General features: G+C 43.6%; 1 protein-coding gene across 8 annotated transcripts; it reads right to left on the minus strand.

The window, feature by feature from the left end:
* Window positions 1–3,963: 3,963 nt before the first annotated feature.
* On the minus strand, window positions 3,964–56,973 carry TNC (tenascin C). Of its 8 annotated transcripts, XM_015878774.2 has the most exons (28): window positions 56,591–56,973; window positions 48,880–49,013; window positions 36,996–37,588; window positions 34,768–36,081; window positions 33,192–33,455; window positions 32,743–32,858; window positions 32,482–32,638; window positions 31,623–31,892; window positions 30,765–30,950; window positions 30,189–30,278; window positions 29,548–29,811; window positions 23,324–23,596; window positions 21,066–21,338; window positions 19,735–20,007; window positions 17,266–17,541; window positions 15,727–15,999; window positions 13,967–14,239; window positions 10,862–10,984; window positions 10,421–10,564; window positions 9,213–9,332; window positions 8,741–8,884; window positions 8,330–8,460; window positions 7,685–7,817; window positions 7,148–7,299; window positions 6,601–6,697; window positions 6,130–6,291; window positions 5,410–5,573; window positions 3,964–4,808 (listed from the first exon to the last, which is right to left on the minus strand). In XM_015878774.2, exons 3-28 carry the CDS (start codon window positions 37,456–37,458, stop codon window positions 4,698–4,700), a joined length of 6,246 nt encoding a protein of 2,081 aa, XP_015734260.1. In that variant the 5' UTR covers window positions 37,459–37,588; window positions 48,880–49,013; window positions 56,591–56,973; the 3' UTR covers window positions 3,964–4,697. The 8 variants fall into 8 exon arrangements, with proteins under 8 accessions (XP_015734260.1, XP_015734261.1, XP_032303967.1 ...); XM_015878775.2 differs by lacking the exon at window positions 48,880–49,013; XM_032448076.1 differs by lacking the exon at window positions 34,768–36,081 and having other exon boundaries at window positions 56,591–56,972.
* Between the last annotated feature and the right edge of the window lie 15,116 nt (window positions 56,974–72,089).

The following is a 72,089-nucleotide window of genomic DNA, read 5'->3' on the forward strand; positions in this document are numbered from 1 at the left end:
GGAATCTTTTCACTTTATCTCAGCCAGTTGCACTTTGTGGATCTGTCATAATGGGCCAGAAACTTCTCTGTGGGGGCTTCAGAATTTCCCTTCAAAAGCTTTTTCTAGGGAAGATAAGGCGTTTGGCTAAATGCCCTCTTTGCGATCAGCATCCTGTTTGCACTGAAACCTGCAATGTCTTATTAAATAAAAAAGCCCCAGCCCTTCCCAAAGCTCAGCGCTGTTTGATGATGAAGAAGTGGAAATTATCCGCAGGAATTCATCTGGATAATTCTGCTCTCTAGTGACACAGGCAGGAATTGTTCCTTCCAAACACATCGCTTTGCTACAGAAATAGAAGGGCAAGGCAGCCGGTAAAGTAAAAGTAAAGAGGCAGGGGAAGGGCAGGGAGGAAGCAGCACTTTCAGTCTCAAAGTACTTTCACTTTAAGCAGTGGCTACCTGCTGTCTGTAACCCCTTCTGTACAAGCTCAGGCCATGGGAGCCACAGAAGTGCCAGCCAAAGGGATGGTCTGTACCATGGAACCACTCCTGTGCTGTGCCTTTTTTTTTTCCTGTCTGCCTGTCTCGCTCTCTCTTTCCTCTTCACAGCATGTAATTTACAGTAAAGACACAGGAAGCTGAATGATTTCCTCTGAGGAAAGTACCTGACAAAGAGGTGAATGAGTAAAATCACCGGGCCCTCAGCCTTCATCCTTACCCATGTGTTCCCAATGGCTCCAGCCCCCGAAGGCACAACAGGGGTGAATCCTTCCCTGCTGCAATGCAAGCACAGGTAGCTTGAATTTGGGAATGACAGCAGCAATTGGGAAGGCTGCACATCATATCAAGCTCAACCATTAACACACTGCACTACCCTCAATATCACCCAAAACAGGCACACGTGAAAAACCTCTCAGGTGCCATCTCAGAAAGACCACAAGCTCCCCACGCTTCAAAGGGGATGGCAGTGAAATGTGGATGTATCTCAGTGTAGGAGCAGAAGGGATGAAGGACAGAGATTGCGCTTGAGTAGAACATGAGCTTGTCTGCTTATCTGCAATGGACCGACTTCCTCTTTCTTTTCCAACTCCTCCTAGCTGCAGAAAACCCTCCTTTAAACAGAGGTGTTGCAAGGCTTGCAGCTGGTTTCATTTCCCTGCTCCATCAGGATGTCATTCCTACTGCAGAATGAAATAGGCCTGATTCATCCTGCAGGAGGAACGCGGTCGATACTAGGCTGGATGGAGATCTGTGGAAATCTCTCACCCGCTGAAGCGAAACCCACCTCAACGTGCAATCATCACCAGCTTTGCATTGCTGCTCCTAAAGCCGCGGGCTGGAGCCTGGGAGAGTTTGTGAGCATCTGCAGCTGACCCAGAAAGCCAGAGCTCTTCTTATGTTGTCTTCTATTTGTTTCCCTCTCACCTAAACTGACATCTTCACCACAGAGAGGTCGTGTTATTCTCTAGATGGAAGGTCTGATAAAGGCGTGTTTTGTACAGCGAGGCTGATCAGCCTTCCAAGAACAAACATCACACGTGCAGCTCCTGCTGATATTTGCTTGCAGTCTCCCGGTGACAACCACTCTTTGTTTATCAGAGCAAACATGCGCTGAGCCCACAGAAAGCCTTGACGGCACCGAGTGCTGAGATTTCTTCACCTGGAGGAGCTGCTGGGGAAATACCTATGAAGAAGAGACATGAACAAAGAGAGCTGGGTTTCTGAGCAGACTATTTCAAAGAAAATGATACGGAAATCCTGAAGAGAGGATACACCTGACTGCTACTTTTACATGCTGCTCAAGCCTGGCTTACACACAAATTCTCTTGGAACAAAGCAACTGAAAGTTCTAATTTCAAATCAATTTAATTTCAAATTTCCCTGCATGAGAAAGGTGGAAAACAGAAGCTGCCATCTGTTACAGGTCACTACAAGGGTTTGGGCTCTTTGCTCATTAATGCAAGCTCAGAAAAGATGGTTTTGTGGTTGTGTTTAACCCAGCAACAGATGAGATGTATTCCCTCAATGAATCAGAGCAGAGTCAGGAGAGCTCAGGGAGAGGGCTCTCGCATGGAAGTGATGGGGAAGCATTCACCCCAGTGCTGCAGTGCAGCATTTGGAGCACCCATGGCAGATGTATAAATGAATTTCAAACCTCAGTGCATGTTTAAGCTGTTCTTACAGGTGATGATCAGGAAGAGAGGGGAAAGAAAAAGCAGACAGCAAACAACCCATACAACAGCCCATACAACAACCCATACAACAGCCCATACAACAGCCCATACAACAACCCATACAACAACCCATACAACAACCCATACAACAGCCCATACAACAGCCCATAGCGGTGCCCTCTGGTACTGAACCAAGCTGGTGTCAGCTCAGATGGGTGTTTTGGTATGAGTTACTTTAAAGGTTTGCCAGCTTCTCTCTCTTGGTAGTAATCATGAAAAATACCAAGCAGGGCATCAGTCAGTGAGTAATGACAGGAAATACCATCAGTTTTCTGTGCAGTGCACACACGTCATTTCTAGAGTAAGGTGCAAATCTGAGCCTGTTTCCAGCCATCCTGTTGGGATCTGCCTAACACCAGGACATCACATCCAGGCACACTCAACTTTGCGATAATGCTCGAAGGAAGGAAATCGCTTTGTAAATGTCAGGTCTTCCTCTGAACGCCTGCAAACAGACTGCAAAAGCTTTCAAGTCTCAGTTATATAAATTTAGTGCAATTTCCTAATAACACAAAGAACATCTTGAGAGCGGAGAGTGTTTCTTCATTACTGGACTTGCTCTCTTTCATGATGCTGTTTGCTCTGACAAACAGCAAAGAGGAGCTGTTAATTCCTGAGAATGAATTGAATATGGTTCAGCAGGTCAGACCCTCTGCAGTGCTCTGGAAGGTCAAAGGAGATTCGTGTCTCCTGTGCAAAACAAACAATATTCACTAGACGACAGTCAAGGATGGCAATGTCTGGACCTGGACAGCTGCAGGATTTACAAGCACATCTAAACAGAGCAGCACAAACAAGGACAGACAGGCTCTGTGTGCCATCTGCTGGCAGCCAACCACAGCCGTGTGCTTATGATGGGGGAGGAGGGAGCCAAGAGATTCTGGCATAGGAACCATGTGATAAGAAGGTCCCCAATGCTTCATTAATTCTGTGAGGGCCTTTTCCTGCTTCCCCAGCTGGGCATTTCTCATTCAGTAACCCCAGCATGGAGTGCACAACCTCTAGTGTGGACAAGAAGGCTCAGCAACACAGCCATTCCCAAGGGCTAACGCTCAGCTGATGCTTTGAAATGGAAGGGTTGCATTAATATGTGCATATGGGAAGAAATTAGGAAGAAAGAACCCAGTGGTGAAGTGATTCCTTCCCTGTTGAGAATTCTTTCCCTCTTGAGAAAGTGCTTTTCTCATGGTGTGAGAACAGCAATATCTGATCTTACCTTGCAGCTGGGCAAGGAGAGGGCCAAAGCGTTTGTTCTGTTTGAGGAGCACAACCTTGAAGCAAGGCAGAGAGACTGGATTAAAACAAAAGATCTTTTATTGTCTTCAACTGAAGAGCATGATACAGAGGAACTACACATAGGTTTCATTCATACAAAAAGAGCCCTTTTATTTACACAAGTGTTCAAAGTCACCAATGGTACCTAACAACAGCTCTGTGCTTCCCTTGTTTTCTTTTGTTAGTTATTACCACCTAGATGGAGTTGGTCAGTAACACTGAGAAAAAACACGTAAAGGCTTTTGGGCAGGAAAAGAAAGAGAAATGTGTGCTAAAAGAAATCAAATCCTTAAGGACCTTTCACTGCAAGAAACCCAGCAGAATTCTTACAGACAACCACTAAGAAAAGGAACAGTTTTCAGTACGGGCTCAGCAGCCTGATCATTTTCAGCCTTTTACTTCCATGTATGTACAGATACCCTGGACATGAACCAACTCAACAAGTACAAACACACACAAAAAGAAGGTAGAAATGTATTTAAAAGTCATTGTGCTTTTATTTAAAAAAGAAATGTACAATCAGACACTGTCCTGCTGTGTTCCCAAAAGCATTGTTCTCTTTAAAAAAATGACAAAAATTTAGCTTATTATTATCATTATTATTATTACTTTGTCATTATATTAATAATATTAATTTTTTTTTGCTTAAGTTTAAAAATGTACTGCTTTCCCTTCCCTTCACCCCCCTCCCTTCTTCTCTGTGGTACTTGATATATATATATATATAAAAAGGCTTTCCAACAACCAAAGGATTTCATTATATCTAATAATAATAATAATAATGATAATTAATCATACACATTTCTGTGTGTAAAAAATATGGCTGGTTCTAAAACAAACTACCAATATACAAAGCTGTTCTCCCTCCCCTACCCTGGGCCACCCAAGAGATAATCAGACCATGGAAAAACTTCATCCCAAAGGCTGAGAAGAGAAAAATGGGAAGAAAACAGCACACAACCCTTGAGATCGTTGTCTTTGGCGTGAAGGACATCAGCAGTGGGCAGAGCTGGAGCTGCTCTGCTGGAATTGCTGGGACACGTAAGGCTCGTTGTTTGGGCTGTTGTGCCAAGGGTTGCAGTGCTTTGGTACGACTACCAGCTCCTCGCCCCCATCACCCCAGTGATGCCAGAGATCCCCCCATACCCCCCACACTCTCTCCCTCCCCACGTCACCCTGCCTGTAGCCCTTTCACCACCCCAAGGCTTTATGCTCGCTTTCTTCTTCCTTCCAGATTTCGAAAGCTGGAGGGTCTCAGCTTCATCTCTGCAAACTGGATGGAGTATTCGTGGCCCTTCCAGTGGAACCAATTGACACCCTGCAACGACAAAGATGAAGCGTGAGAAGTCACACATCCACTTCATTTCTTTCTCTGTTGTCAGCCTATATTGTTTGTTTCAGCTTTTAGAATCACAGCATCATGAAGGTTGGAAAAGACCTCTCAGATCACCAAACCCAACCTCAGCTCACCCCCCACCATGCCCACAGACCACAACCCTCAGTGCCACATCTCCATGGTTCTGAAATAACTCCATGGATGGTGACTGCTGCACCTCCCTGGGCAGCCTGTGCCAATGCATTACCACTCTAACTCGGTAACAGAGCCACAGCAAATCAAAGGGACTTTGGGAAGCACAGGTCTCTGTCCACTAACAAACACAGCCTGTTCAAACAAAGTCATAAGCTATTTCCCAGAGCTGTCTCTTTTTGCCTGGCCTTCACAGCAGGAAGAACATCTTGTTTCACACTTGAAAACTCCAGTTGTTCCCTTCAGACTTTTGAGATGTCCATAGAAAGTCATACAAAAACATCAATACTTCTACTAGCTGATGGGTTTCTGGCTAGCTGAACCACCAAATAGATAACTGCAATTCCTCTCCTTCTGACACATTACAGAAGCCTTCAGACACCAAACTCACCTGACTGTGGTTGTTGTCACCATATCTGCCCATCAGATTGACTCGGTGACAATTCTTGTACCAGAAAGCACCCTTGTATGATAAAGCACAGTTGGTGATAGCAGAATCATTGTCCTTGTCAAATGTGGAGAAGGATCTTCCATTATGGTAGGTCATGGAGTCACCTGGATGGAAAGGACAAGAGAGAAAGCAAAGTCAGTGGCTCATGTGGTTTGGATTACATGGGAGTGATGATCCTACACAAAACATTTGGGCTGTACCGTGCTTCTGGCTGTGTTTCTAAGCTTCTTCAGCGCTGACTTATTTTACTTCAGAAGAAAGCACACAATTCTTGTTTCTGAAGGCAACTCAAACCACTTTGTTCAGCAAAATTACAAATAATTGTCATAGCAGAACTCTGCTGCATATTCCACTCAGGAGATGAGCCTGTGCCATGTTATTAGCTGCGTAAATGACAGCCGAGTATTGACCAAATGAGATATGTGGCTGCTTAATATACTTGTTTATATTCTGTCACAGGCATGCCATAAAAAGTGGCACCTAAATGACTGGAGGATTTAGAACGGAAACATAAAAGCTACTGATACGTTCATATTTTCAAAGCCCTGACATCCAGAGAGGGGGACCCGCTGTGATGCTCGTCTGCAATGTGCACACACTGGAAGCTTGACTCAGCTGAGGGGAAATTGCAGAACAGAAGAAATCCACATTTCAGCTCACCTGCTGTGCCGCTGTAGCCATCAACCCTCAGCCGGTACCTGGTCTTGGCATCTCCAACACTGAACCTGTCGTACACAGCGTAGGCCGTCTCGCCTCTGTCTCGCAGATCCACACGAAGCTCATACTGCCCCTGAGAGCTGATTTTGTGGAGGTTCTCCAGACCTGTGGAAATAGGAGAATGATCCGTTTGTCTTATAAAAGGCATCGAACTGGCCTAGACAAGATACCCCAGGACAATGACACCGCTCAGGAAGATCAGCTGTTTAAGCTGTGGGGTAATATTAGCACAAAATGAAGCAGTTTTAGAGACCATCTCAGCCCTTCAAATCACAGCAGCATGGAGCACCTTGGGAAAAGTTCCCCTTTAAATACTCTTGCCAATTGAGCAGAGGCTTCAGAATGGCTCCTTGTCTTTTGCACTTTGTTTGCTTGTTTGGGCTTTCTAGGATAAGATAAATTCTTGCCACTTACCTATCCAGAATTCATCCTTAGGATCTCCAAATCCAGCCACGTAATTCTTCCAGTTCTTGTAGAAATCTTCCTTTCCATTTTGGCGCCTCAGGAACACCTACAGACACAGCATGCAAGAAGAATTACAGTCAAACTGCCTTAGACAGGAGGGCTGCTAGCAGTGCAGCTTTTGCCAATGCAGAGCTTGGCACTGCTGCTCCCCTGGCCCTATCACTCAGACCTGTTCACCAGGCTTGGTGAACACTCCTTATGTTTTTTCTATTGCATACTCAGACTCCCCCAGGTAATGTGGCTTTCCAGTTTCTATTCTCTGCATCTTTGAACTCTCATTCCCACCTAAGTTGAGTCAGTTTCCCTTCATTTCACCTTATTGTCTGTTTTTAAGGTATCTAGGATGGTCATTTCAGCTTCCCCTCCATAAAGTGAAGAGATATCACTGATAATCTGGTAACAGTGCTGAAGGAGACCAAGGATGGGACCTACTACCCTTGTTCTTGGCACAAGCAGACACATGTCAGGGTGCCATGAGCTCCCCCCCTTTACTCACAATCCATCCGCCTCCATCTTCAGCCATGTCACAGAAGACTTGCAGAGGCTGGGTCCTGTCTCCATTCAGATAAATAGTGTAGAGCCCAGAGGTTACCTCTCCATTCAGGAGAGCTTGGGAGCAGTCTTTAGGATAAGGATAAAGAAGACCAGCTGCACACACACACAAAAAAAAAAAGAAAATAGAAAACGGACCTTGAGAGATCAGCAATTATAATTAACTTGTTGAACTCAAATGACTCCTGGTGATCAACGGCGCAGTCACATGCTAAGTCTGGAAACTGGCTTGTAATTGATACCACGCACACATAAAAAACTACAATAAACTGTGGAATAAGTGTGGGCTTTAAGATGTGACATCCCAATCACGATTTTACATGTGAAAGGCAGAATGTTTCACCAGAAAGAAGACTACAGAGATAATGTGGCTGGGTTTAAAGGAATAAAAGTCATTGTTCCAGTATGGGGGAAGCAAATGATACTACAGCTTTGGGAGAATGGGACTTCTGCACTTTCTTACAGGCTCTAAGGTTCTTACTTGTGGTGAAAATGGTCTGGATTGTTTTGCTCCTCATAGATCTGCTCAGTGCCTGGAGTTTCACTGTATACTGAGTGGATGGGCTGAGATCTGTCAGGGTGTAGGAGGTCATCTCAGGTTTTAGGACGAGTTCCTATGGGGATAGTAAACGACACAAGGAAATCTCAGAGAGAATATCATACTAAGTAGAACTGCAACATAGTTCAGTTTCTTTTTGTGGTGATTATAGTTGTATCTTTAACCATTTATGTTATTTCATGCAAAACTGGTATTCCTCAAAGGTTTTTGTCCTGCTCACTTTCTTCAGGAAAGTTGTATGGAAGTGAATGTTTCATGCCATAGTCTGTAATGTGTGTGGTTTAAAAGCAGGTCAGCACTAAAGTTTACATGACTTGAACATACACACTGCAGAGGTGACTCTGTGCAGCTCACAAAACAACTGAGCAGGATCATCCTTTAGGGTGAATCTGGAAATATCATTCTCCAGACCTCAGAAGGCTTTTTTTTGTGTGTGTGTAACTATAAAGCACTGATGTTCAGCATGCTCAGGCAACCTGCTTCCCTGAAAATCAGAGCCTTTTCTGGAGCATCTTTATGGCCCAGTTTTGAGGTACAGCCCCTCAGGTTTGGATACAAGTGCTCTACCTTGACTTTGCCATCAATGGACTCGTAGATCAGGAGGTATTCAGTGACAGGAGCACGTGGAGGCCTCCATGTTATCACAGCTGTTTCTGACTGAACCTCGGTAGCACTTAAATCTTTCGGAGCATCCAGTCCTGAAGGAGAGAACAGAGAAATTACAATCACACACTGGTACAGTTTAGCACAGAGGTTACAGGAAGGATACGAATACAGGTTAGGAAAGCACGCTTTCCCTCTGCAGAAATTGAAAATTAAAGAAAGAAAAAAAAAATCCTAAATTTTAGGCTTAAAAATATAGTGTGAGTGCTTTCAAAATTCAAGTTTCTTGCAAAAAGGGCACATGCTGGCTGACATAGAGGAAAGTAAACCTTGTAGGACCAAGGAGATGGCAGCCAGCAGGGTGGGACACAGCACCTGTAGTGAACTGGGTGGAGAGGGTCTCGCTCTTCTGTGCATCCTTCACTGCATGGACCCTCAGGGTGTACTCTGTTGCAGGTCGAAGGCCGTTCAGGTCATACTCCACTGTGTTTCCTGATACCATCTGTGTCACTTCTGGCTCTAAGAAGGTAAGACAAAAGAGAGGCAGTCGTTCTGGCATGCTGCGGTGTGCTCAGCTCTGAGCTCCGCGAGGTGACCCTGGGTTAACACCAGAGCCCTCTCTAGGAGTGTTAGCACTCTCTAGTGTTCTTATGAGTTATAGCACCTTTTCAAGAAGTTCACGAGTTCAAGAGTATCTTTGTCCGTGCTTGAATTAGGAAAGCATGAACTACATTGTTGGTTTTAAACATGCTTCCAGCAAGGCATCTCCATTAAGTGACAGCCACCCGCTCCCTCCTGGGCCTGTCCTCCTGAAATCACAGCTCCCCAACCCACCACTAACTCTTACCATCCTCAGAAGAGTAGGAGACAACGTAATTATCTACAGCTGCAATTGCAGGCTGCCAGGTTGCCAGAGCCTCCGAGTCTGTAATGTTCATCACTACCAGTCCTGACGGGCTGTCCAGAGCTGGAAGAAACGATAACATGATGAAGGAATTTGACAATTACTATCAGCTTTGTGTAACTCTCTGTTGCAACCATGCAATGTAAAATGTGCAAACATTACTGCTCGATGAAGCAGCTTTATGGCTCCCTTTGGAATAGTGGAGCTCTGCAGAAAAAACAGCAGTGCCTATAAAGAGACATGAGATGTGTCCACTGGAGACGGGAGGTCAAGGCGTGGAAAGATTAAACACTGGGAACAGACGTAACTAACTGCATTCTCAGATCAGTCCTGATAACATCAATCTTATCAGCTCTGTCAGAGCTGACACGTTTCTCTCAACACCCTCAAGTCTGGACTGCTTCTTGGAGCGAACTCAGGAGACAGAGCTTGGGAAAAATAACTAATGTGACGGCAATTGATAGCCACTGTGACCTTCCAGCAGCTCACCCTGCACTTATAAAAATAAACCAATCCAACAGCCAGCTAACCATCCAAACATCATGCCTTACGTCCTTGTGGGACTCTGCTTTGCATCTCCTTTTATGCTCTTCCTATGCTGGGAGAGATGACTGCCCCCAGTACAGTTGGAACAGGCTATAAATTGCACTTTATTATCCAATATACATCATCTTGTCCTTGCCACGGTTCTCTGAACACTTGTCAGACTCCAAAGATAATGAACAAATGAGACTTTATGGTGGCAAAAATATTTCCCATGGGGATATTTAAAGGTATACTGTAGGGAAGAAAAAAAAAAGAAGAATGAGAGAAGATGCTTTTGTGCTTAGGACACAGTCTGGAACTTGGGAGATGTGGAGAACACAACAGAAAGTGGGCTGAACTGCCCAGTGAGCTGGTTCTTTGCTACCACACCAGTATAATGGTATTAATTAAGCTTCCTTTCATTTCCATGTATTAGGACTATAAACACATGAAGTGCAAGTCAGCTCTGCTCTTGGCAGAGTGGGAACCTGATCCAACCTGCAAGCTCTGCTCTCACCTGAAGCACAAACTCACAAAGGAAGAGGGGACAAGCTCAAAGTCCTTCATTCCTGAGTCTGTTCTGTGATGCAGACAACACATATGAAAACCTGCTATTTATATATTACCTGTTTTCAGTATTCCAGAAATGGGTTCACTTTCCTCGAAGCCTTTCACGGAGATGATATTAACATTGTAGTCTACACCTGGGACTAACTTCACCAGCTTTGTCCTTGTCTTGCTTCCATCAACTGTAACAACATTGGGAGTGCCTAGGACAAATGCAAACATCAATGGATTAATGGCAGTTTTCCATCAGTGCTTGAAATAAGTGTGTTTCAGGTTAAACACATTGTGATCAATGTGAATGCACATGTACAGGAGTTGAATTCTTCTCCTGTTTATTACAACCACTAACAGAAAAGCAGACTGTGGCCACAACACCTGACTCTAAGACAGTGGTTTCTACTTCTGGCAACCATGGCTTACAGTTGTTGTTCTGAGGGTCACCCCTCAGACACACTTTTCACTCTCCCCTTTCCCATCTCCCTGCATGTCCCCACACTCACCGCCTGTGACGGGGACGTAGGAGACCCTGTAGCTCTCCACGCGGCTGCGGGGGGGAGTCCAGCTGACTGTAGCAGAGTTTTCTGTGATGTCCGAGAAAGAGATTCCCTTGGGAGACCCCACAACTGTCAGTGGAGAAGAGAAGAGAAACATCACAGAGAGAGAAAAGGTCATTAATTTGTTCATCAGTCCTTGGTGCTGTGACTTGAATTACTCCTGTATGCCAGGAGCCGATGCTATCAATACTCTACATAACAACATGGATTCGGGCAGTACCAGTTAATGGTTTTATCACACACACAGAGCAATAATCCACTTGGCCTTAATTTTCTGTTTTCAGTAACATCACAGTAGCTTCTAACTTAAAAATACCACAGATGTGTCCACAAAATAACAGAGATTTCAGTGTATGGAGCAACACTTAGAGAACTGTTATTTTATTACCATTGTACTTATCAGTTTTTCTAACCTGGTTTCACTTGGATGATTTTTAGTCTTACTGTTTTGGAGCCCTATTTGTGACACACAGCAACCCTTAGCAATGCAGAGATGCCTCTCCTTGAGCATGAAGCTTCTACCATAGGATGCCTAGAAAAGATGTGGCCTCATTTCCCCCCATAGGAATCATCTTCTCAAGCACTGCTTGCCTGTAACAAACCTGAGCATGACCTTTGCCTGTATAAATCAGATCACTAAGCTGGTACAGACTCATAGGCACGATCTTCTTGTTTAGCCTTGCAAACAAAGTCTAATGAGTGTTACCAAAATGACCCAATCTGAAGATGCAAACCAATGTGTAGCAATGGACTGATAGTAATCTGGAACACTCCACTTTAAAGCTTAAGTAAGCTACTGCAAAACATGATTGATAGGGCTGCTGGAAGGACGTGGTAAAGGAATCTGCCACTTCTAAGTTTACACTCAGCATCTCACTTCCAATTTGCTTTTTTGACTGTAACCAAAACAATGCTGAAATGTGAAAAGAAACAAACAGCCCACACATAGTGAGGCATTAACACAAAGGCGACAGATCCCAAACATAAACCACATTAAGAGTGGTGGAAACAAGCTGTGGGCAAGGGGAAGGTGGCAAAAGAAGGGGGGAAAAAAAGTGACTGTGCTTGGAACAGATTGGAAAGGACGTGTCTGAGGGAAAGAAGTCAAAGAGGGCTGTTTGTTCCATGTGTCCCCAAAGCTCCAGCAGCAATGCACTAAATCAACTGAAAGTCAAGGAAAGAAAAACAGCCGAGCCCTCAAGAGAAACGTAAATAATTTCTCACAAAACATTTTGGGCTTGGGGGGAGGTTTTGATCACATGGAAAAGCCAGAGAAAGAAGGAGCAAGAGAAGGAAGAAAGCAAGGTAGGGTTAGCAAAGCCACACGACTCCTAAACCGGCTACTCAATCTAAATGATGAAGGATAATTCCATAGACCACAGCCATACAGCATTCAGGGGTTTCATACACATGGATGCATCAGCCTTATCAAGAAAATAAGCACCCAACCATGCCATTTGAATTCTGCTGTACACACTTCCATGCGTTCACACTTCATGCACATCTGCTGTACCAGGTAAATTGCTGCATAGCAAATAACAGCAAGAAAAGCCTTAACTTCATAAGAGTCCCACATCCCTATTACCCCAACTGCATCTGCTTTCCTAGGAGCAAACATAGCAAACAAAGCAAGTGGGACCCTCCTGGCAAACACTAGTCCTTGAATGAGTATCAGAGAGGTAATAGAGTGGTTCCTGTGAGAACAGCGAAATGAAATAGCATTTGTCATGTATAAAGAGCATTTTGGGATCCTCTCAGATGAAAAATCCCATCAGAATGTGGCAAAACACCATTTAAAGAAGAGGAAATTAGCAGCATGAGTCCCACACTTCCTACCAAGGATATTAACTGGCACACAACCACCAGTCAGTCCCCTGCTGAGGGCTGAATTGCATCTCCACAGATATTATATCTCCAAGAGACACTGACTTCCTCTGAGAGCATCAGTGCCCAAACTCCCTCATGCCAACTCAATCAGGCACTGCAGCTCTGTGCAATGCTGCCTCGCTCTGCAGTGTTGTATGGTTAATGTCTTCTATCACAGTAGAACTGGTGAAAGCAAGGAAAGAAACCACAGAGGAGGACAGTGCACCCAATGGTGAACATGCAAGGTCTTTCCTCCCTCTCCTTCCTTCCAGTGTGTGGATGGCTTTGCATACAGAGATATGAGGTCAGACCTTGGGAGATGGCTGCTTAGTGCTGCTTAAAGCAGATGTCTTCAACTGCACTGATTTCCTCCAGTAGCAGAACTGATCCGTGATGACTGCATATGTTTACACAAGGGCATGTGCCCATGTAGGGAAGAAGGGAGAAGTGTGAGTGATAAATACAGAGTGGGATTTTCAATCCTTTCAGCTTTCATTTTCATGACCTCATTTCCATGGTGATGTTTGGGTTAGGTTTGCTGGTCTGTCTGCTGTCAGTCTTTGTTCCTAGCTGGATTTTTCTGCTTCCTTTACTAAAGCTGAAGGCATTCTGACACTTATTTCTTGCTCACTCATACATTGTACACAGGCTAGAATAAAGCAAGGCTGCACATAAACCTGTCTGAGCCACCCACTGCAGAGGTAGCAAATGTTACTTTGCCATTACATCAATATTTGTTATAAATATTCACTTGTTTCTCCAAATAGCCAACTTCTAAATAAGGAACTAGTTAGACTCCTTGGTGGCCCCAGCTATCTGATGCAGTGTAACACACAGTTTGAGTTATTTAGCTGGATTTTTGTGGCTCCAACTCTATTATCAATTATCCATGTGCTGTTTACAGCCGAAAAACATCTTTGGGGCTATTGGCACCATGAGGTGACGTGTGCTAAATCTCCCTGAAAGGGCCAAATTAGAACGTAGTCATGAGGAAGATGATAACAATCAGTGGTTTACCAGAATCTGCATATTTTCATGCAAAAACAATATGAACAATCAAAACTTGGGTAGGTGGCATGCAGGAGGCAGTTTGAAGGTCCCAGTAACCGCTCAGACCACCTAGGAAAAGGAGAAATGTTAACAGGGTTAGGCATGAACATGTTTTTCCTACTGCAAAGACAATACCTGTGGTTGCTACTGAATTTATGGGTTGGGAGCGCCGTCCACTGCTAACTCCATAGAGCTCAATTTCATACTCAGTGCCCTCTTTCAGCCCTGTTATATCGTGGGTGCGCTCATGGCCTGGTACTATGAGTTCCAGTGGATCAGATTTCCTTTTGGTATCCCTGATTTTTAGAACAAAACTGTCGAAAACCCCATCATCTGCAGTCCAGGACAGACGGAAGCCGTCTGGGGTAGCATCTGAAACCAGAAGGTTGTCGACCTCGGGTTCTGCCTCTAAAAAAGGAAAAGATAGCAGTAGGGGGGAAAAAAAGTGATTGTTTGAATCAGTTCATTAGTGACCTTCCCGAGGTCTGGCTATAGCACACTGCAAGCATCCAACCACAGTTCAAAGAAAGGGAAACAATCTGCTGGCTATTGAAAAGAAAAAAAACCAACAAAAGAACATTAGCATTTTACACATACTGAAGAATATATAGGAGGGTGCATGTGGGCTCATTCAAACTTTTCACTCTATCATAAGTCCATTACATGGAAATACATCATTTGCCTCTGCCATGCAAAATTACACATGCTGATAGTAAGTTGGAAGTGTGCTGGTCCCTTACTTTTCACTGAGTTACCCATTGCACGTGAAACCTTTATATATGATAAAAACAAGCTCTTGTTATAGATCTGCAGGCATGCCTGTAACACGGTCAGGTCTCTGTTATGAAGATAGCGTAGAAGCTGCCTGAAAGAATCTTTTCCTTCATGCAAAACCCTTATTCCATGCACTTCTGGCCTCTGTGATGCTTTAGATCAGAAGAACCTTTCACTTTGATGTTAAACAAATGCTGAAGCAGCAACAGGGAATCATGAAAATTCATACATTGAAATGCAATGTGCAAGACCTGCTGTCCTTGGTGAACAAACCCACTCAAGAGGATCCCAGGAGCTGTAAGTTATTAAACAACCACAAAACACCCTCAGCTCAGTATGGTCAGGCATCTCTACCAACAGAAATGCTGTTGGAGCAGTTACTGTCTTACAGCATCTCCAATGCACTTCTATCTTCCGGAGGAAGACGTTCCTATTTATTTTCTCATGAACCTGCAGTCAGGTAACCCCCAGCTTTACTGCTGTATCGTCAGCAATGTGGAGATGAGACTTGAGGGTTACAGGGCTAGAGAATCAGTCTGCAATGACTCTTCAAGAAAATTATTCAAATGCTGCTGGAAGACAGCAGTTATGATGAGGCTGAGAACACGAGCTAAGGTTTTGTGGAGAGAGATGCCAACGTTACGGTTGGCAGTGACCACACTGTGTTCTGTGTGTGGAACACACAGAGTGAAAGAAACGAGGCCAAAGGCAGGGAAACCAGGATGATTTCCTCCTGAAGATCCCGATGGTTGGCAAGTTGGAGAATGCTGAGGTGCCCAGCAGCTGTTAACAAGACGAGCTCCTGCATGCAGCTATTACTCTTGAAAGACTCCAGTTAGAAGTACCTGCTTGAACATAGCAGAAACTTTCACCCCTCAACCCACGTCATGCGTCTCTACAGGATCCCTCACAAAGAGAAAAAGGAAACATCAAGTTAAAAGGAATGGAATTTCATTGGTGAACCAATCAACCACGAGGAGTTATGTGTAGCCAAGATGCAGAAAGGGATGCAAAAGCCAAGGTCTGTTTTGCAAATGGATCGCATAAAACAACTTCTGTGTGAGAAGAAAAGCAAGAAAGAAAACAAAGTGGAAGAGAACAATTTGTTCATATTAAAATACCTGTAACAGCCACAGTGCTTAGGGGCTTTGTTTGGTGCCCCTTGGCAAAACCATAAAGCATAACCTCATAGCCAATGCCAGTTATAAGGCCTTTAAGCTTCAGTTGCCGCTGGGCTCCCGTAAGGAGGAACTCCTGTGGGTCCAGCAGCTTGCCAGAGTCCACCACGACTACAAGAAAGCTGTCAAAGGCATTCTCCGATGCCATCCACGACACTGTGAACCCGTAAGGGTTAATATCAGAGACAGTTAGGTTTTCCAGTGGGGGCATGGCCTCTAAAAGAAGGGAAGGTGCAAAAACACACACACACACACAAAAAAGAAGCAAGAAAAAAAAAAAACAAAAACAAAAACATTGCAAATTAGAAAATGTCATCGATTCCACCAGACATAAATCACAACTTTTCTTTTTTTCCCAAAAAATATGGAATTAATTAAAGTGTACAGCCCAGATCACAAGAGCAGGATTCTCAATGGAGCCTCCAAAAGTTAAATGTTCAATTCTTCAATTCACAAGCTCCTTTGAAATTCCTTCAAAGCTCAACGGGTGAGCACGTTATTCTTGTTGCACATGCACTAGAAGGCAGCTATAACCAAAACTGTTTCAAAACTATTATGCATAAAGCTTTCATTTCCTTTCAGTTGCCTCCACCGTGGCTGCTTTAGGGACAAGTCTCAGCCTTGACATTCACAGTTCCTATATCTCGCATTCCTTCCTCTCTATCTCACATGAGTATCTCCAGCCTTTTCTTTCAGCAGGGGAGGGTCAGTGATGCCAGCAGGACTGTGAGAAGCAGCACATCCATCAGCCAGGTCACAGCCAGTGCAAGGCCTAAACACTTGCTAAATTGCTTTTGTGGGCAACAGGAGAGAAGCAAGAATTTGCACCGGCTAAGGGCAGGGGCTAATGATCACAGAACAGAGCAATAGCCTGTTCAAAGAGCTTCACATGCAGCTGTTAATGTAGCATGTTGATGGCTTAAAGAAATTCCAGTGAGGGGTCTTTTTTTTTGTTGTGTCTTTTACATTCTAGCTAAAATCTGGCCAAATGATTCATACACAGATGAGTTCATAGAGGATTTCATAGAACGGCCTGGGTTGTAAAGGACCACAATGATCATCTTAGTATCGAACCCCCCCTGCCATGTGCAGGGTCACCAAGCACCAGAACAGGCTGCCCAGAGCCACATCCAGCCTGGCCTTGAAAACCTCCAGGAACGTATAGATGTAAAGGCATAGAGATGTATAAGGGATGTATAGGTGGAAGCACTGGCAAATTTCTCCCTTAATCATCAGGAGTTAGAAAAGATCATTACACGTGAGAGAAAGACTCCAGAGATCTCTTGAAGAACTTTAAATTATTACTCCTCCTAAAATTTTTTTAAGGTCAACATGCCAGCTGCAACCCATGCTTGAACTGAGCTTCAAATGAAAGCATTAGTGCTGGACAGATACTCAATGCTGTAGTCCACACTTCTATCCATGCGGGAATATATATATATTATCAACTGATAAACGTACTCCAAACCTTTTGGCAGGTACCTGTCATGACAAAAGCAGTGAGGGGCTCTGTGTGAACACCTGCATCGGTGGTGCCCTTAATGTTAATGTCATAGCCAGTGTAATCTAGCAGGCCTGAGATGTGAGCACTGCGAGCACCTCCCGACACCGTAAGCTCCTGGGGTTCATGTGCTGCATAGGAATCTCTAACATGTATGACAAACTTGGCAAAAGGCCCATCTCTTGTGGTCCACGAGAGGTTGAAGCTGTCGGGGGTGACATTTGTGAGTGTGAGCGTGCCCAGCTGTGGCTCAGCCTCTGAAGGAGAGAGGAACACAGGTGAAGAGAGAGCATTACTTCGGGGTGGGGGGAAGAATTAGCTGTAGTGGGGTTAGAGAGACTTAAAGCTAAAGCTGAAGGGTTTAGCCTTGTTTTGCAGTTGAGGAAAGGAGGAGCATTGTAACAACTCTTTTGTAAGGTTTGGGAAGAAGCCGGTGAAATTAGTGCTGATTTTTAATTATTATTTTTTTTCCATTCAGTTTTCTTAAATGCTCAGAATTTTCTTATTGAAATGTTGGTTTGATTTACAAAAGCACCAAGAGCAAACAGCTCCATGGTGCAACCACAGGAACTGCATTAACTCAGCACTGGAAATTCAACAGGAATATCCAGACTCACAGCAATTCTGAAGTAGGATTCAGGCAGAAATCAGGATCAAATCAGATATCCTTGAATACTGACTTCAGCTTCTGCTTAGTATTCCTGTTGCCTGGCTTTGTTGATACTCATATTTTTGGACCCAGATGTTTATTGGGGTTTTAGTCTTAGCAGTGATCACCTCAGCACTAATCTCAGGCCAAAACCTCTCTGGACTCAGTGGCTAAGGTGTTCCTTGTCCCCTGATTAGACACAATCGAAGAACATTAATAGACTGGACTAAAACAACCAAGCACTGCTTTGCTCTCCCTCTTTCTGACTGTTCAGAAACTTGGCCTTCATACTACAGAAGAGGGACCATTCCTATATTAATCTCTTCCATTTAATGTAAAATCATTAACAATTTTCCAGCCCAGAAAGACCACAAACACAACCCTGCAGTCAGGTGGCCTGGGAATCCTGTCTGCTCTCAGGGCTGAATTTCTCTTTTTCTTTTGCCAATTGAATATAAACCAAGAAACGCAGCCAGTGTGATACCAGGGAATATCTGTACAAGTGATACATGCTGGGAGAAAAGCAAGAAGGATTATCACACTGACCAGAAAGAGTGAAAGAATGAAATCCTTTTGTCAACTAAAACAAGAACTGCTGCAAGATGTTCCAATTTTTACCAGCTGTCCCCAATTGCTTTTAACTAATAGTCCACCTCCCTCCATGGAAAAGTCTTGGAAGAGGTGAATGCAAGTGGCCCCGATTAAGGACACATGCCACTGTCATGCTGCCAGTCAGTGCCCTCATGGCTGACAGTGAAGATGTCACCATGTAAGCATAGCACTTCTGAAGATGGGAGGAGATGAGAAAATATCCACAATGCAGACAGGTTTGGGTGGAGAACCCAGTGAGAACGAGCATGGAGCCATCAGCCCCTCATGCAGCTCAGAGGTGACAAAACTGATCCTTTCCAGTCTGGTTTCTGAACATGGCTGCATTCCTTCTCATGCCATTTGCATCCAGTCAGGCAGGCTCATAACACAACACCCAGACTCCATAGAGTACTACATGCAAAACCAGTTGGAATTCTCTCTTCAGGAGGGTCTCAGTGAGCTCTTGGAATCACCATCACCACAGGAAAAGTTCTGACAAACATTGAAACCAGACAGGTCTCAAGGACTGAAAGACAGCAACGCAAGTGGCAGCGTGGTGGGCTGACCATCAAGAAAGGGTGGGCTTCCTACTTAAGCCCAGTTTTCTGCTGGGAATGCTTATAAATGCTGGGCAAAGAAGAATGCCAGAACCAGCAGAAGGTGGCTAGACCACTCCATGCAATTTTGGCTGGTCATTGAGCATGCTGCACGAAACCCCCACAAGAGATGCAAATGTCTTGGAAGACATTTGGTTTTAAGAACAAAGAACCAAAATGACATGCAGGTGCCTCCCTGGCTGACAAAGCTACGAAGCCCTCCCACCCACAAGGAAGGAAGTGAGGATGGGATGAACAGGCACATCACTCAGATCAAGTGCAAAGATATGCTGTGAAAAACATCAACCATCTGGAGCATGTCAGCTATATATACACAGTACTTGCTGATAAGTGTATATATAATGAAACCAATCATGGTTTACAACAGACTCCCTTAATGCTGGGGGCACTTTTCCAGCCTTTTCCATCATCTCAGATATCTCTCTTTCCAAGCACTCACAAGGTCAGATCATTTCAGCCTCCCCATACAGTGATCTTCCTATTCTTTATCAAAGTATAAAGATGATGAGTTGGAGCCATGTTTCAGAGTGGTTTGGTGGACAGAAAAGAAAGAAGAGAAAAAGGCAAACCTAGAAGGTGAAACAACGAAATACCTGTAGTTGCCAGTGCTGTCAAGGTCTGACCACCTTGCCCATCAACTACACCATGGAGCTGGACAGTGTAATTAGTGGCAGCTTTGAGGTTGGTGACTACATAGTCCCGGGAGGCCCCTGGCACTATTTGCACCAGGGAGTCCAAAGGGGAGTCAGAGTTTCTGACTTCTAGAATAAAATGGTCAAAGACATTGTCCTGTGCTTCCCACATGAGCAACATGGCGTCTGAGGTAGCATTTGATACAGTGAGTTTGCTAAGGAGAGGTTCCTCTACTATGGGAAGAAAAACAAATGGAAATGTGTTGCAATTATTAAAACCCAAAGCAATGAAATAAGTTTGAATTTACATGAGCCACAGATCACAAAGACCATCTAGCCATATACTTCTTGACATTTTCCATACCATGACCCCAGTGGTCACTTTGCCATGATTCAGTGAAGAGATTCACAATCTACTGATGCTAGAAAATACAACTCGGTACTATCTTGACCACTGATAATTGATATTAAACTTGACATCACTGACCACCTTAATCTCCTGCTATGACAAATTGCTATGACAACTTTTCTTGAGCTCATGTCAGCAGGTGACAATTGGCAGAGATGTTAAATGATCACAACGTGGTCTATTATCTGTCTGCTGTGAGAAGCACCTTCTGCTTCTATAGCCCTCTCTTGTTCCACTTCCACACTGTGATTGGCTACAGCATATTTGACACTTCCCTCTTTTTAAGAGCCTTTTCTGGACACACTATCAATGGTAAAAACTCAGGACATGCAATGTGCCAACAGCTAAATGCCTACCTATTTCATTTACTAACATCAAATCAAAACTGAACTCTGAAAGCCGAATTCAAGCAATGTATTGGCCCTGTAGGAACCTGCTGACAGACTGAAATTTACCTGAAACCCATTTAGAGAATCAGGATAAAAACTGTATCTATAAATTGGCTTATCTGAAAGGAGTGTGTCCTCAATGCTGCACAGCACAGCACTGAATCATCTCCCACTTGCTTCTTGGGAAATCTGTTTTGCTTCTCATCGAACTCAGAGATTATCCCTACCCTAATGTTTGAACAAGAGCTAACACACCATTATGTGAATGAAATTACATCACACTGTGATTGACTGACTTTGCTGGATGGGACGCTGGCTTAACATTCACAGCTCAAAATGTCTGCGGCAGGTCTTCTTTAGAAGGTGTCAAACAGTGAGGTAGAGAATTTGGCAGTGGGCAGACTGATGGGGTATCTGAGGGCAGGGAAATGGGCACAACCTGCAAGGAAGAGTTAGAAGAAAGGAGAGTTAGCACTGAGGTAGCTTTTATATACCTGTTGTAGCCGCAGCACTTATTGCCTGTGTGCGGAAACCATGAGAGATCCCATAGAGGTAGACAATAAAATCAGTGCTGGGGGAAAGCCCTGAGATATGAGCTGTTCTTGAATCGCCTGAGATGTTGAACTCCATGGGCTCCAGCAACCTGTTAGAATCAATAATTTCAATAGTAAAGGCGTCAAAGTCCCCACTGGTGGTCGTCCAAGAAAGGTTGAAGCTTTCAGGAGTAATGTCGGAAACGATTAGCTCACCAACTCCGGGGAGTGCTCCTGAGGAGGGAAACAACACTGGTCAGAAGGGGACAGCCCCGTACCCCGTCCTGCTCTGAAATGATCTGCTTCAATCTGCTCATGCTGACAGCACTCCAAGCTGCCCTTGGAGAGAAGGGTTTAAGTAAAAGCTTGCTACAAGCAAAATAGGTCTTAAAAGGGAAGAAATTAAATGACAGCAACTCAAAAATGATAAGAGGAAAAGGAGAAGGGAAAAAAGAAACAAAAAGAAATAAAGGGAGGTTAAAAGCTTTAGCTATTTCCTTTTGCAGCCATGCATCTTTGAGGTCTGAGCACGAAAGAGGTCCCAAAAGAACATTTCCAAGCACCCCAGGGCATTTGGAGAAGTCAGCTTCCAGTTTTAGGAGCAGCTGAAACTAGAGGAAAAGCTGTATCCAGAGGAAAAGGTTGTGTTTTGTTTTAGTCCTTCCAGTTTCCCTTTCAGCTTAAGTTTATGAAAGCTGGCGTGTAATTTGGGAGCTGGAGCCAAAATGCAAAGCAGTGATAGCTGCCTTGGGGTTTCTTCCTCTCCGCAGACATCCTTGATATGCTCCAGGAAGGCTCAGAAAATTCTGACAATTGAAAGTCCCCAGAAGGGATAATTCTGAAAAGCCGGATGCTGAGTATGACCCAGAAATAGAAGGGAAAACCTCAGCAGGGAATCTTCAGCTGTTTTCATTAAGTTTATAAAGGGAGAGCACACTGCGCGTTTGGGCAGGACACCCATCATGTCTGTTTTCTTGTTTGTTCCTCTACAGCTTCTTTTGCCTTTCCACATTTGTCTGTTTTCAATGGGCAATCTGCTACCAGACCCTCAAAGCACAGTGCTCCCAGACTGCAGCAGGATGCAGCCCAAGGCAAGTGCCCTGTGCCACACACATCACTACTGAAGCCAAGCCACTTATAGCACTACTGAAACAGGCAAGCTCTGCTGAGTATAATGCTTTCATTTTGTTTTGCTCTTACATGTACTTTTACCCCCTTCTGTGCTGGGCAATACGTGCTTGGGAAAAGTAAATATGAGCAAGCTCTGGCTGTCTCACAATGGCAGGAGGTTGCAAAGTCTGTAAGGAAGCCCAGGGGAATCACCCAAAGGAAGAGTCACTGGTTCCCCTCTGTTGCCTATTTGTATCCTGCTCATTAAGGAGATCCTGTCACCTGAAAGATTCACTGAGCCACATAGGACAGACATTTCTATTTGCTTCTCACAGTAGGAGTTCATGATAAGCAAACCTTTATCCAAAGTGCAGTGGATTAGCATAAGATCAGCCAGAAAACTATGTTTATGGCTCTTGATTAGCCTCACTCAAGCTTCTGATGATGGAAGGCTGACCTTCCTTCTTTCAGCTCGCTGTTATGCCGCAGTATTTTGGTTAAATGTGGCTTTCTTGCATTGTATCTTTCTCAGAACAATCCAATTGTTTGAACTTCATGTGGCTCAATGTATGAAAACATTCTTGGTAGAAATTTGCTCGTGTTCTCCATATGAGAACATATGGAAGGGGACTTGTCCTTGAGTCAGACTATGCCCCCGGTGTTGTACGTATGCAGAAGCTGGTCTGTAGTTTCAGAAACAGCTTCTGAAGGGCAAAACTCAAACATGCCCTTGGGCTTTGCTTATCTGGGCTACAAATAGAATTTGACAAGGCAACCTGGACTTTCCTGAGCATGTGCAACAGCCAGTTGGGTTTTAGTTAGCGTCACTTAGCAGAGAAGTGAATAAAGGGAACAAAACAAGCCATTCTGAAAGGGGTAAAAAGAGCATTCCTGAAAGCAAAATGGCTCCATGGGGGCACTGAGACACTTATTGGAAAGTCTGATCATGAGACATTTTCACGCCAGAGATGTTCAGCCAAGCTTTAATGAGTTCAGTGCACCCATGCAAAGCAGACCGAGTGAGCAAGCTTTGTCAAGCAGTTGCAATAGCTCTGGCTCGTGTCCCTGTCTGCAACGAAAGGGAACAGTTAGGCTGGATGAAAAGATACCTGTCGTGGTTTCAACATAAAGGGGTTTGGTTCTGTAGCCTCGAATCACACCGTAAAGTGTGACGTTATAAGGTGTGTTGGCCTTGAGGCCTGTAATGTTCACAGAGTGCTGTCCGCCGGGGACTGTAATGTTCCAGGTTTCTTCTGGATTGTCAGATTCCTGCACCTGAATGACAAAGTTCTCATAGGCCCCATCAGCTGTTGTCCAGGTGAGCTGGAAACCATCCCAGCCAGTCTCTGACACTGATAAGTTTCCAAGCTCAGGTTCTTCCTCTGAATAAGGACAGAGAGTCAGTCAGTTACTCAGGTTACAGACCAGTGGCAATGAGGTATTACTTAATGACTTTCAGAGTTAATGAATTTCATTTGGAAGCAAGTAGCACAGAGATGCACCCCCACGCACATTTGCATTCCCAGCTGCCCCAGGTAACTCATAAAGTCTCTTTGCAGACTTGGCAAGACAGAACAGTAAGAAAAGAACCATAATAATAAATAATAATCACATTAATGCTGAAAGACTGCTCACAGAAAGCAGTTTATAGACCATCTTACAGCTGGATGTGTTTTGATAATATTAATTACAACTCCCTATGATACGAGTATTACCATAACCACTTTACTGCTGCTATTAAGAGTTTGGCATTTGACATTATGAAGTGACTGTGAATACTGCAGTAATGCCTGTTGTAAGGCTAGCAAGGCTCTGAGCTTCTAGCACTTGGGATTCAGATAGTTATGCTTTTAATTGAAAGATGCTATTTATTCTTCCAAACTATTTCTAATCCAAAATAGCAAAGAAGGGAAAATCTCGTTGTCTGCATATCTTCAGTGTAATAGACATATCTTCAGTATATTACATTATTCTGCCACCAAAGCCTTCCCAGAGGCAGATACGCTTGGATCTTCACAGATACTCATACTAATCTAAAATTGAAATCTGCCTTCACAGAAATCAGCATTCTCATATGCCATCATAAGGGTGGCTTAGGAAACTTGGAGCCATCAGAGCTAACTCTCAGCTGTTGTTAAACATCAAAGTTTAGGTCTTTTTCCCAGTAGCAAGGCTTCCATTGCTGAGAAAATACAAATGATTCCATAAAATTAGCAGTTTCGTGGGGAAAAAAACAACCCAGTAGTATATATTCACTAACATAAATTACTACTACTCTGCAAAGTCTGGATGAGGTTTTCTCATCCTGTCAGAAAGGAAGAGATTGTTTATGAAACAACACAATGATGCTCAACAAAAGAGCACAGGAATCCAGAGCTGTTCAGCTTTATCAGGAACAGGACAACCGTGGAGCTAAAATATGAATCAAGTCAAGATAGCACCATTTAGCTGAAAGAAAACGAAACAGAAAAAGAACTGGTTGTATCAGAAATAATGACTTTTGGTGGCAATGGAAAGAAAATAAACACATCAACTTCAAATGAAAATGAAGCTAAGCAAAAGTTAAAGTACAGTAAATATTCCAAGTGAAGGCTTCATTATAATAAGTAACCATCACAGCTTAGGAGCAATTCACATTTCTCTTAAGATTGCTCACTTTCATTCCCATCCAAGATGCAGAGCCCCTTTGCCTCCCAGTTACGTCTCATGCATGTCTGAAACAGGAGTGCATCCAACCCCATCATGCTGTCAAGGAGCTGACAGTTTCTCATATAAACTCATGCACCAAGTTGGATGGTTGAAGACCACTGTAAACCTCATCCATTAAGCATCCAACATATATAACAAAACAACCACAGTGCCATCGCAAATTATATCAAAGGATGATGTTTCTTAACTTAAAAAAAAAAAGAGAGAACAAACCATTGAGAGATAAGGCTGCTCTGACTATTTTCTAGGTGTTCAGTAATAATCTGTGTGTTTATATGTGAATGTCTTATCTCACATCACAAATTGCATTTCTTTTGCAGGTGGTCTGCTATGGTCATTAGTCCCTAGATCAGTTTTTCAGGTGTGAACTTTGACAGTGGTACTTTGTAGAACTGAGATCTGGGGCTACAGTCCAGTTTCCTCATGAAATTCACATAATAAGGACAGCAGGTGTAAGTTTTCAGAAGGGTAAACTCCCAATGTGTTGCAATCCCTTTTTTCTCTAACATCACCACTTCCATGCCAGTGCTGCAAGCTGTAATCTCCTTGTGGTCTTTCTTTTGTGCTTTGGATCACAGTCCCAGTAAATCCCTGTAATATCTTGCTATTTTCACATGCCTTGTAGATAGCAGATGCATCAATGCTTCTCTTCACATGCAGTTTGGAAAGAGAGAAGTGATGCTACATCACCTTCAAAGCTGCATGGAGCATTGTCCATGCTGTATAACTCAAGGCTCTCATTCCATATGTTTTATCCCATGCAATAAAAAAAAGTAAATAAATAAGCAACTGCAACTAAGAAGAAAGGCATCACTCACAAAGCTTTGCATTTCTGCAGTGGAACAGCAGTATGAAAATGATGTTCTGTATTTCAAAGCAGAAGAGGAACACGTGTCTAATGAATCGATAGAAAATACCTGTAGCAGCTAGGGCTTCCATGGCCCAAGAGAGCTGGCCTTGAGCGCTTCCACGGAGGTTAATTGGTATTGAATGACAGATGTGAGATTGGTAATTTCTGTTTCTCATTGGTTGCCCAGCAAAAAGATTTCCTGCGTTCTGTTTAAACTGGACAGGTCTTTCAGGGTGATAAGGAACTGATCAAATACCTCGTCCTGTGCTGCCCAAGACAGGGTGAAACTACTGAAAGTCCTGTGGGTTATGTTAAGGTCACGAAGAGCATCAGTGACTTCTGAGATGGGAAGGTCAGTGGGCACCTAATGCAGAACATGGGGACCAGTGCTGGGATTTGTTAAGTGACTTAGCTGTGTAGGAGCAGGACTGATAACATTGAATGATGTTACACTGTCTGGTTCTCCAGATGTTGTGACTAGATGTGCTAAATGAAGGTAAATTACAAGTTAAAGTCTCCTGATAATAACCCCCCAAATACAGTACATGACAGCTAATACCTGCTACAAAACAGTTTCTGTGCTTTCATTCAAGAGCTCTAAGATCAGAAAAGACAGAGTGCTTCTATTTTGGAGACTGAATCCAAGTTGGAAGCACAGGCAGCATCACCAAGTACCTGGTTCCCACACAGAGCCACACTAAGCAGTGGATCCAGAGCCACAGACGTTGAGCACAGCTTTCAGCCAACGTGCTTTCAGTGGAGAAATGGATGGATCCATCCTCAGTTGACGTAAATCAGTCTACTTCATCTGCTTCCAAGGAACTTTGCTAATTTACATCGGCAAGCATTTGAACTCTACATCTCTCAACCATGCCTTTTATCTTGACTACAGCACAGCAGTCAGCGCTACTGATCCAAACCAGTGCTGGAATGCATGCCAGTTATCGCAACAATATCAAATGCAGGCTGAGAAATGAGACACACAGAAACATGCTAAATCTCCTCCTACCCAAGTGAAAACATGCTTGGAGGGGTGATCCACCTTGATAAGTGCTGGATTTTGAAGAAAGGGGAGGGGACCCTAAACTATAAAGCTGAATGAATTAGAGCAGCCTTCAAAGAGATCCAAAAAGGGTGGAAGAGAAGTAGGCTTGGCCTTCAACATGCTGAACAGATCTATGAGCACAGCTTGTAGCACAGCCAGATTCCAAAAACCTGAGAGCAGTAGAAAACTTCAAATGCATTTCTGATCACAGCTGTAAGGCAACAGGCAGGTGATTTTTCTGACACTTCAATTAGCCATGCAGAATTATCTCCTCATTAGTGGAAAACCACATCATTTCACACCCCAGTGACTGCCTAGCTTTCATGCTCCATGGCATTCAATTATGAGAAAGCAACTCATCTACCACCATCAGTCAGAGTAGCAGGAATATGTTCTCAGGATTCAGTTATCTGTCTCCAAATTCATGTACCAGAAAAAGAAAAAAATAACTTTTCAGAAGAGAGAGATCAATTTAAAAATATTTTCAAATAAATGCAGAATTTTTAGCTCGAAAATATACTCTCAGAACAAGCTCAAATGGATAACAGAAAATCTGGAATACAGTTGAACTGCAGGACAGCAGCACGGATGGAGATCAAATAATTGACAGAGAAAGCAGGGGAATAGATGGGAAGAAAACAGAGCTGTAGGAGCTCTAGGTGGGTGGATGACAGCCAGATAGGCTGATTCACGGTGCTGAGATGAATGAGTAGCAGATGCCAAAGAGCTGAAAGCTGAGAGGAATGCAACTTGATGGACAACAAACATATGCTCTTTCTCAGACTAGGATACTTCTTAGTATCGTTCTCTTAGTAAAATCTTCAGGCTGAATATGGCCAAAATATGTCCACGCTGCTGCTTCTGGCCTTTTGAGGAATTCCACTGTAATGCTTCACTGGAGTTTTACTCAGAAGAATGTTCACGTCTTGCCAGGACATTTCCCCGGTTACTTGGGATGAAGCAAAGAGTATTTTGTATTATTTCTGCTTCCGTCTCTTGGATCTCACATTATTTTCCAAGAGAGGCTATCAACGAGTTTCACTGCAGAATCTCTAATCAGCTCAACCTCACTGCAGGGTATCACTGCAGTTCCCTCAAAGAGGAATGAAGAACCACGGTCCACTAAAGTGTTGGTGTTCTTTTAAGAACACTTTGGCTAAACAGCTTTCCCCTCTCTCAACCAGCTGTTTAAACACAGAGAAAAACACTGAAATATATCGGAGTCCAGAAATACTACAGAAACTACTGCTGCAAATCTGAGATTCCAGGTTCTCTCCATAGAGGAATCAGCTGAATAAATGGACAACCTTTACTGGTAAATCCATTTTCCTAGGGGTCAGCACTGCAGTTTCCCATCGAGCTGTCTCACCTAATCACTCTTCCTAATGTTTCTTTGAGTCTACATACAAAAGGAGCAGTGCATCTGAGACTAGAATAAGCCAGGAGAGGAAGAGGGTATGATGCACAACACAGACAGAAGTCTTCAGTAAACAGCATAAATCTTCTTTAAAACATTCAACAGAATGGAAAACTTGCTTCTCCAAGCCATGCTCCTGTGTGCAGCTCATTTCCAGTGGCAAGGCACTATCACATCCACGATCTGTCAGCAGTTGCTGCACAATCTGGGTCCTTCAGCAGAGGAATGCGAGGTTGGCACTTGGTTTTGCAAATGTGCACTCATTTATTTCCACAGCCTGATGTATTACCATTCCACCTCCTTAAGGGCCCACATTGTGCTATGCAGGCAGGGCTCCAGAACCAGAAGAAGATGGAACAAAGCTGCAGTCTGACTGCTCGGCTTTCTCAGAGCTGCGTTACGTGCCCGCTCTGTGGATTAGTTGTCAGTCTCACATAACACTCTCCAGACATGCTGCCAGAAAGGTCCCCTGAGCTAGAGAAATGGCCCACATTGGGGGAAAAGGTTAGAAACCTTGACATGTGCTAAGGAGAATAATTCCAGCCCCACTGATTCTTATTCACTGCCTCTGCTCCCTTGCAGCACCTGAGGCTGAGCCTCACAAGGTTTAGGCTAAAGGCACTTAAAGATTCAAGACTCACTTATGTTCTATAATGAGATATGATCCGTATGCAACAAACTTCAGAGCATAAAGTTTCACAGAGAAACCTCATTCAAGGAATGGTCCATTGGTTCTAGTTAAGTCGAGTGGTTCGTACAAATGGATTCCTTCATTGTAGACAAATATTATAGTCATGTATCCAATGGAAAGAGTGACTGTGACCAGATTTGTGACAATAGCCTGTTTCTGCTTCTGGATGAGAAAACTGAGGAAGGGCAACATCAGAGCCCTGTTGACCCTGCATGATGGGTGGAGGCATGCTGTGAAGAGAACTCATTAGGCAGGAACAAGCAATACTAGAAGCATTCTGGTTGCTCTTCCTCCTAGATTTTGGCTGTAGAATATAAAACAAGTTTTAAGACAACATACAAAAAAAGCAGCCTCACATCAAACAAACGATGAGGTCTGCATTTCCTGCAGAACAAATAGCTGTGTTCTTTGTGAGCCTTCTCAAAGGGTAAGCAAAGAAATCATTGAGAACATGGAGCTAAACACAATCGTTCCTCAATTAGCGAGTCACGCTAGACAGAGCTAAGCCTGCTTTGCAAGCAGAGGATGTTTTTTAACACAGCTTAGAAAATCAGGTGAAGGTGAACTCAGACCACGGACCAAGGACCTGGTGCGTGGCACTCACTGAAAGCTGTTACTCACCAGTCGAACCCTTGATAGTTGTGGGTTTGCTTTTGTGTCTGCCTTTCTCTGCCACCAGACTGATGGTGTACTCTGTCCCCGCGTCTAATCCTCTCAGGATAAAAGAGGTGCTGTCCACAGGGATCTCCACTTCGTTCTTCTTTCCAGAGGGGCTAACGTAAGTGAGGCGGTAACGATCAAATTTGGCCACCGGTCTTCTCCAGCGAAGGGACAGGGTGGTTTCAGTGGGGTCACTGACTTCCAAGTCTTTGGGGTTATCAAGATCTACAGGTGAAAAAAGTAAAGTTTAGTCATCTCTGAAGTTCCCTGGGAAAAGTATTCAGACATCTGTAGAGCAGCGACTGTACTGAGTGTGTAGGGACAGATCAGAGTCTCACCTGCTACTCTGAGCTATGGAAGTCACAGAATCATAGAATGGATTATAGAAGTCCCATTGCTTCATGTAAGTAGAGGAAAAGGAAGTTTTCTTTTATAGACAAAGCACGCTAAATCTAAATTTCCACCACTTATGTTCACTTCAGCTAGCACTGCATGAAGGACAGAAAGAATTTAAGCCCTCAGAGCATTTACCCAGGGAAAAGGAGATGTTGTGAGTAAAGGTTTACTTCTTTCTCCAGAGCAAAAAAGATCAAGCTACTCACCAGTGCCAGCATTAATGGTAGCAGGAGCACTTTCCCTGTCCTGTCTCACTGCTGTCACTCCAATGCCATATTCAGTTCCAGGTCTCAAACCTAAGAGATGAGGAATAGACATATGAGTCCCTGCCCATGAGAGATGCCTACAGGTATGTTTGCTTAAATAAAGTCTGAATGCATGCTATACTATATGCAGACATCCTCATTACATGGGACAAGTACCAGGACAGTATAGCTGTTTGTATGCACATGGAAAAGCTGCAAGCTGGCGTAAGTAACACCATCCTTAGTACATTCAAAAGCCTCTTGAACTTACAGATGTCAAATGTTCTCCACTAAGACATGACCCAGAACTCAGGCAAGTAACCAGCGGGTGAGATGCATATGAAAGTCAAATGACTCTTGACCCACCTGTGGGTCTGTAAATATATATCACCTGCATTTTAATTTAACTGCTTCCACTCACAATGTGCAAGCTCTACTTGCTGCTCTTATATATAGTGATCAAAAGGATCTTTTGGTCCTGTGCTCCATGGTAATGGCAGCAGGAGGACATTAGTAACAATTTCTTGATTCCCTTACCTGTGAGTGTAGCTCTGGTTGTTGCTTGGTTGCCCTTTGGCACTGTCAGCTCAGTGTGGTCTCCACCAGAAATGGGAGCAAACTTAATTCGGTAATTATCAATATTCGCATGGCTGTTCTTCCACTCCAAAGTGATGCTGTTGTCTGTCTGTGACACTCGCTTCAGGTTTCGTGGAGCATCCAAATCTGTAATAAGCACATAAATAAATAAAACCAGATATAAATAACAGGAATAATTAATTGTCTTATGACAACAGTCCTTTACAACAGTCCATTTTAGGAGGTGAACATGGCCCATGAAGCTGACATTGTTCCCTCTTGTATGATATCACTTAACTACATTAAGCTGATTCTTTCTAGTATGATGACCCATACCTTCAAAAAGCATCCCCAGAATGACACAGGAAGAAAGTATTCTTAAAAAAACCACATGACAAAAACCATTTGAAGAAAAGAAAAAAACAATGTTTTTTGCCAATCTGTTATGGATTTAGGCAAGCAGAAGTAAGGTCTTAGATGGAAGGAGAACCATGGAAGATATTTAGCTCAGCAAACAGACAATTATCCAGAGGAATTTGGTTTGAGAAGTAAGGATTTAGGGTATGATGAGAAAAAGCTTCTAAGTGACTTAATAGTATAATTCCCATTTTCAGCAAATATTTAGAGACTTGAAGGGCCTGAATGTTTTGGTGAGCCAGTAAAGTATGTAAGGCACAGAAAAACCTTCCCCTCTTTCATATAGGTACTGTGTTGATGCAGTGACTATCAGCTCAAGCAACATGATACAAACAGCACAGGAAGACTGATGGTGATGACACTAAACTCACAGAAATCTGGATTGTCACCCAGCCTTCTTACCTGTGACAAAGACTTCTTTTGCAGGGTCACTCTCCATGTCCCCTCGCCGAGAGATGAGTGTCACTTCATATTCTGTGTGTGGCCTCAGGTTTCCAATAGAATATTGGTTTTCATCCTCAGAGAGGTCAATGGTAGTCCTGTCCCCTGGAACATCCTTGGGGCCATATGTGAGCTCTATGCCTTCAATTTCAGCCAAGGGTTTGGACCATGTGATCAGAGCCGTGGTGTCTGTGACATCTTTTGCCTCAATCTGGCTAGGGGCATCAAGTTCTGTTTTAATGAGGAGAAAATGTTATTAAAATTTTTAAATAAATCTCAACAGGAAATTCATAACACTTACTTGGGCTTTTAATTGCTCCAGAACAAAATTAACATGACCAGCTTCTACAAAATGAAGCTTGTCTTCATTTACTTTCTTCCTTACTTGCCAAGTGGAGCCAATTCATCAGAAACAAATTCATTAAATTCATTAACATCTGAGGTTGCCAAAACAAGGACAATCAGAAACTCTGAGTTCTACACAATAGAAACTCTTTCCTAAGCAATTTTGTCATGCCAATATCAGCAGGATGAAAGAAGTTCCAGCTTCTGTGGATGTACCTTTTAGGAAAGAATAAAAGTGCATGCTGGTAGCTACCAGACAAGAATAAATCTCCTTTCCTCTTTAAACAGGTGATTTGGAAAGCAAATATTTTTTTCTAATGTCTTTGTCATTAAAAGCTCCAGTGCTTTTTTTCTTCTGTTTCCCTAAGAATGCACCTTATTGAGTTATATTTTCTCTTTGTTTTAAAACTCCCCAGGCTGCATCAACCAGCAGTTGTTTCTTTGGTTGTACTATTGCTATACAGGTTGTGCTTACTTGTGGTTATCACTCGGGATAGCCCTGGTCCCCTGGTATTGTTTTTCACTATATGAAGGGATACATTATATTGTTGTCCTGGTGCCAAGCCAGGCTGCATATATGATGTCTCCGGCCTTTTCAAGCTGCTGGTTATGTCTCCATTATCATCCTTTTTCTGTAACATATGGAACAATTAGTTAACACAAACAAAACCAATTCAGGATCTTTCACTTCTGTATGAGAAGCAAGGCTTTGCCACCAGGAACAGAGCTTCCTTACCATATTACGAAAGACCAGCTCCCAGCCATCAAAGGAAATGCTCAGAGGATCCCACTCCACCTGGACAGACGTTTCTCTAACAGATTTGAATTTCAGACCTTCTGGAGCAGGCAGATCTGTGACAAGATTAAAAAATAATAATAATTACACATGCAACAAGTAATAAATGAGGATGCTGGTGGTGAAATATCTTAATTACCAGAAGTTTAAAAATACACCTTACTAGGAAGGAATTGAGGACCTTAATCTACAAAGACCCCAAGATAATGAACTTTGCTTTTAACACTGACCTTGCTTTTGAAACAGAACAGAAAAGGAAAGTGGTGAAAGGCTGTCTTTGTTGAGAAAAGAAGATGAACTGAAAATAGAAAATACAAAAGAAAGAAAACCCCAACACAAACATAATACAGAACAGACAAATGACTGAATAGAGGGGATATTAAACTCACATGTCGCTACTCTGGCACTGACTGGAATACTTTTCTTGTTTTTAAGGATTGCAAAGACACGGATGAAATATTCCACACCCGGCTCCAGCTCATGAATAGTCGCAGATGTCTGGTTTCCTGGTACGGTGAACTGTAGATCTAAGCCACCACTGCTGGTAGGGACATAGGTGACAAGGTACTCATTGACGAGATTCTCATGCTTCCATTCCAGATTCACAGTTTTATCTGTTACATTCGTTACAGTCAGCTCCGTTGGAGGAGACACTAAAGTGGGGAAGAGCAAAACAAAAGTCAGTTCTCAGGGCTCAGAAAATAATGACCTACCCAGTTTCCCATTTTCCCAGGAGCAGTTTATGAGAATCACCTCACAAACAGGGAATGGGGAAGCCGTGCCACACAAATTAGCCGCTCTTAGAAAGGAATGTTCAGCTGATGAAGACTACAGATGTTTCCAGTACTAATGGGCCAATTTCTGCTTTCATGCTTGCACATAACCTATAGCTGACTGTGTTCCAGCCCCTTCTTTCAAGGCCATGACACAAAACTACTACAGCTGGGTCCTTAGGGAATCGGACTTTTAACTCAACTGCCAGCAACACATGATTTTATAGTTGGAAGTCCTGGCGTTTGGATATACAGAATTGCACAGATTTTCCACAGTAACATAAAACATGATTATTTTTGTAAATACTTTCAATAGATTACTCCGTGTTTGCACGTGCAGGAGCCCAAAATGTGGCTTGGGAGCCTTCCAAAAGGAGGAGATGAAAAATGGGAATTATTTTCCAAGAGTATTCATTGTCCTTTACAATGTTCCCAGCCCCAAAGTACTCTTTGATTACTCTACAAAGATCTTAGTTCCAAAACTCCTCCCCTGGGATCTCCTAAGGAAAACTGCCTACTTTATAGTGTAATGCCTGTCATTATCTAGCTGCCAGCATTTTCTGTCCATTTCCATAGTCAGTGGTACTGGGAAACTAAACACATGGCTTTATAGCTAAGTTTCCACTCCAGCTGATTCCATTATTTTAATCTAAGCTTTGTCAAATCTAACTATATAGTGTTCCATATATACATGTATATATATATATATATGCATAAAATATATAAATTGTGTATGTATCTATGTATATAAATGTTTTAAGTTAGAAAAATCCATTTGGTCTGCTGAAGGATAACCAGGGCCCCTGCAATAATTCTGAAAGCTTGCAAGGAAATATCTGTGACATCTGGCAATTCTATCATGATGGCTCTCTCATCCTCAGATAGGACAGTCGTATTTTATGCACACATCTTGCCTCCTCAGCCTCCATCTTTGTTGCTGTTATTGGACTTCTGGCTTGCTGACCACTGAAAGTCACCTGCAACCACTACAGTACATCACCCTGGAAAGTAAGCGAGGGGAAGTGCTTGCTGCAAGCTAATTCCACTGCTTCGGCTGTTTGGACTGTGATGAAGAAGAGCAGAAACACATAGCCTGGCTATGTGAAAAACAACATGGAGCCTCTGAGGCTGATGGATGAAAAAAGAGGATGGATGACATGGAAAGAAGTTTAAAGGGCCATTTGCCACCTACCATCAGAACAGTCGATCCCCATGTAACCTTCCTCACAGACACACCGTCCCTCGACACAGCGGCCCACGTTATTGCAGTCGTTGGGGCAGGACCGTTCCCGGCAGTCTTCCCCGGTGAAGCCCTCATGGCACACGCAGCGCCCATCGACGCAGCGCCCACGCTGGTGGCAGTCATTAGGACAAGACAGCTCCCCACAGTCCTCCCCAGTGAAGCCGTTGTCACACACGCAGCGTCCCTCCACGCAGCGCCCACGGTTGTGGCAGTCATTGGGGCACCGCAGTTCCCCACAGTCCTCCCCTGTGTACCCCTCATCACACACACACTGCCCATTGACACACCGCCCATGGCCGTTGCAGTCGTTGGGGCACCGCAGCTCCCCGCAGTCCTCCCCGATGAATCCCTCGTGGCACTCACACTGCCCGTTGATGCAGCGCCCGCGGTTATGGCAGTCATTAGGGCACCGCAGCTCCCCGCAGTCCTCCCCGATGAATCCCTCGTCACACACACACTGCCCATTGACGCAGCGCCCGCGGTTGTGGCAGTCATTGGGACACCGCAGCTCCCCGCAGTCCTCTCCCAGATACCCCTCATGGCACACGCAGCGCCCATCCACGCAGCGCCCACGGTTATTGCAGTCCTTTGGGCACCTCTTCTGGCTGCAGTCATCTCCCACGAAGCCCTCATGGCACACACACAGCCCGTTCTCGCAGCGCCCGTTGCCATTGCAGTTGTTGGGGCAGGTCAGCTCTCCGCAGTCCTCTCCAGTGTAGCCCTCCTCGCAGTAGCAGGTCCCGTTGATGCAGCGCCCACGGTCAAAGCAGTCGTTGGGGCAGATCAGCTCGCCGCAGTCCTCTCCCGTGTAGCCCTCATCACAGACACACTCGTTGTCCACGCAGCGCCCGCGGTTGTGGCAGTTGTTGGGGCACAGGGGCTCACTGCAGTCCTCACCAGTGAAACCCTCATGGCACACACAGCGTCCACCCACACATCGCCCATGAATGCCGCACCCATTGGGGCAGAGCTCCTCGCCACAGTCTGGGCCCGTGTAGCCCTCGAAGCAGACGCATACCCCATCCACACACTTGCCTTGGTCGTTGCAGTCAGACGGGCAGGCAGCCTGGCTGCAGTCCTCGCCGGTGAAGCCTTCCTCGCAGATGCATTTGCCCCGCACGCAGAGGCCACGGTTGAAGCAGTTGTGTGGGCAGGCTGGTTCTGAGCAATTGGGACCTTTCCAGCCTGGCTCGCACACACAGCCACAGATCTCGGTGCTGTAGTTGCCGTGCCCACTGCAGTATGGGGCTGTGTCCAGGCGACCTGCACCAACGAGTCAGGAAACCCTTAGCTTGGGGGTGTCAGGCCAGCGCCACACTGGGACCTGAAAGGAGACTGGTTTTCCCAGCTCCCTACGGGACATGATTTACAGAATCACCTGCATTTTTGAATGAAAAACTCCCTTTCTCTCATGAAACTTAGCAGGAATGCTTTAATTCATACTACTGTCAGGGTGTGAAGCAGCACCCCTGCCAACTGATCGGTGAAATAAGCACGTTGGATTTCTCTGCTCTTCTCAAAATCCCTCTTCCACTGACTGAGCAGCTTTCCTGACAGCTTCATTAGGGCACGCACCATGAAGCATCGTTCACCAGTTCACCCAGAACACAAAAAGCCAGGCAGCACGCTGTATCGCCAACAGTGAGACCAGCTCTGTGCTCAGAGAGGACCTAACTACTGACCAGACCTTTTCTCTATCTTACGACCAACCCCTTTCTCCAGTTCAAACAGCAGTAGGAGAGATGCTTTCTTCTTTACTCTCAAATCATTTCTTCTCGCTAGTTCTGATCTATTGCCTACGTCCCGCTGTATTTTTATTGGTCTCTATTAAAGAAAACTTGGACGTTAAAACAGTTACATTGGCAGCCTGCTCAAAGGGACAAAATGTGGAGCCAAAACCTTGGGCTGTGTGAGTTTTAATCTCAACTCCGACACTGTCACCTTGTCCAAGTGCCATGCTTGCTCAATGCCACAGCTACAAGGCCCAGACAAACATCTGACCCACAGATCCATAAAACTAGAACTGTGAATGAACCAAGCTGGCAAACACATTGATTACATTTCAGATTTAACAGGTTGACTTTTGTTCTTTCTTGAAACAGATTCGAGTATCTACTCTAAACAAGATCTGCTGCCAGCATGAGAATTTCCCCGCGTGGCTCCCCAGCCTGCCTTACCTTCTGCTGTCTGGGAATTAGGACAGCATCCAGCCCCGCTGGCACACTGCTCCCGGAGGGAGGATACCAGCCCTTCCAGCTCCTCCAGTCTGCTCAGCAGGTCCTTGATGTCTGGGGCAGCCGCACAGCCACAGGCCCGGCGGGGAATGTTGATGCGGTGCGTGAAGACGATCTGGTTCCCCTCATTCACCGTATGCTCCTCGTAATTCTTGACAGGCTCAATTTCTGCCTTCAGGTCTGCATCCCCGCTTGCTGCATCCAGGTCCACAGAACAAAGGGAGCCAACAGGCAACTTGATGTTGTAGACATGGTTAAAAACCACAGGCTGATTATCCTCTGGTAAGGTCACATTGAGCCCAGTCTCCCGCTTCTGCCGGATAATTCGCTTGATGAGCCCACCGCTGGCATGCTGGTACAGCAAACCTAAGATGGCACAGGCCAAAACCTGTGAAGGGAGTCCCATTGTAGTGTTCGGTTCCTTTTCAAAGCTGATAGAGTCTTATATTTGTTTGGCCTTTGTAGACTGGAGGAGAAATTTGAGAGCCAGTTCAATCCGAGTTGAGCTGAGTTTCCTTTCTTGGCACGCTTGTTCCCTGAAACAAGAAGGAAGTGTAAGGGATGAACTGCAGCTTCCCAACCCAACAGCAGGCCTGGGACACTCACTCACATCCTTAAATAAGCTAAAGCTGAAAGTCTAATTTCCTTCACTCATTATCACACTTCTTGAATGCTGGATCACTGCTACTAGAAGCTGGATTATATGAAAAACTTGTGATATTGTCAAAGGCCTATTGGCATTAATAAACCCAGTGTAGCCCTTTTGCATCTGCTTTGATTTATTTCAGCTTCTAGGGAATCTGATCTGTAGGGCTTGTAGCCCAATAGTAGGTTTTACTATTCTCATAGCTTTTCTGCAGCATGAAGAGAAACAGAGCTCTCTGAAGAACGCTGAAGATGAGGATCCTGGAGTCAACGCCTGTATGATATATAGGGACATTTCAGCACAAAAGTAGAGACACAAAAGATTATCCCAGATGAGAATCCACGAAGGAAGACAGACTGTAAGAAATATCAGTAGAAATACAGGAAATCTATTGAACTGTAGTGTACAATAGCATCAGCCTGTTACTATGTACAGCAAGAACCTATGGCAGCTAATGGACAGACTAAACAAAGCACACCTATTAAATGTCATCTTAACATTTGTTTTTCTTTCTACTCATTTAAATAGTTAGGTTGGTGACTGGACTTTCCCAGTTTTAAGTTCCTTTCTTTGTGCCAGTAACGAAGGAAACAGCAGTTTATCCTCTAAACACCTCAATTTTGATGATAACTCATTTGTCAAATGGGAGACCAGCTTCTTCCACTGCTCCGTTTCCCATAAAATGTATGGGATCACTTTCCCATAATATCCCAGCTGTTTTGTAAAGGATAACAGTCATACATCACACACTTCACTGAAGTCATCTTTGTGTAGACAATGTTGAGCTCACAAAGAGTGAACTTCGCCCCTTTTTATTGGGGAATAAATCAGAAGTAAACACACAGCAGTGGAGGCTTTTTCCTTGTTGTGGAAAAGCATTAAGCTTTAAGCCATTTCTAACACTTATCCTGTTTGTTCAGATATATCTACAATCTCTGTCTGTACCAGAAGAGATCACAAGATAGATAATAAAGAGTAAGAGAGAAACATGGTACAGGGCTCATTTGTGACTCAATCCCTAAATAAGACTGCAGCTCATGAAACACATTCAGGACAACATTTGAAGTGGTATTTAACCTTCAATCACACCCACTTGGAGTGTGCAAACTGCTTTCCATGCAGTCAGATGCCATGTGCTATAACTTTTTGCCCCGAGACCAGTTTATATATCTGAAATGGGTGCCTAGGACTCAAGTAGTTAATTGAGGGACAGGTTGCTTGAAAGATGCATCACCCAGCAGAACAAACTAGAGGAAGGGATGCACACTTTCACTGTGGACAAAAGCTGCATTAATACTATCACTTTCAATGGGTATTCACTGCATTCGAGTCAGCCAAGTATCTCAGCCTCCTGATGATACTGGGAGATGCAATACATCTTGTCTGACACCCTTTTGAAGTTTATGAAGGGTGGTCTGGGAGAAGCATTCCACAGTGTCTGATCTATGACCTTTGTGTTTTGAAACCAAGTGCCATGTCTGAGCTAATCTGGATCAGGTGTTTCCCATCCAATCTGCCAAGGACCCAGCATGATTAACTGAGCTCCACTGCCAGATCTGAGACCCAAAGAACAAGACACCTTCATGCAATTATTTATGCATTAGCTGTATTTTTGGCTGGAAGAACAAAGATGATATCCTTCTATTCAATAACCTTCAAACATATCTACGCAACAGCTCAGGCCATGAGGGACCACCCAGGAAGGTTCTCCTAAAGAAAAATGGAAGCCACAGCCATTGCCAGGCTCAGTTGTTTCTTCAGTTTTTCCCTCATCTGCTTCTGACAGTGGCTCAGCCACCAGAACAGCAGCAATGAAGGAAGTCTGGAATCTCAGCAAGGAGAGCTGGATTTTAGTGATGCCATAAGATCCCATTTGGTCTAGATTTTTTCATGGTCTATGCTATTGTCTGTGCATCACCTAGTTATGTCTAACCCAAAGGATTATAGCCAAGAGCATTATAATATGTTATTTGTTGATTTAGATATCTCCTCTCCCCCACTGACATCATAACTTTGTCAGGACTTTTCAATCTAATTAGAAATTAGTTTCTTAATAGGAAAATGTCAATCATTTCCAGGGAAGCCTGGAAGCCCAGGGAATCCTGATTCCTGGGGAACGCTCAGCAAAGGTGGTATATGAATTTTTTCCTTCCCCAGAGGCAGATTTGCTGGAAACCAGCAGGCAAGAGAAACTAAATCAATTTTTGCATATAGTTCTAGTGAACCACTTTGCTCTCTCTTGCAAATTCAGGAATGGTAGAGCTGTGAGATTGTTTGTGGGCACATGGAGTGATAAAGATGCAAATGAGAACCTGGTGTGATTTTAATCAAAACAGATTGCAGCCGCAAAGGAAGAGGTGTTAAAAAAATATCTCAGCTGTCCTTGTGAAAGGAGGGAGAAGGCTGATTAGCCTTGCTCAGGCACCCTGTACATGCCACGACTGGGAAATGAGACATAACGAAGGTGGAGAAAAAGAGAGAGGAAAAAGAATACAACTCCTCTCCCAACAGATACTTCCAACATCACAGCTGGAGGGGATAAAATAATGTCAACGTCTATTGGATTCCAGCACACCTCGCTTATATTTGGACACAGAATGGGATGGATTCTGATGGAGGGGAAGACCTGAGCTGGAGAAGAGCCATGGCCCTCCCTAGAAAAACACAGGAGGCTGTACTTTGGGGTTTGTTAATTGCTAACCTCAAAACTGCTTTCTGTGATTTGTTAATGGAAGAAACTTCATGACTCAAGAATTTCCACCTAGGTGGGATCCTGCCATCTGTTCCCTGAAGAACGGGCATCATTGCATGGGCTCTGGCATCAAGATAGCACCGTGCTCCTCTCTTTATCCACTGCCATGCAGGCAGAAGAGTCACACTGGGAATCTGATCAAACCTGGGATGCTTCTTGTGTGCCAACATGGGGAATCTGCACATTTTCTACCAGGAAGAAAAGCAGTGCTATTACAGAGGATTAATAAATGGAAGCTGACCGCCAGAGTGCTTTTTTATAAGTAAGGTTTCAGGAGGTGCAACCTTTTGAAGAAGTGCTAATAATACAGCTCTGCCAAGAGCATGTGACTGTGGAGGCTCCGGGCGTCTCCTCTAACAGATGGATTAAGTCTGAAGTAAACTGAAGTGTTCTTAAAGAAAGAGACTGGTGAGGGCTGCAAGTTTGGACACAGCAGGCCAAAACACAAACAGTTCTGACTGTGCCTTCCGCTGCTGTTTCCATGCATTCATAGCTATAGAAAATCATTTTCTTTCCATTCCCAATTGCACAAGGGTAAAGGAATCAGCAGGGATACTCGCTTTAGGTCAAACTACTTTATATCACATCTGAGAGCTGAAATTTGTAACAGTTCTAAACCAGCAGCAATTAATCTTTCCATAGAAACAGCCAAAGCCAAATAATTACCTTCATTTTTTTTCCTCTTTTTCTTTTCGCACTGCAGTCAGACCAAGGAGCAGATTTTTAAGGCAGCCAAATCTGCAGTAACTCAAAAAATCCACTGTTTTCTCTGAGGTTTACACAGAGAGTGTATGCAGGGAGAAACTGCAGTTGTTTCAGCAGCAACCAGACACCACAGATACAAATGGGACTTCAGGACATGAAGCTCCAAAGGGAAATACTCATAATTTAGAAATTTTCTTCAAAGTCTTAAATCAGCTGCATAAACAGAGGAAAGGATCAGGGAAGAAAAAAGAAGCCAGTTCCCTTATTCTCAATCGCTCCGTCAGATAAAACACAGTGTGATAAGCTGCCATCTATCCAGTCTCTAAGTTGCACAGTGGATGCAACAGCAGTGAAGAGAGGGAGAAAACATTGTCTGGCCATCAGCATGAAGAAAGAGGGAGAAAGGAAACGGCTTCTAAACATACACAGGTACTTACAGAATCACAGAGGCATAGAATCCAAGAATGGCTTAGATTGGAAGTGACCATAAAGAGCATCAAGCTCCAGCCCCCAAATGTGGACTGACTACTACAGAAATGATTCAGTAATGCTGAATAACTTCAGAATGAGGGCCCTGTGGTATCCATGTGTGCTGTGGGGTGGCAGAAAGCGTTCCAAAAGGTTTAGCAATTAGAGCGGACACATGAAATCTCATTCCTCCACCTTAAGTATGGAAAACTGAGACACAAAGAGGCCGGCACTGGGCCACCTGGGCTCCTTAAAAGCCCTGCATTTAGGACTAAGCATTTTAACCAGGGCAAGACCCACAGAGCTGAAAACAGGATCCAATTTTGCTGAATCCCATCACGGCAGTTCAAACACCAGCACCTCCCAGAAGGCACTCAGCACCTCCCAGCCCACACCCTGGTACCACGCTTTCTTTTTCTTTTCTTCCTGCCTTTAGGACTTCCATCCCTTTTAGCTGAGAACACACTGGCAGTTTATGCTTGATGTGGTTGAGCTTCCATAACTCAGCTTAAATACATCCTGCAGCCATCTGGGTCTCATCTGGGGCTGGTACTATGCATTCACGAGGAACCCAGTTCTCAGGGCTAAGAACACAAACATGGGCATGCAGAGATAGGAGCCTGTATCCACAAAGAATTCAGGATTGATTTCTGGGCTCTCACAGATTACAGTTGTCACATGAAGCCATTACAAGTTCTGGGATCCTCATCATGTCTCTGTACTTAGTAACATTACAGATTTTAGACCACCATAAATGAATCTTTCACAAGGTCCTGGGGATCATCTGAACTGCAATCAGATGTCTACCTCGAGCTGTTTCAAAGAGAAGTGATACAAACAGCTGTTTTGTGCCCCATCCAGTCCCTGAGGTCCCACATTAATCACCATTCAGCTGAGCCTGAACTCCTCACTCCAGTTAATTTTTCATCAGCTCTTAGGTTACATTTCTACTTTTGGGAAGCTGTGCAGTTTCTGGTTCATGGATCCTACTGTACGTCATCCTTAAATAAAACCATTTGGATCCATTTTAGCCTCCTCCCATTCTACCTTGGCTGAAAAGCAGCATATAGACAGGACTTTGCCAAGGCTGTTTGAGAAGGAATTTTAATTAATTGCTTTGTGTACAATTTAGAATTTAGCAAAGGCTCATATTTCAAAGGCATCAGCATGACAGTGCCACAAAGAGGGAGGAAAAATAACCCACTGAAGCCAACATCCATAAAAAATGTGAAAGAGCTACGGTAAATTCTGACTGATAAGCATAAAGGGAGCCCCATGAGAGCCTAAGCCTTCAGTTGTACAGTGACTATTTTGAGTTAAATTAGCATGATTATTCCATTATAAACTACTTTGTTACAACAGTTTTGTATTCTTAGCCATGGAAAATCTCCCTAGGTCTGTCCTCGTTCAGGATCTCAGAGAGAGAACAGACATTTCTGAGCTAAGCTAAACAATGGGGTTGGCTGCTTTTCAAAGCAGAGCACAAGTTCAAGGTTCAGAGGTGGGCTCCTTCCAGTATCAGTAACACCTTTGATCAGTTCGGTGTTAGCGAGCAAACCTCATGAATTAAATGAGAAATGAAGTCAGCTGGCAGAGATACAGCTGGGAGAAAACAGCTGCTGAAAACATGCAATAATTAAACAGAAGTGAAAAACAGATTAGACAATGCGGTGCCTGCAATAACAGGATATTGAACTCAACGACCAAGAGGTGCCTTCCAGTTTCGTGGTCCTAAAGACTTTTTTGATTCATGTTTCTTAAGAATTACCTGGTTGATGATGGGAAAAGTAAAGAAATTCAGCCTGAATATACTGCTTTTGTTGTTCCACCAAGAGCAAAGGAGGAGGAACTCAGAGGAAAGGCAGGTATGGGATCAGAGCCTAAGGGAACTACATCTACTGAATTCTAGAAGATCACAGCTTCTCTTGGCTTGGGTTAGAGCCTGATGGCTATTTAAACACAGTTGTTTTATAGTCAGTGTTTATATAAGAAACATCCAGCGTGGCATTATGTCATAACTTATATAGAGCCAACCAGACTCAGGAAGAGACCCATACTAAACACAGGAATTAAAAGCTCTTAATGATTCATTTTTGGTACCACTGGACTTAGTAAAATTATCCAAGCTCAAACTGAATGAACGCAATTTGCTGAGTGACTTAGATGAGTAATGCAGACTTATTCATTCCGTACTCATAACTTGGTGTCTAATTTCTCATGCGATGTAATTGTGCATAATTAGAAACAAATAATGGTTACATATCACTTGGTGTTATATGTTGACCTGCAGCCTGCTCCCAGGCTCCTGAGTATGGATAATATGACTTTCACCAAACATGCCACCAGCTCATGACCTGACAGGATGTTGCCATTTCAGTTCATTTTACCTAAGCAACAGCAGAAATCTTTCCTGCCTTTTCTTGGGTACTACTAGGTCTCTGATTCTACACCTTAACCAGCACAAGCATATCAGGTTGCACTGCTTCCTTCCTCCTCCTCACCACTCATGGGGGCAATACCCCGTGTCTTTGCATAGGGGTTTCAAAGCACCTGCCTAGAAAACATCCACATCCAGCCCGAGAGTGGCTGTAAAGAGGATATTCTAAGAATATCAGTGCCGTCAGATGTTAGTTCTAGAAACCCTGAGAGCACTGAGGCAATACAATGGTGTCACTTCTTATATTTTGGAGAGGGATGCATGCATTTTGGCAAAGAGCCATACGTGGGAGCTACATTCGGCTCCATAAGCATTCCCAGAGTCAGCTCTTGGCTGCTGAGGCTGTGGGCACCCAACAAAACCAGCTCAGACAATGGGAGCTGTGAGTGAAAACCAGACTTGCTTGTTTTATGCCTGCAAACCTGTGCCAGAGCTCGTTGGTTCCAGGAGGGCATTGGCCCAAAGGCCTGGGCCAGCCGGCAGCTTTGGAGTGCACAGCAGGCTGTTTGTGACCAGGAAAATCTGCCTCTTGTGCTGGATTTCCATACACTTCTAATCCCAGTGACTGAGGAAGACATTGGCAAAGCATATGCCCTGCCGAAGGCAAGCGAATAAAACACCTCGCTGCAAGCAGAGCCTAACATTTATTTTGGGTGTGCGATGGAGTCTGAATTCATGTGATAGAGTAATCCTGTCGATGAGGTCATGTGTTCCTCTGAAGGGGCTTCTTTGTACCCTGGGTTAGTTAGCAACGCTTTTTCTGTTATCAAGCATCTGATTAAACTCACAAAAGAAGGGTCTATAAAAAACGGGCTCAGGCAGAACTGAGAAGGGAACAAATAAATTGTTGTGTTGTTTTCTCTCTCTTTTTCTTTTTTTTCCTTTTCATTTTATCTGACAGTAAAAAGGAGAGGGGAATAAGATGGGGAAGGGGCACAAGAGAAGGATTCATTGATCTCAAATGACAAAACAAAGGTCTTAGTCTGTTTTCTAATTTTCTAAGCACTCAATCCTGTGGCCACTGATAGTTATGTGCATCCATATGGCAAATTTCACCACGAGGGACCACAATGCAGTATCTAAATAGAAAGAGCCTCCCAGAAGCCATCCTATACTATTCAGTGCCACAGAGCCTACCTTCTGCAGCACCAAAACCCTTGCCAAACTCTGAAGGTAAATTAAAATGTAGTCTATATTTATTTGGCTTGAAGACTCAAGCCTTTGGGTGAGAATTTTGCCTGGCAGCTCAGCCAACTTTTGTTGTGCTTTGTAGGGCTCCTTACCATGTGTTATTAATACCAACTCAGCTCTGACAATGGAGAATGAGGGAATTATAACTAAATCATCATTAATTTCCTTCAAAGGACACGCATCCAAAGTCACCTTAGATTGGGAAGTCTAAGAACAGAGAAGCTCAAGTTGTTAAGCTCCGATTGATCTGTAAGCAGCCAAAGATATTAACAAGCTGTAAGTTCCTTGTTGCTAAATACCTGTACTTATTAGAATTGTATTCATGCACATTTGTTATTTGGTAGCACCGGTTTTTGGCTACACAGGGGGAAAAAAATTAACTCAGTTCCTCTGCCTGTGGGTTATTTCAATTAGGATTTCCCCCTCCTCCCTACTGGCACTCTGAGCAAATGAAGAGCTGTATAGAAGTTGGCTATATGAAAATAGCACTATAAAACCACTGTGACCAAGTGATGACACAGTAAGATATACGGCTGGTTGAAAAATTGTTCACAACACTTATTTGGCCACTGAAAGTTGTCATTTTTCACTCAATTCTGAAAACTCAGCAAGTGGAAAACTAAAATGTCAGCATTATTTCAGGAGTTCCTTATCTCACAAGAAATTCCATCCCACCCATGAGAAACCATTCTGAGGTGGTCAGCTTTGAAACCAGTAATTTTTTTTGCTTTGAACAAAATAGCCTTTTTGAAAGAAAAGCTGCCTCAATTGCATCTTTATCCTTCTAGGAAAACACAGAGCAACCTGGACTTCAATTACTACGTGAAAAGTATTACAGAGGAAAAACTACAGTTCTTGTGCTTCCCTCATCCCTGGAAAGGAATAAAAATATGAACCTTATGTTAATTTACAGCTCTAAAAGCAGAAGAACATCCACAGAGAAGTAAGACATGTCAGTGCCTTTCAGAGCATCATGAGACACCAAACTGAATTTTCAGGCAGCAAATTATTATAGATTAGTGGTACAAGGAGCAGAAAGCTTTCTACTGTTGGTGACTTCTTGTACTATTAACTGCCTGTTTCTAATCATTTTTGGAGATGCTGAATCCCTTACTTGCAAGGCAAGGTCTGCTATTTCTACACCAAACCCTGCGGTGACTGATGGCCAACAACACTTCTCCCCTGCCTCATCAGGTTTGGCAGGAAAGGATCTTGGTTGAAGATTTGAAACAAAAAATCTTGAATGGCTGGGAATGGAGAGGAAAGAATTGCTCAGGGGAGGTGTGGGGGGAGCAGGCAGCTCAAATACTCCCATTTTTGCCTTCTAATTTGATTGTGCTGTTCTGCTGTATCAGCCAACTCTACTTTCTCCTTCCCCACAGAGTAGGAAGACCAACTGCCTGTGGCACTCCAGTGACTCACAGCAGCTAAAGACATCTGCCTGCATTCCCTTTTTATAAAAAAAACTGTAGATTTTGTCTGAGGCAAAAATGAGGATAAGATCATATAAAAAGATGCCAAGGAATAATGCAAGCTGTAGTGAGTTGACTGAAGTAATGTCTTGTGTAGTTGGTACTGCAGCCCCTTTCAACCTTCAATCTGCAAAGCCCAGGAAATTAAAATGTTCCATCTATAAAATGCATTCTTTTTTCTTTTGTTTTAACAAATTAAGCTTATTCCCTTTACGATGTAGAGAACCGAAGCTCAATGTTGAGCTGAAAAAGTCAAATAAAGTAAAAATTTTGAATAAATGTGTATTTTAGCCATGTACAGCAGTGGTTTGCTGGTGTGATTTGGGTCGTGCTATGCAGGTCTGTGGTGCTGGGAGATGGGAATTCTGGAGAATAAAGACCCTCCTGTATGAAACTAGGAAACACCAACTGCCAGATGGACTTATTAGGGAGCTGACTGCTGACTGATGGGAAAAATAAGATGGAAATAAAATCTGAGATGAATAAACCTATAGGGCAGCCAAGGAAAATGTTCACCTGTGTGTGATGGTTTAATGGCACGGTGAGGCAAACACTGCAACCAGATAGAATTATTGCAAAGTGAGGAATGGACAGGACTCCCACTGAATGGATTCCCCAGGCCTGGAAAAGCCACCTCCCAAAAGTAGTTGAGACAAAACCAAAGGTCAGCCATCTCAGAGTCCTTTAAATCATGACAAGAGAAACGAAGCTAAATGAGCTGACTGGATGTGGGTTCCCAAAGCACAAAGGGCTCTTGACAGAGATTCCAGAACGTGCTCGTGGCCTTGGGAATAGTGGTGTGGTCTCATGGTCAGAAAGACTGAAACTCAAACTTTTTTGCAATTAAATTATCATATAAATCATCCAATATGTCTCAATTTATTCACTGGTAAAACCTCATGGGAGAATGTATGTCTCAGTGAACTAAATAGTTCAAGGTCCTCATGGTATGGTACTGCTAAATCCTCATTTAAATCATTAGATACTTACCTGAACAATGCTATTAAATTGCCAGAAATAAAAAATACAAAGAATAAAAAACTGCAGCAATACAATATAAGGAAGAAAAAGAATCTCAGAGATATATCTTTCAAATTGGAAAGTCTGACCAGACATACAGATAACCACATGGCTGCCTGAAACTCTAGGGTAACAGTAAGAAGTTGAATCCTTAATCTGAAGCCAAACCAATAGGATGTGCCAAGCCAGTTACCAGAATAAGAAGATGAAATAAATGATAAGGTTAGTAAAAGCCACAGAGAAACACACCAGAATTTGAGAAAAAATCTGTAACTGAGAAGAAGTACCGTATATCTACTGAGCTTCCCTTCATCTCTAACAGGCTCAAGACATTTTATGAAGTCACCAAAGGAATCACACATACGCAACCTTCCTTCATGATGAGCTGTACCTACCGTAGTGTAGCAACATCTTCTGCTGTTGCACAACTGAAATGATTCATGCTTTCAGACAGGAAGGAAAGAAGAATTCTATGTCCAGCTCAAACCACAGCAGGAATTTTGTACAAGCCACAAGAAAGAAGCTACTTATTTTATGGGGCAGAATACTCAGATGTGTTATATCTTAACTGAGAAGAGGTAACTAGCACCAACTCAGGGAGACTGAGATGAGACATAAGCCAAAAGGGAATTCAGTCGTCTTTTTTGTTAAGAGCTTGGATACCTGAGCATCAATTTTTGGGAATAAGAGCTCAAAAAAGAGAAACAAAACAAGCAGGTCAGTGGGGTGCCTTTGAGCTGCACTCAGTTTCATGGCAGGGTGCACTGCAATCAGCCAAGTAGAGCAATTTGCTACAAACTTGAGAGAAAAAAAGATTAAAAAAAAAAAAGAAAGGATTCTACATCTACTACATCTACTAAACTTTTTTTCTCCCATCTGCAAAGCAACCCCTGCTTTTACTGTAGCCTTCAAAGCTGAAGAAATCTGCCTCAGGCAGATACAGCCCAGCTATGGATTACAAACATCACAACACCAGTGACGGGACCAGTGACAAAGGCAATGGATTCAGAAGAACTCCGTTCTGAAAACAGAGGCAGAACTGCAGAAATGGGTCATCTCAGAAAGACTCCACGGAAAGGGATGTGTTTACAGCTTATTTTGTTTTGCTTCCCTCTGAACCCCATGTTTGCACTTACAGCACAGAAGTGAGATTCGTTCTTTAGTCTCTGAAGCAGCAGCAGAAGTCTCTGTGCAGCACCGGTTTGTTAAATGTGGAATTGAACGTGGTCCATATCAGAGCTGCCACAGGCACTGAAGCCTCGATTAGGGCCTATTAAAAACAAAACACAAATCCGCCGTTCATAACTAAGGCAACTTTTGTGCATAATCTCACAGCAGAAATCACTCTCGCCTTCTGAGTATGTACTGTACCTTTTAATGAAGCCTTTCCTAATAGCAAAAGCATTTGCTCGCTCTCTTGGCTTTTTCCTCCCCACAGCAAAGACGTATGTAGAACTGGAAAAGATCTACAGTTTTCTAAACTTGTCTTTGGAAAGTTTCTTTGCCAAGTTACACTTTGTCAGGAGCTCATTATTTTCTTGGTAGACACTGGAGACTTCACTTTGAATCATTTTGAGGGCTCGCTGATGCAGTTTCAGACTATGAGGTTTGCATGCATGAATCACAGCAACTTATGCTCATTCCATATACAAAGTTCTGCTTCATTCCCAGACCCTTCTCCACGGTGTTTCTCCCAAAACCACCATAGGTTTTCCACAGCCCATTTCACTGAGTGGTTTTGTGATAAGATGAGGAGAAATTCTGGACTTCTGATTTTTTTTCCTTAACCCTTTCCCTCCCTGGCAATGTGGTGCCAATCCCATTTCTGTTCCAAATTTACATTAAAAATTTGCATCAGGTGAAGCTATAAAAGCAAAACTCCAAATGCATTATTTACCAAAGATGCTGGTGGGAACTATGCAGCAGAAAATAAGAACCACGAGCCACTGATATACTAAATACACACAAAGCACACAAGTGAACAGGTGAAACACATTGAGACAGCATTGTTGTTCCTGAAGGTCAGAAGGAGAAGGTTAACCAAAAAATCCAACCCACACGCCTGACTTTTCCACATTTCAAGTGAGTTCAGTTGAAGGACTGACATGTACATAGGCAAGTAGAGTGGGACCATGCTTTAGTGGCTCTGTGTAATTAAGTAGTAGACAAGTAATTTGTATGTGTATTGGTCTGGAATAATAAGAAATGTTTAATGCTAGAGATGACACCGGTCAGTGGGATACCTTCAGGATTCATTGTGCTTATTCACATGCAGTCTGTAATTTCACTTCAAATTTAAACGCATACTTATTCAAGTAATGCAAAAGCATCTCTGAAATGCCTCAGAAGTCAGCCCTAAAACTCCATGTTATTCCTGGCAATCAGAAATATGATTACATGCCTCTCGCCATTAGCCAGCTTTGGTCTTCTTAATAGAAGCCGGGGAAGCAAGTATGTAACTCATCCTCAGGTTAATTCTTTGTTTTTTGGGCAATTTTCAATCTGTCCGGGTGGCTTTTCCTCCCCAGCAGAGCTCCTCTGTCCTTGGTACTTACATCCAAGATGTGTGGGAATGCAATGCACACATTTCTTAACTTGCGGGAGCACCGAAGGAATTCCTTGAAATCTGACTTCCAGTAACAGCCCCGGGCGAGCTGTCTGCCTGGCCTCGTTCTGTCAGCTGCTGTAGCATCATGAATCCGCACGTTTGGGAAAGTAGGGTAGGGCAGGAAATTTTAGTAGAACAAAGTATGTGATGAAGAGTGAAGATGGAGTGAAAACAAGCATGGCATGGCAGGATGAAGTACGAATCAGAGTCACAGAATATGAAGCAAATGGAGTGTGAGGCACATGGAAACAGAGAGGAGGTTGTTCTCAACTGGTCTGGTCTGAGGGTTTTTCTCAGTGCTCTGATTTAAAGCAGAAGCACTTCTACAATGTAATGGAAAATACAGTCACATAGACAGCTCTGAGCAAGTGATGAGTTACAACGGTGAATAACCCCAGACAAAACCCTGCCCTGCTGCTTTGATGTCAACAAATCGGGCACTGTTACACTAATGGGAGACCTGAGAGACCTCCATGCTTTGACCTCTTTTTCTTAACCCATTGTGACTTGAAACCTGCCTGTGTTAAAGGCTTAGCTGACAGCAATTTGAGCTGTGGAATAGAAGAAAGGATGTGGAGCTCAATTATCCAGCAACAGATCTCCAGTGAAATCAATGCAGTTTTGTCACATGAGAATTTGGCTGGCAGTCTCTCAAGTCTGCAAAGCAGAAAACCATCCCCTCAGCAATGCATGCTGAAATGAAGCAGTCAGGGAATAATGCAATAAAGTGCTGCTTTATGCACGAAAAAGGCTCAGATTCTAATTTCCTCTCTGTCAAGACTGGTCCTAACCCCATGTAACTGCATGAGCAGCACTTCTGACCTAAATGAGCACAGGCCATATCGGATCAGGCTCAGGCATCCTCTGCAAAGAGAACTCTCTCTATTGTATAATTAAAACAGTGACTATATGCATATTCAACATCCCATATCAATGTGAAATAGCTGCTTACGTTAGCAGAATAAACTCTCTCCCCAGTGAAACAGTTGGAGTTTGATACAGTAAACTTGACTTTTATTTGCACTGAAGCCTTCTATTTATCAGTCTGGTAGGGTGTGTTTATAGGATATTATGATATAGAATTATAGGGTATGAAAGGTATATTCATATTTATCAGAACTGCATGTTTCTTACACCAAATATGATATACTTATGTATATCTAGAGAGAGAAGACAAACACAATTTAAGGTCTGAGAAACAACACTTGAACAAATGAGAATCAAACCACAACCCAGAGAGCGCTGTGTTCATTCTGGACCATTTCCCTTTTCTTACAAAGGAGCACAATAGGTGAATCCTATGATGCTATGAAATCAAAGCAAATGAACTCCTCATCCAAAATAACCTTCCAAGGCACTGACATGGTATTACCATAGCAGAAGCACAAGGCTATGAGAACACAGGTAAACCTGATGATGCAGCACTTGCAGTGCTGGATCACTGTGATTGCCTTGCTAACCTGTGAAGTGTGCAAGCCTATATGCTAATTAACATTTGGCAGTGGAAATATAAATTCCCTGGCTTGTGGATGGTATATCCTCATATAAACACTTCACTTGGCCACCAATCTGGAAAAATAGATAGGACATTCATAAGGAGCACTCACTATGGGAAATGCCAGCATTTTTTCCTGGAAACTGTTTACATTGCCAAAATACTTCAATAAGAAAAACGACCTGAGACCTTTCCCTTAATATGCATCCTGTTCTCATTTCACTTGTAGCCCACAGTGTGCAGCATTCATTCTGAGTCAGCCTTGAATTACTGCAGTACAAGCAATGCAGAAGGGAAGTACAAGCCACAAGTAAAGGAAAAATATGCCTTACACTGTGTTCACTAAGTGGAATGGATTGCCTATACATCACAGGGTACCTTTATATCTTTCCTGGCATAGACCTTTGTCACACAGCACAGAGAAACCATTTAGGAGAACTCAGTGTATCCAGAAGGAGCTGGTTCTCCAAAGAAACCAGTCATGACAAAGAACTGGTGCAAAGTGGATGCTAAACCCCTTTAGAAAGCCTGACAAACTGACTTCTGACCAAATGAGATCGTGCCAGAAGGAAGATAACCACTAAGGTCTGGCACTGCTACGTACAACTGCCCCATCCGAATAAAGGCTTTCCATCGAACCAAAGATACCCACTGCAGACACAAAGTTTTGATGTTCTGGTGCTTCCTGGGATAAAGTACAGACAAATGCTCAAATACTTGGTGGAAACAAACCCACAGTAGTGGAATTTCCCCAAGCGCCCAATTTCAGACTCCTTTGAATATCCTGGCCAATATCTGTACACATATAGCCATGCTATAGCCCAGCATGGGGAAGAGGCAGATTACTACAATGGACCTCTGTCACATCTATGATTCAAGTAATTGTTTTTGAAAAGTATTAAAAAAATTCTGTTCCACCACCCCGTACTTTCTACTCCATTACTAAAAAGAATATGTTTTCTAAGCATGAAACAATATCATTTTTGTCAAGGGTTTGGAAACTGAGCGCTTATATGAATCGAAGAAAGCTTCCTTTCTCCTCCCTGTGCAGTTCTGGTTACAGGGAAAGAGCTTTCTGAGTGAGTAATCTTTCTAAGTAGGAAGCAGAGCTCCCCTATTGCTAAGGAAGAATAGACCTCCAGTAGGCTAATATGTGATGGATGACTGAATGCAAACTTGGCAACGTTGTTCTCCGCTCCCCAAAGAATACAAAATGCCACAGGCTATTTGTACACAGGGACTCTCTAGTTGGAAGTTCTTGGCAACATCCCACCTCAGTTTAATTGAATCTGCAGTGGTAAGACAATTAAGGATGTGAACTTGGAGAAATTGCTTGCAACAGGATCAACTCAGGATGAATTTATCTTTGGGGACTGACTCATGCAGAAGCGAAACAAAAACATAAATGGAAGATTATTCTTTTTGAATCCATAACCTGGCCCTCAAAATCTCACATTTGTTTTTGATGAGTGCTTTGTGGGATATAATGTCAGCCCAGATATTAACTGGTATTCTTTAAAGGCACTATTAACTACGTTCAGATAGACTGACTGAAGCCATAAGAGTTCTTTTCTTGTTCTGTCAGTAACAGGATATGCAGTATGTAGGAGAGAGAGAAATAATGCACACACAAATTCAGTAAAATACAACATTAAAGCCACGTCTAGTTATAACTGCATGTGCATATGTCACCCTGAAAGTAATGCCTCTTATCATTGCTATGGAAACTACAACAGATACAGACAGCACAAGAACACTATTTGATAGAGCAAATTCTCAGCTACAAAACACTATTTATCCACATGGGCATCATGATTATCAGACTTGTGCAGATAAGCTGATTGAGATGCTCTTCACTTTGTGGTGTGAGAGCCATTCATGGCTGTACAGAATATGGCTTGTCTTTCACACCACTGCTGAAATGCATCATCCACAAAACCCAGGGGTCAGTGGAAATAGGGATGGCTCGACGCTGTGCCACAGGGTTGTCCATTTGATCTTCTTCCCAATGTTCCCATTCCTCAGAGAACAGTCCTGTTTCCTTCTTCTTTTCTATATTCTTTGTTATATTGCAAATGCACGTTTAACCCAGGCAGATGACTGGGTTCACTAATGGAAACAGCCTACTGAATGAACACTGCTCCTCCCTTACAGATCTGCCAATGTGAGACATCCATTCACACCAACATCGTGCAATCCAGTACACTGCACTGCTGCTCAGCTTCACTCAAACCCCTTAATACACCCTGAAAAACCAAAGGGACGGGCTGACTGTTTTGCTGCACTAGGAAAAAGGCAGACAACTGCACAACTGGTCTGTTATTTCAGTGGTTTTAGGAGAGAGATGAAAGGGTTGGAGCTCTGGCTCCAAAGCAACCTCACTGTTTCAAATGCACATTTGCTCTTCTGCTTTGCTCTTGGGAATGGAAGGATGAAAAGCTCTCAAGTAGCACAAGCCTTCCCACCTCATCTCATCACCTTATCAAAAAGGGAAACAATGCCCAAGAAAACACTTTGACAGCCTCTTTAACAGCAAGTCAGAACATCTTCACTTCTGAATAGTCTTTGGCTTTTTATAGATATTCTTACAAAAAGAAAAAAAAAAGCAGTAATATTAAAAATATTCTATCCCTGCCTGAACTTTGAACACTGACAGAAATACTGCTCTGGCAGCACAATGGTTCTATTTCTATTAACAGAAACCTCCAACTAACTGTTACTGGGAGTCCCGTGGAGCACTTTTTAGTGTGAGTTTAGGGATGCTTCAGCTAAGCTCCAACATCATTAAGCACTATTATCCCACTGGGAGGACTGGATCTGGCTTGTGTTCTCTTATCATGTATCTATTTCCACAATGCACATGGATGAGACTTCTGCAACAGAGTATCAGCTTCCCCTCCAAGGGAGACAGGGCACTCTGACCTGCAGATCTCATGCTTTTCGGCTGATTACAGGGCTCTTCTATAGCCTTGAAAACACTGTTAGATTGATGGTAGTTAAAAGATTAAGGACTGGAACTTAGAAAGAGTTTTCCCCGGGCTGCAAGAAACCAGAGGATAAAAGTAATAAGCAAAGAGCAAAGGGGGCAAATGGATTTGCTGAGGATGGTGTTGTGATATGGTCAGTGATGGGGAGGCAGGCAGCGCTCTGCACAACATCCCACTTTGCTCTGCCCCTTCAGCTGCCCATCCCCTGCTCAGCTCAGGCATGCATCCTTTCCCCAGCACAGAACAGCAGCAGCAGCTGTAATGGGGACTCACTGGAACTCCCAGATAACTCTTCAAGTGCATTCAAAACTCATTGCCAGGGAAGGTCAGCTGCAGGCAGGCTGTGCCCTTTACTTTGGCTAAACGTTTCATTTGCTCCTAAGCTTCCATTAGCAGCGAGGGAGAAAAAAAAGAGTGCCCCTAACCCTTTTCTGTCAGTCTTCCTAGCATTCAATGCACAGTCACAGCCCCCCGCTGCCCATCTCATTCACCGCCTGCGGCACCTGTAAGGCTTCACAGCTCTAAAAGGCAAATGCAGAGCCTTGCCATAATAACAAACCCAAGACACTGTAACACCATCCACGAAGCATGTAAAACGAATTCCCATGATTTAACTTCTTTTTTTGTTTAATTTTTAAAAGAACGAGGTAAAAAAGCAACAAACAACAACAAAAACCACGTGCACACAGCTGTTTGATGGGAAGGTTTTTGCCCTGTCTATACAACAGCACAAAACTCGCTGCTTTCTGTTCTTTTACATAAGGGACAATCTGATTAACACCTCACTCAACTTTTTAACATCACATCTCTGCTGTGCAAGGGAACACATCACAACCATCTGAACACACTTTCCATGTGTGTGACATGATACAGTGTAGAATGATTGCCAGTAACTCCACCAGTAGCCAGAGAGCAAATGAGTTAGAGGAAACTCTGCAAAGGTGATTGAACAAAAAGTTTTGAGTAAGTGTCCTTAAGTCGCAGGCAGAGCGAGCTGTAATGACTTTCTCCCAGACAGCCTCTCTGTTTTAAGCCAATTTGAGTCTAAGTGCAGACACAGTCATGCAGAAAAGCTCAGTGCACAAGGCAGCAAGTAGCTGAGGCACACCGTAAAGCAAGTGTCTTCATTTTTCCATCATGATGGAGAATTTCACCTTCCCGCTGCCCAGAACCCACCCATGTCAGCACTTGGAAAGAAGCTACCAGCTGAACTCTCTTTTGTCTTCGTTTCCCCAGTGCGGACTCAGACACTGGTGGGCTTTAAAAGAAACTGGAGCTCAGTGGGGGTAGGGAGGAAGGTGACAAAGGCTTCGGTGCAAATAGGCGTGCAGACCGCAAACGAAAAAGGGCCTGACTCCTTCCCAGGTTGTACAGCAGGGCATAGGAAGAGTCACCTGTGAGGTCTGAGAATCACAAGTGGGTTTTGTCTGGTGCACAGTGTGAGACTGGGGGACATGGTTACCTGGATGAGCCAAGAGGAAACTCCAAACCTGCCTTTCTGCCCAACCTGCCGACTACCAGCACTCAACCAACCCATCTTCCATTCATTCATCGCACCACATCAATGCTATTGAAACCTTTCCTATGTTGTTATGCCATCAGGGAGCACAGACCAACGAAAGAAACGTTCCCTCCCAAAACCTTGCCTGCTCCGACTGAATAAAGTCATAGCTGCCACGGTCGCAATGGAACGCTACTGCAGACTTGGGTGGGAAAAGAGCTCCTGATATTGTAACGGAGGAAGGAAGCAGGCTTACCGTGTGGGCTGACAGATCAGATCCCGCTGCGAGCAGCCTCCACAAAGCAGAGGTCCAGCAGCCAGCTATCGGCTCCCGACTTCTTCACCGTCCTGTCAGAACTCAGAGAAGTTGTGCCGTCTCATTCGGTGCGGCGCGTGTGCGAAAGGAGCGTTTGACAGTGCGGCACACTGGTCGGATCAGCCAGATTCTGCTGGGTTTATATAGCTGAGCTGCAAATCCTGATCCTTGGCTCATTCCACTGTAATAGGATGCCTGAAGGCATTTTTTTTTTCAGTTTTGCTTTAAAGGAACAGCCTCTCTCTTTGGCTGAGCTTCTGAAGAAACACACACGCACTCACAGACACACACTGTCATACACACACACACACACACAAAGTATTTGCATGCAGTTTATGGCTAAAGAAGGAAACCCCTGAACCATTCAAACAAAAAAAGCCAGCTCAGGGCAAATGACTCAGAAAGAGGAATATTTTCCTTACAGCATCAGCAGAGCTCATGGTCAGGACTTTTAAACCCCCTACCCCCAGTATTTTAACACATAGCAAACTGAAATCAGGGGGATCACAAGCACAGGGTTTCCATTCCAGAAAGTCCCTCGGAGTGTGCTGGGGCTGATGGGCAGCGAGTGAGGCTGGCACCGCTCCGCAGGGATGAGCAGAACAGCTCAGATGTACACAAGCTGCTGATCTGGCACACATTGGTCTTTCCAGGCTTGCGATCTCTGAGTCCCGGTGCTGCTTCTGCTCTACCTCAGCTGGGGGGACAACGGGGCTGAGTAGCATCCTGGGCTGATTCTCTTAAAAAGAGAGAGATAAAAGCCTACAGAAGCAGACAGGAGAGCTTCTCTTCTTTTAAAGTGAGGCTATGCTGTTGGGTATTGGAAAAGTCTTCCAACAACTCCGTGAGTCCCTTGGTCAGTCCTGGAGCTGTGGGTAATGCACAGTGCTGTCCAGAAGGAGGGTCTCCTGGTTGCCCCCAGATCTCAGCCTCATGGCAAAGAGCTGTGATCACACTTAAAGAATTACCCTCAGCACTCAGCTCCCTTCTATCTGACACTACTTTTTTGGGGGAAGGAAGGGAGGGCAGTTAGAGAGAGAGGAGCTGCCGGGTGAAATACAGAGTTTAGCTCTGTCATGTCTATGTTTTAGGAGAAGGGATGAAATTGCTTCACCATTTCAGAAGCAGGACTGACCCAAATCCCTTTAGTCATTATCCACCTATCTCAGGAGGCCGTGGGACTGCCCAGTAAGAAAGCAGTGGGGTCGCACTCAGCAACAGGGATGCTCACAAGAATTAAGAGGGACTGTCCAAGCCTTTCTGAGCATTCTCCATTTCTGAGTGCATCTCCTCCCAGCTGGCCATCACCAGCATCCATGGACTCACATCACTTTCAAGACTTTTTTCCTTTTCCTGCTTCACAGCCACAACAATATCAGGAAAACTTGGCCCATCCTCCACCTTCAGGAAAGGATGGGGAATTCCTGGCCCCAGAATTCTGATTGCCATTTTAGAATCATTCTCATCATGACAGAAAGCAGAGTTCTTTTGATAACAAGTCAGATTTTCTTTGCTGGGGGATTTCCTATTTTCCAGTTGATCCCTGTGTTTATTTTCTGATGTGTAACAATGTCACTGAGCTCATTCCCTTCTCCAAGGCACAGCACAACTCTCAGTCATTTCTAAACAGCTGCTGACAAAAAAGCAAGCAAAACTCGGTGACATTATCACAAATGATATTTACAACAAACAGATCCCATTTCTCCGAGCAACTACAGAAGTACTTAAGAAACACTGAGATCACATGCTTCAGTACAATCAGGGACGCATCACTACCAACCATTTATGAACACTCATTTTCAATTTTTGCCTTAATTTTCTGGCATGCTGTGCTTCATAGCAGTCACACCATAAGAGCAGGAATGAGATCCTACTGGAAAGAGTGTCAGAACTGCTGACTGCTCCCCAGTAAAGGCATTGGATTCCATCTGCTGACTTAGAATCATAGAATCATTAGGCTTGGAAAAGATCTCTCAGATCCCCATGTCCAACCCCAATCCATCCCACCATGCTCACTGACCCCGTCCTGCAGTGCTACATCTCCATGGTTCTGGAGCACCTCTGATGGATGTCTTAACACTACACCTCTTAGAACTTGTTCTGGATATTTCCATTGATTCCAAAGGCAATAAGGTTACCGTATGCAGCTCCCAATAAGTACTCAATGTTTGTCTGCTGTTCTCTCCAGAGTATTCAAAAGGTGATTGTGGTGTAAAGCCCACTTTAGTTCTCCCCTACTTATACAGTCCTGTACTCAAAGGTAAAAAACCAATGTGAGATTTTCCCAATAAAATCCTATGGGGACTGGAAATCGGTCAGTTCCCATACAATGCACCACCTGCTGTCTTTTACTTCAGAAGTCCTTTGAGATCCATTTGATCCATTATTTCTCTGTCCACATCCTCAAGTCTAAGCAAGACACAAAGCTCGTGAGGAAACTACAGGAAGGAATCTGTGGGATTTGTTTTTGTAGTGTTTGCTAACACCAGGTCTTCTGCCAACAGCTATTGAATCAAAATTTAAACCAATTTTTTCTCCTATCTTTCTCCACCCACTTACCTGACTTCAAACAACGTGCCGTGATGCAGTGAATGAGAGTCAGGTAAGAGTCCAGGCCTGTCCTGGTTTTATCTTTTCTGGCTCACCCACCTTTAAATACACTCTGTGGAAAACAGTGAGCGATACATTGAGTCAGAAGCAAATGATAACATGAAAGAACATGGAAAATGTATTTTAATTGGAAAGATAGCTTCAGGTTGTGATGTCAGACATGAAGGATTACAACTGAATCATTTGCCCTGTGCTGTTCTCCTACACTAGATAACTGTCAATATCAGTTGATTCCTATTTCAATGAAAAGGAGAAAGTAAACAAGCATTAAATTTGGTATATGCAGCTGAGTTTATTGTCTTTTTACACACTAGCTCACACTGGAGATGCAAGTCGCACACACAGGGATAATTTTAACAGACAAATCTAGGAACAGCTGGACATAGCATGAAATCAATGACAGCATAAAGGTATGAAAGAGATCCCAACTGGAAAATAGTGGATTTCACACTACACACTCATCATTACCTTAGGACAAAATTGTTGCAACACAGGTAATTAGGACTTAGTTCAGCTTGAAAACTTGGATTGATCCACCCAGTCCCAGGAATAATTTATTTTGTATTGGCATATCATGCAGTGTGAAAGCTGCCCTGAAGGCACAGAGATGAGCACAGCCTGAGATGCATCTTGCCACGCACATAGCGAAGCTGATTTCAATAGTGTGCAGATGGGAATGCACTGAGCCACTGGAATATAACCTACAAAACAAATGGTCAGATGATCATGGCTTGGGGCAGGGAAACATTCTCTATTTGGACAATCTCAGGAGCCAGGGGAAATATTCAGTGCCTGTAGTTGGAAGGAAGCACATCTCCCTCAGAAAAGGGATGTTAGAGCAGCACCAGGCTCAACAGCAGAGCACAAGAGAGCAGCAGATTCAGAATGGGCAGCCTGAGAAACAGAACCCACCAACTACAGCTTGTCCTATGAGAAAGATGAAAAAGCAGGTTTTAAAGAGAGATGTCATATCACATGGTCAATCCTCTACATTTGCTGTTTGGAATCGCTCAGTGCTGATACACAAGAAGATAGCTTAACTTCTTTTTCAGATAGTATCTAAATAGCTAAGCTCTTGCTTTAGATATCTGATATTTGCAACAATTCACATTGCCTGTATACTAATATCCTCCTATCCTGAACTAATGGTTCTCAAATATAATATGGGTTGTTTGTGAGGCAAAGTAAGGTTTTTGTTATGCATCAAGATAGGAACTGAGACAAGAACATGGCAATGTGCTGAGGACCAAGGGAGAAAACAAAGGTTACTATTTGGGATGGCATAAAGATTTTATCAGCATGTCAGAATTACATGTACGTTGTAAAGACATAGATGGCACAGGGAAAGCACCCCACCTGCCTGCCAATAAGGGTTTTATACCTTGCCATGCCAATTTGCATTTCTAAGTGCCTGAGTTCATTAGAAAACCTTGAGCGTGTGCTTCTATCCTTCACAATAAACCTAAGTACCCTTCACTATAATTATGTGTTCAAGCTTATTGATGCCAAAATTACAGGTAATGACGTTAAACACACCCCTAAGTATTCTGCAGGAACCGTTTTCATGCTGAAGCTCAAGCATCACCAACAACAAAGCAAAATCTGTAGTGCTCATCCATTCTAGCTGAAAAATGTTCAGATGTAACGACAGCTGCTATCAGTTTGTGTCCTCAAGTGATGAGATCCTTAACGTCAATAACAGCCTAACTAAAAGATATTGGAAGAAGGATTTCAGGAGTTTAAGAGAAATACTGAATCCCAACTGCACGTTTCATTAATTATTGTATATCAAAGTGCTTACAAAGAAAAAGAATGAGATGAGACCTCAAAGGTCATACAGACTTTCCTTAGGGCAAAGCAAGCTATACCAAAACCAACATGGTTTAGTATAATTAGCTTGATGATGGCTATAGAGATTCCTGAGGGGAAAACTACAGGAGCAACAAAACTCACTGGCTTAAGGTAACCACGCTCAACCTTTAAAGCAGAAAACTGTCATCAAAGCTGCCTTAATCACAGAATCACAGCCTTAATGCTAAAAGCTAAACCCTTCTGCAAAGGAAGATAGTGCAGAATGCCCTTCAATCACACACCCCTTTGAAATTAAGAAAAAGCTGCAGTTTAACCCCTTTTATAAACAACTGCATCATTGCTGCCATTCCTGTAAGTGAAGGTAAGCAAGCACATAGACAAATTATCACCATGGTGGTAGGCACTTTGTGCTTCTGGTCTTCAAAGCATATCCTCGAATTGTTTGAAAATGATTAATTATGGTTACAAATTTGCAAATAGGGACGTTTAACCTCTCCATCTTGCTTTTGAGTCTGAGCGGCAGGTCATTATGAAGTCAGGAATCTGACTGATGCAGAACCCATCATTTGCTTTGTAACTCTCAGCCTTTGCAGGCAGCTGAAGAGGTGAAAGGTTCACTGAAGGAGTAGGAATGTGAGAACAGAACAACAGAACTGTTCAAATTGCAAAGTTGTTGTACAGAGCAACCCAATGCTCGATGTGTGAGCTGGAACTAACTGTGCTCACTTTCAAGGGAGACCTCTGGATATTGAACCACAGATTCAAGAGCAACATCCTGAGGACAAAAGGGGTCTGACAGGTAAGATAGGCACTGCCCATTTTCCCTGTGATCTATGAACAAAGAGAAGTGATGGGAAAAAGGAGTGATGCCAGTTTAGATCCCCTTTGTTTGGCATTGAGGGAGAAGACAAGCTCTCTCTGCTCTCTCCTTGCATTTCACAACACGCTGCACTGTACCTTTACGTGGGGCAGAGAGTGGTGAGGTCACATCACAAACGCAGACCTGAGGAGTAGAGGGAGGCCCCTTCTTGCTTTGCCTTTCCCCCAGTGTTTCCGCTAGGACCCCATACACCTCTCCTCATATCCTGCAGTTGGCTGCTTCTGGGACCAAAGGGAAACCTCAAAGCAGATGGGATTTAGCTTACTTACGTTTTCTGTAGCTAACTCAAATTTCATTAAAGACAGCTGTAATCCTAGACTTCTTCAAATGGGTTAGCTCAGTTCTTACGTAGCTTCTCTATCTTTAGAAATCCAGGTTTGAGCTTTTATGTGAACCAAAAAGGAAAGACGGAGTGACTGTCAGAAACACTGAAGCCCCAAACTCGACAAACAATTGCAAGCTTGTAATTGAGCCCTGAACATTATTACTGCCCAGTTTCCCAGTTTATGGTCAGATTTAAGATCACTGCACTTTGAGAGCTAACAAACAAGACATAACTTCAACAACAGAACAACCTACATCATTCCATACTGAAATAAAATTGCTTGCAGCCCATTTCTATGGCAGAGCAACAATGGGAATCATGAGCCACTGCTTTATTCTGAGTAAGTTCTTTCATCCAGATGCTTTTGGAGTGAAAATCTGTAGGACCCTATTGTGCAAATATTCTTCCAAAATGAAGTTGATTCAATACATAACTTCAGTTCACAAATGAATGGACATTTCTTTTCCTACACTAGCGGTACCAATCATTTAATAACACCTATGCTTTCAGAACAACCAAGACAGAGCAGAAAAGTCTTGTTTCTGCACAAGGGGGCAAGGGCAAATTCAACTCCTTGGTTACTCCAAATGAATGGCAGTTGCTGTCTATAATAAGGAACGCACAGAAGCACACAACCAAGGTGAAGATCTAATCAAGAAAAGAGTTCCTGCCATAGATCTCTGTTTTCATCTCCAGAACAGCCCTGATTTTGCTAGAATACATTTAGGTTTCTCTCATCTAAAACAATTTTAAGAGCAAATATTTATATTATGAGAGTGTTTTCCTAATGTTATTAGCTTCAATCACATTTATTCTGGCAAAGGCAGTGACTCCCACAAGGCTGACTTCTCAAATTGATGCCTGGAGAACAGAGAGGATGGATGCTGGACCTGCACAACTATCAAATTCCAAATTTTATTTCCCTTTAAAAGCCTGTTTACAGACGCTATTATGCAATGAGGATTACAAGTACTCATGTAGCAGCCAGTGCTTTGGCATCCCAAAATAATCATGTCCAAGATTGCTCGTTACAGTTCGGAAGTGATTCCATTTTACAAAGCCAAAGAGTTACTCCGTGTCACAAATTCCAGTCCATTATAGCTGCATTCAGCCCACATCCTCCCTCTGCAGTTTTCCACCACCTCAAAACCACCGCCCTGAGAAGTTTGTGTATCTCACTACCTGTTGGTAAATGATTGAAAAGAAGTGGGGTGGGAAACCCAGAGTTCAGTACATCAAACATCTTGGATTTCCTCTTGGCCTTTGGCCAAAGTGCAGAAGCACTTCTGGACTTTACACATATTTCTCTGATGGTATCATGACTCCCCTTTTTCCCCCTTTTTTTTTTCTTTCTTTATTCCTTCCCTTCTGTCTGTGTTACTGGTGTCTGTTCTCAATTTGCTGTGTAATGAAGTGACACAGGGTTTAGGAACGTCCCCTGGAACAAACCGCCAAGGCTTCTCTGCCTCCTGTGACGGGCAGACTCGTGGCTCTGACTTCACAGCACCCGGGACTAACAAGGACGGAGCTACTGCAGCAGCCCTGGCAAGAATGAAAAGAGCAACCAGACTGCATATGTCCGCCCAGCATTGAGGGGGAAGTGAGTGAGGACAGATTTTCCATTCTATAGCCAGAGGCCCATCTTACGGGAAATTTCAGTCAGTTAAAGCAAAATGTTACTGGAATGTTGCCTTCCTTCAGCTTGCATGGAATATTTTTTTATTATTATTATTATTAAATTTGGAGAAACAGGTGTGAAAAATTCATCCCTTTCCCCATGGGCCTTGTTCGTACACTGCAGATTGCGTGGGCTCTGTGAGATGCAGAAGGGCTTCTGTCTGGCAGCACTACCTGCAGACAAATACCTGTTTCCAATTAGCTGTGGCTGTTCCCCCTCCCTGCCCACCCCCAGAGCAAGCCAGAAAGAAAGCATTTGGCAGTAACAACGGTATTGTCTGCTAAAACCGGCTGCCAAATAACTTCCTTTGCATTCAGAGTATCCCATGACGTAGCTGCAGAAGGGAGCTGGGGCATCTCGCTGCTCTGTAAGCAGCCACAGTAAAATAAATTGCTCTCTGTAGGTAGAGGATGCTCAGCCACACCAAGAGATTGCCAGGATGTGGCAGAGCCCTTTCTGAGACTGCTGTGCCTTTGGGTCAGGTAGCACAGAGGAACCAGAACGAACCTTCCCTGTTTGTGCCATCTCCCCACTCACACCCCCAGACCTCAGTTTCTCAAGACAGAGTTACAGAGTGAGTACTAACCCTTAATGCACTGATTCTCCTCCTAGAGCAAAGCCTCTGTGCTAAATGCAACATAATCCATGTCAAAACTCACACAGCAGTGGCTTGACAGGCAATGGTAACCATACAAGAGTGTGGGTTGGTATAAGCAAGCTTACAGCCTCTGTAATGGAGGTGTAACAGACATACACTGAGAAATGTTCATTAAGAAGCTCATGAGTACCACTAGGGTACATCAAATGTTAAGGCAGCCAGACAGTGATAGCAAGAAAAATGGGGAGAAACACCCTGCTTTGTGCCCTCTGTTGTGAACTGCTATTTACATAAAGGCACATTACAATTCAGGAAGGAAAGAACAATGGATTTTACTCCTTTCAGGGGCTGCTTCAGACAGTAGAGAATAGAAAGCAATTTACATCTCTGGGCTAATGGGCACTTGGGGAAGTTTTTAAAGACAGTCTTGGAAGTGATCCTCAGCACCAGTGCCTGTTCCAACAGTGGGAAAGATGAAGCAGTTAACCCTCAGTAAAATAGGAAAATACATTTTTAACAGCTACTGGCAGACAAGAGCAAGCAGTTCAGTACCAAGGGCAAAGAACATACAAAATGTTCTTAGATTTTCACTTAGCCCATGCTCTTTCCAGCAGCTGACTGCAAAGCACGCTGTTGGTGTAAGAGCTACACTGAAGGGAACAACAGGCTGCAGACACTTTGCAGGTTTACTCTGTTAAAAGCAGACCAAGGTTATACCTACACATTTTTTTCCACAGAGAGGCTTGCTCTTCCCCTTGCCCTTTTGTTTCTAAACCTTATGATTACATTTTGCCTAGGTGCAATGCGTTCACTTAAGGGAGAACGTATGAGATGTGCTCTGAAGAGGAGACCCGTCTTCTAAAAGCAGTGTTTGAAAAACAAATAGACGATTACAATAGTGTGCATTCAAACACGAGTGGATTGTGGATGCTGACAGACAGGGCTCACTGGGGAGCATTAAGCAGAGTGCTCGTTCTATAATCAGCCTTTTCAGATGGAAGTTATGGAAAGGCTGGGCTGCTGTTTCCACCTGCCAGCTCTCATTTTCCTGCACAGTCTGATGGAGTTGCTCACGTATCACATTTCTTATTCTATTTTTTTAACCATTAAATTAAATCCTTCACCCCACTAAAGAAGAATCTGATGAAAGGCAACTCTGTTTCAGAGAGTTGATATACTCACAGTGCCATGGGACTGCCTGACCTCCAGGCTACCGTGGATTTAATGTGGGATGTGAATGTGCAAGCCTTCAAAAACACTGGAGTCTTTTAGCTGTGGAGAAAAGGGCTGAGGAAGGATAGAACTCAAGAGCAAATCCTGATCCTAAAGGGTGTAAATCCAAAATAGCTTCCTAGAAACAAATGACATTACTCCCAGCTTTAGCTGGTTGCCAGTGAACTCACCTCCTCAACGTGTGACAAAAGACTGGAGGAGCAGAAGTGGTTAATGTTTCAACGTGCTGTAAAAAGCCAACTGTGTAATGGACTATATTCCATCTGGAAGAAGAAAGCCTCTAAAAGTGGCTGGATTTGACACCAGAATTGCATAGGTGCAGCATCCTATATAGTATGAAGAAACACTAGGCGAGACATAATATATCAACCGCCCACCTGTCAGCAATATCTCCTACTAAACCACATTCCTCAGCACGACATCTAAATGTTTCAGCTGGCAATGCACGAGGATGGAAAGGACAGGTGGATTCTTAGCAAGTTCAGCGCAGCCTTTCACAGCAGCTAAATAGCCCCAGAGTTATGGCATAAATGATATCCATATGTTCGGTAGCTGCAGCATCTCCTTTAACTTGTAACACAGGATAACAGAAATAGCACAATGTTCTTTCTCTAATGAAACAAGTTTCAGATGTACATATAAACATTGCTTTGGCTCTCATTCACACTGTCTGCCAACATACACAACAGACTTTGCAAAAAATACATTGAATAGTCTTCCATTCAGGTTCCCCTTCAATAGCAACAGGGAATGGAAGAACCCTTTCAGTTGTTCTTATACACTGAGAGCTCCAAAGCAGGAAAAATCCCGAATGCTTATTGCTCAACGCTGAGTTATGCAGAAGCAAGAAAAGTGATGTCATCAAAGGCACCAATTCTGTTTCTTGGAGACATTTGGATGGAAAGGCAATGCGGGGGACTGATTTCATTTTGTAAGAATCCCAGCTATAAACAGATTAGCAAATTATTGTGACAGACAGTAAGCGTTTTGTGAGAATGTTTACCAATGAATTCCAAAGCCAGGATCTGGCCAACAACATCATCTCAACCATCATAAAGAATGATTAGAGACTTCCAGGAGTCACATGCTGCTGAGGAAGGTGCCACAAGGTGGGCTGGAAGTGAGAAGACTGGGCAAAAGGTGAAGGGGGAAGGCATTCTTTCCCAAGTGATGCTGCAGGGATTAAGGTTGGAAGCCACAAGACAGCAAGCCAACGAGCTGAGCACATCTGGTTGTGTGGAGGTGTTAGCCAGAAGTCTGACAAATGGATTCGCGCCTACAAAATGGGTCCCTAAGGTGTCAGGCTAGCACTAAAAGTGACGAAAGATGTTTGACTGGAGCTTTATCTACTTACAATTACTATGGCACTTCCTCTCTTCTGTACAGTAATCACCACATTAGAACAGTACAGGGAAGGATGGAAATCTTTGTCTGGATTGTCTCAGGAGGAAGTGTAAGTATTTCATGATACAGATCTTGTTCTTTGTGGCGCAGAAAAACACAATATAATCCATTCTGAAAAAAGACTGGGCTAAGTTTAAAAGCTGAATCTGAAATCAGTGTCATTCACTGGGACCAGAAGCACAGGGAACAATGAAGCTGAGGGACTGGAAGAGTCAGCACAGAAGGAACTCACTACTGATTCCATGCTTCTACCTTCAAGAACCAAAGAACTTCCTCTAAGAATTCAATACACCAATACCAGTGATGGAAAAATTCCTACCTTGAAGGCACCTATAGGTTATAGGCACCTATAACTATGCATAGCTATCTATCTGTCTGTCTGTTTCAGAAGCGTATCTAAGATGTAAGGAGGCACAGATGCTTATATAAATTACATGGTCTCCAGATCTGGCTTCATGAGCCTCAGGCATGTTTGCCATTTTCATTCCATCTTATTAATGCTGAGCAACAACACATTCCCCACCAATGATGGCTATGTTCATAAATATTTACAGCAAATGAATGAAACTGTACTTTGTTCCATCCACCCGTCCACACTCAAGTGTGTCGGGGCGCCTAAACTGTTCCACTGGCAAGCACAGAGATCTTCACAAAATATAAAGCAATCGGGTTCAACTTTGCACAGAGTTCAGCCAGTTTTCAGCAGCAGCAGAGCTGGTTTTGTACAGTTTACTTTTAGGCCTCTAGAACACCACCTGTTTCCTTGGTATAGTACCAGACATCCAGACTACCAGGCTCATCTTCCCTGCTAGAAATGGTTTCCCAGGTTTTCCTTAAGAAGTACAGAGCGCCTCAAGAATTAGATTTGGCTTTTGGACCCAGGGCTCCGTTGGGTTTTTTTGCCCCAGAGTTTATTTACAGACTGAAGGAAACTTTGGAATGAGTGGAAGGTTCCCTTCCAGCCCAAATCAATCTACGAAATTGCCTTTTAATGACAGTTTTGGCTTATTGCATTTAACCTCATTGATCCTGAACATAAATGAAATTTCAGCTCATTGGATTTCAGCTTGAAACGTGACCCTTAGTTCTAAAGAGCACCAAGAGGAGGCCAGGGCTGGAATGCACCAAACTGAGCACCATTTGCTGCTTGTTTGCAGGGAGGAAAGCTTCACCCCAGTATAAGCCATTCATTTTTGTGCCTGTTGGTACTCCCAGCTTTCCCTCCTGCATTATGAAGTCATTCAGACGACAGTAATCCCTTGTTACTCCCTATAGTGATAAATGCAGTAGATGAAAGGTCCTTCAGAGGAAAGCACGCTTTAACTTTGGTTTATAATAAATTTTACACCTTTCAGGTTTGCTTTTGGTTTCTTTGTTGCTTTTCCTTGTTAACTCTAAAGAAAAATCATTTTAAGAGATATTAAACATGATCAAAATTCAGAAGCATGAGGACAGTCTTGAAATAAATGCCCTGATTACCCCCACAACAGCAACAAATCATTTAACAGTCTTTGTGCCCAAGTTTCCTCATCAGAAATCCTGTGAGTGCTTTATTTCTTCCAATAAATACTTCCAATAAATGACTTTCTGGACCCTCTGCACATAACGCAATAGTTTAAAGCAGTGCTTGCAGCAAAACAAGCACTTGAATAAAAGCAACACAGCTGGAGACAAAATTTGACCAAGGACATTCAGCCCCCAAAAAGGCTCAAAATAGAATGAAATTCAGTGTCAAAGCATCAACTATGTAAAACCCAACCACAAGCCTGGAATTTAATGACACATTCACTTACACTGTGGTCGGCAGGATTCTACTAACTGGACGCACAGCTCCAGCACATCCCAGCAACAGGTGCTTTTGAATGACTCCTCAATGCCCAGCTGCTGTGAGAAGATTTACAAAGCACGCCGAGGTGGACTGAAGTGGGAGGAAGGAGGAGGGAGCTCGCTGAATGGCCTATGGCAATATCTCCATCACTTTCCTATCCCTATTTGGAGGGAATGGGAGCTTTCCACATATCTTCATGCTGGCAAGGCTGTAGGGCTGAGGTTTACATCAGCAATCTGTGCTCCTGCCTGCTGCCAGACACGAGCTCTGCCCAGTGGGATGCAGGCTGCTGGAGGACCTGCTGGGTTTGCTATTCGCGTGGCAGTGTTTAAAACCACTGCAAAGAAACCCGGAGGATACTAAACAGAGTGACTCCCTCCCTGCCAAAATGTGTAAACATGAACAAATATGGGTTCTGCATGGAGAGCATCAAAGTCAGGAAGCACTCGGCCCAGTGCAACATCCCATACCTGCGGGAGGACTTGAGTGTGAAAGTGCTTCTCTATGTGCATTCTGACCTCATGGAGGATGAGGGAATCATTGCTTTAATGCCAGTTTGTTACTTTCTCTTGCTCTGTACTAATGGTTTAAAGGGCACAAGCAACTGAAGTGCACATCTCCTCCACCTGCAATACACTCAGGCATGTAGCAAGCCAGCAAATTACATCTGTGATAGCACAGCACTAAACCCGAGCTGTTATATGTTTCTCAGCAGCATCTGGGACGCTAATGCCATTTTAACACAGAGCTGCTGTACATTTGACCAGTCGAGAGCTCATACTATGCAATGTGTAATTGTATGCTCCTTCCTGTGTAGCCAATGTAAGGCTGACCTTAATCCAGTTTAGAAGCAGATGAGCTGAAACTGCAAGAACACGCATAGAAGAATGTTCTTAGGAGGATCTAGTGGAAAAAAAAATAAGAAAATAAACTTTAATGGAGTGGTTAATGCCTGCAGACAAATCTTGAGCTAGTTTGCTCACTGTTCCACCCAGCAGCACAGCAGTAACAATTCCCTCTTCTCTACACTGCAGCTGTAGGATAGGTCACACTGCAAAACTACTTTCAGTAAATCCTTATGTAGCCCAAGCTCCACTAAACTTTCTTTTTTCCCTTTACACAGCAAATTCCACCCCCCTACAGATCTGTGACCCAATTCAGTCTCAAAGCATCCAGCAGAAGCACACAGGAAAAAAACCAATGTGCAATCTGGAACGATGACACTCTCTCACACACAAGACTTAAGCCATTTCATCCCTGATGTGTTATTGTTACTCCCGACAGCTCCCTGCATGTGATTTGTGGCACGAGGCAATGACACGGGGAGTGACTGCTGCTCATGTTGTAGCAACGATTTAAACTCCTGTTAAGAGAGATCAAGGCAACATGACATTTGCAGAGAGCAGGATTTAGTTGCTTTTGTGCGATGCACCAGAAGGCTTAGGAGATCTTGACAATTGTTTGGAAAAGAACTACTTATTTTTTTTTCCTCCTTAGGAACAAATTCTTAAGAAGAAATAATTAGATAATGTTGGCAACGTCTGGGTGTTGTGACTTCATGGAGATAACAGTCCTGGATGGAGAGACACTATTAAAAGTGTTTCTAATTGCCCCTCACTGCACCTGAATGAAAAATTGTAGAGGAAAATCGTTACCTTTCAGGTAATGCTCAGCTGTTGTAGGAACAAACTGTGCAAAAAAGAAACACCATTAAGCTGATAGAAAATAGGTCTGTCTCAAATCTGTCCAACACATCCTGAATTTTCTACTGGCTTCCTCTTATTTCATATCTGCATCCTTACTTGAAACTGAAAGTTCTTCCAAGAGTTGAGTGTAAATCAGGCATATTTTATATAACAATGGGTCTATTCCTGCAGCAATGATTTAACGACAATTAGTAAAAGACTGTCAGCATAATCAGCTCCTTCCAAGATTTAGGGTGATGCTTCACAGTCCTCAGAGCCAAAATAGATATTCAAGCAGAGAGGAGCCCAGTGACTCTTGGTCAACCTTCCTAACATCTCCAGCAGGTTTGTCTCATCCAATAACGTCAGTGATATCTCTAAAGCCACAGTTCCTCAACCAAAATTGCTGCATAAAACACTGGGACAGAACAAATGAATTTCCTTCTTTCCAAATGAGACGGTACCAACAAAATTAACCGTAACACCTCAGAGAATCGGTTTAATTTTTAGTGTTCGGCAACACACTGAACATCATACCCTAAAGTGCCGTGAAGCCATTGATAAACCCTGCAGAAAAGATCCTTACATTGGACTGGTTTTCCCCCTGCGAAGCAAGAAACCTTGTGAGAAAGCACGTCCAGAGCTCTGTGCCAGACCACCTACCGACCTGTTTAACGCGTGCCAAGAGCCGCGGGATGCCAAGTGGGCCAGTGGGTTTCTCCGCCCAGATGAACTGCTTGTATCCCAGCAAGGGCAACTAGTTCAACCACGAGACAAAGGAGCATTTCTTTTCTCCTGCTTTCCCGTTCCACTTCTGTGTCTGCCTGCGAGTCTGTTGTTAAAAGCCAATGATTAATTGGGCACTGGGGAGCTGTTGGTATTTTTTTTCCCCTTGTTTTTTCTATTTTTAAAGCTCAGATGCTGAATGCTTTAAAATACTCTGGGTTTTTTTTTTCCCCCTTGGAATTGTACGTTAACAGAAATGCATGTGCTTCAGGAAAGATTTACCAGAATTTGCACTTGACTCAGCAGACAAAAAGGTGGCGAGCTCTTGTAACACGTTAATGAGGCAGCAGCCGAGTCCTGCTCCTTAACAGTAGGATAAACTTGAAATAATTCTTCTCACTGCTCTACAAAAGTGACCAAAAAAGCGTATCCCCAGCATAAACGACAGTAACAGCAGCACAGGGCGGCTCACACCACCAAGAGGCTGTTGTAGCAACTGAAAGAACCAAAACCTGAGATGTCTGGACATGATGTAGGAGAGGAGGGCACAAGAAGCACCACATGAAAGGCCCCTTACAAGAGCTGTGTGCTGCTGAAGCTAACCAACCTGCAGGTCAACCACGCTTCCCTGTTTTCCTTTCCCCATATCCTGCTGTAGAG

This window comes from Coturnix japonica, chromosome 17 (assembly GCF_001577835.2).
Source record: "Coturnix japonica isolate 7356 chromosome 17, Coturnix japonica 2.1, whole genome shotgun sequence".
Lineage (NCBI taxonomy): Eukaryota > Metazoa > Chordata > Aves > Galliformes > Phasianidae > Coturnix > Coturnix japonica.

Bases quoted from the DNA above. Each gene is read 5' to 3' on its own strand.
- TNC (XM_015878775.2), bottom strand. From the start codon at position 37,458: ATGGGACTCCCTTCACAGGTTTTGGCCTGTGCCATCTTAGGTTTGCTG. The intron at 32,859-33,191 runs GTGAGTTTAATA...ATCTTGTCACAG, and splicing joins CAGTGCCAGAGTAGCGACAT to ATCTGCCTGCTCCAGAAGGT. The intron at 32,639-32,742 runs GTAAGGAAGCTC...CATATGTTACAG, and splicing joins AGCTGGTCTTTCGTAATATG to AAAAAGGATGATAATGGAGA.